This window comes from Benincasa hispida, chromosome 4 (assembly GCF_027475165.1).
Source record: "Benincasa hispida cultivar pf3 chromosome 4, pf3_genome.v1.1, whole genome shotgun sequence".
NCBI classification, from domain to species: domain Eukaryota; kingdom Viridiplantae; phylum Streptophyta; class Magnoliopsida; order Cucurbitales; family Cucurbitaceae; genus Benincasa; species Benincasa hispida.
In genome coordinates this window covers 68,006,417-68,067,364 of record NC_143481.1, presented here as the reverse complement: position 1 = coordinate 68,067,364, position 60,948 = coordinate 68,006,417, and the positions used below count along the sequence as shown (strand labels likewise).

The following is a 60,948-nucleotide window of genomic DNA, read 5'->3' as shown; positions in this document are numbered from 1 at the left end:
CCATAGAATTAATAAAGTACAGAACAACAATAAAAGGATATGCATTAAAACTTAAAACTACAACATGCAATTTGAGGAGAAAAAAAGGAAGAAGAATTTTACCTTTGAAGAACACTTCTTCACGTTATCCCTCTTGATCTAAATCACAATTAATCTCCAAAATGAAATCTCAATTAGGCACCACTACTTGAGAACCCTCTAGTATTCTCTAGGATTAGAATTGAGCAGGAGGTGGGGGCTCTGCTCAATTCTTTTGAAGAGGGAATGAAGGAGATTGAGAGGGGAAGAAATTTTTTTTCCAGAGAACTCTTCTCTGTCAATTTTCATCAAAGAGCCAACTGAGAACCCTTTTTTTAAGATCCACAAAAATTGGGAGAATACTTTGAAAATACCATCCAACCATACCCATTTGCACGTTTTTGTCAGAGAATTTAGGGGAGGGAGTTGTACCTCCCTCCCTTTAATTAAATTAAAATTAATTTAATCAAATTAAATTAATAATAATAATAATATACATAATAACAATCTTATTATATGTATATATACTATATGTTATATCAAATATAATATATAACCTATAGTTTTATATTGTATCAAATACAATATAACCTATATTTTTATTTTCTCTTAACAATACATGACATTTAATATAAATCAAATTTATATTAATTCAATTATATGAATCTCATCCATATAATTAATATTTGAATCAATCCAAACATTTAATTTCTCTCAACTATTTATGGTATTTAATATAAATCATATTTATATTAAATTTAATTATATGAATCTCATTCACATAATTAGTATTTGAATCATATTCAAATTCCTTTCAAAATACTTTATATATAATGTATCAAATACATTATATTAATTATATCATATATAATTAATTTTCTCAATTAATTTGAACAATTCAAATTAATCCAAAATGAATTCTTAATTAAACCCCTGTTGAACTACATAGGGGACTTTATGGACCTGTAGATTGAAGCTCCAATGATATTTGGATAATTAATTAAACTCTTTAACTAAAGGTGGATCAGGTTCGAGTAAATAGTCAAAATGATCTATAGTACATGGATAAGGTTGGGTACCTTATTCTGGTAACACTATTGGATACGGCCTGCTCTGTAGTTGTTACAAGGAGTTGTAAAGTACTACAAACGAAGTGATCCTAATTCGCTCATGTTGGACATGAGGAGTAGGGGTGTCCTTGTGCAAAAGAGTTTGTACAAGATCGGATCACGAAATGAGTCACTCTTACTTTATAGTGCCGTTTATTGTTTAAAACTAACTATTTCAAAGCGATGACCTAGATAACTTGACCTTAATCCTGAGCTAACTATGAACTCCTGTTTATTTGAGATTGCCCTTAGATTTGCATAGGTGAGGGTTGACTCGCCGATTCAATATGATTGCCATTTTAGGGGTGAGACTGGATAGATAGCTAGGAACATAGGGTGCAAGAGGGAATTCACTCCTATCCGCTTTAGAGATAGTAGAGAGGTTGTTCCCTTAAATGCTAATTCTGGGCTTGAAAAAGGGATCCCGCCCTCTCATTTGGCATGAGAGGGACTCGGTTTTGTGATTGGATCACAAAAAAATTGTTCATTAGGGGATCAGTGGGGACTTAAGGAACAGAGGTAATTTCGGAGGTAAAACAGATATTTGACCCAACTGTTATTACGAACAATCTGTGAAGGATTAACTTACTAATCATGGTTATATCGAGTGTACATAATATATCTATAGTGAGGGAAGTTCAACTATGGGCTTTAGTGAAGTGACCCATTAGTTAACGAATGGGGATTAGATCGGTCTAATGAGTTTAGCCGATTAATCTCGGATCGTTGGAGCCCATGATCTATAGGTCCATGAGATCCCCCTATTAGCTCAGAAATGGATTAGCTCTAGAGTAGCGTGATAAGTTAATTTGAAACGTTCAAATTAGAATCAAACGAAATTGGAGAAAATATATTTAAAGATGATTTAAATATATGAAGATGAATTTGTGTAAAAATTAATTTAATATTAGATATTAAATTAATTAGAATTATTTAAATTGTTTAAATAATTATTTATTAATTTTATTAGAAAATTAATTTATGAAATTAATTTGTAAAATTAATAAATTTTGATTTTAGAAATAAAATATGATTTAAAAATCAATTTTGGATTTTTGGAAATTGTAAAATCACACAAACTTGAAAATGAGTTTTTCATCTTCAACTAGCTTACAAGGAACCCACCTCATTCTTTTGTTTACTCCAAGCATGAGTTGCATCCCATGCAACACATCTCTTTACATGATAGTTTGCAATATATTGAAGAGATTTGAGTGAAGAAAGGCATGATGAACCGACTGAATTTTTGCTGAAAATTTCAAGGTGTTCTTCAATGGGTTCGGTTCAGTGAGATTTCTCCATATTCCCTTTGATTCCCGCTTATTTTGAGTCCTACAACTCAATCTAGAGCACCAAGAGGATAGTAGGGAAGATCTTGTGGTGGTCTACATAAGGATTCAGAGGATTTTGCAGCTGAAAATGGAGATTTCGTTGGTTCGGCCAAGGTATGTTCATGAAACCCATTATACTTTGTTTTTAGCATGTTTCTTTTCAACCAAAATTAATGAATTAGAATACTTATGGATCCTGTTTCGTTCCGCTGCATGCTGGTGTCCATTCAACAGACACAACCTCAATCCTGAGTGTTTTGGGAACTCTTGCTTTTGAGGGCGGTCCTTTGATTAGTATGGGTGAGAGTGGCCAGATTGCCAACTCAACATGCCTACCTTTCTGGGGACTTTTCTGATCTGGGAGCTGGGAACTCAATCCACAAGATGGAATTCACTTCTTTCCCGAAGTAAGGATAAGTAAAGAGATTGCTCCCTTAAGGGCTGATTCCGGGGCTTGAACATAGTGGCCACAACTTCTCTTTAGAAGAGAGGACTCAGTCATAGTAGGACTATGACTTATGTTCATTAGAGGGATTATTGGTACTTAAGGAGTTAGATGTAACTACAGGGGCATAACGATTATTGGCACAACTGTACTTACGAGCGATCTATGAAGGGTTGTCGTACTTCTGATTGGTTAAGATGGACACATAATATATCCGTGGTAAGGAGAGTTTAGCTGTCGGTCTTTAGTGGAGTGTCTGGCAGTTAACGGATGGTGGATCCTGTGATAAAGAGTTTAGTCAGTTATTCACGTACCATTAGAGCTTCGAGCTACAGGTCCATAAGGTTCTCTTGGTAGCTTAATGGATTCAGTTGAGGATTAGTTCTTAGTGTTGATTTAAAATGTTCAAATTGACAAGAGGTAATTCGATTATATTTGATATGATCGGTATGGTGTATGAGATACATCTAGTGGAGGATTAATGTAAATGAGATTTACATTAAGTGCCATGGAATAGAAAAAGAACTATGGTTTATATATTTCATGAGATGAAATATTAAAACTATAGGTTATAAATATAGTATGATAAGTTGGTTATCATTTATATTTATAATAATATTAATTATTGGATAATTAAATCTTTTTCTCTAATAACCAATCGAGTGAGAGGTTATTGGTGGTTCATGGTAACCGTGAGATAAAAGAAAAAATGTTTTCCTAATTTTAGTAAGATTTTTGTCAATATTGATTTTGAGATTTAAGTTTTTCTTTATCGTAAACTCACGGAAGTTGTCAAGTAAATACCGATTTACTAAGTGATAGCTTGAACGAGCTAGACGATCTTGTAGTATTTGTAGGCGACAGACACTCTGTTAAGCGATAAACTAAACGATTGCTTAACTTTTGTTAAACGACTGTTTAGCTTTTGCTAAACGATTGGGCATCAACCTATACGACAGGTTCAGCCTTCTCCCATTTGCCCAATCGTGTACACGATTGTTGTTTCCTCCTTCTTCTACCTCAAACCAAGTCCAAACAGAGCCCACCCTCTGGATTCTCACACCGAGAATACCAAGGTACCCTTCTTGGCAGTGTTATACTCAACTAGATGCCGTCAAGGTTCTGTGGAGACCGTTCGTGTTGCTGGGATGTTCGTGACCGAGGTGATCGTAGAGGTCGAGTGCATGGTGTTTGTGCTGCAGAGTAGTCGTGTTGTTTGAGCTTTGAAGTTGCTGTGTTCAAGCGTTCGTGAGCAAGAAGCGTGGAGACGAGTCTAAAAATGTTTGTAGCATTTTCCTTTTTCATTTGTAGTTATCATGCTGTAATTTCTGTAATGAATGCATAACCGTATGTTTTGTTTACGACTGTAATTTGGTATGTTCATACATGATTGTAATTTGGAATGATCTATTCCACTGCTCATGAAAATCCTCGTGTTCGATTTCCTTCAATTCTATTTTCTATCAAATAGTTCTAGAATGTAAGATCCAAAAACTCTCTACCTCGTTCGGATCAAAATGTTCTAATCATTTTATTTAATGCATTTTCAAATTCAACCTTAAACTCTGTGCACTTTTCAAAGGATTTAGACTTTTATTGCATTAAATAAATATACCCATATTTAGAATAATCATAAGTAAAAGTGATAAAATATTTAAACCCTCATCTTGCTTTAACATTCATCGGACCATAGAGGTCTGAGTGTACAAGTTTTAAGCATTCTTTGGCCCTATGATCTTTTCTAGTAAAATATCTTTTAGTCATTTTGCCTTCAAGACATGACTCACATACTGATAAAGAATTTTCTTCTAATTCGCTTAGAAATCTATTCTTGATCAATCTTTCAATCATATTGAGATTGATATGGCCTAACCTTAGGTGCCAAAGACAGTCATTTTCTTTAGGAGAAATTTTAAGCTTTTTATTTTAAGTTATTGTAGTTTAAGACATTTCAGTGTTAATGAGGGCTTTAGTTGCTAACGATCTTAGCACGTATAAATTATCTTCAAGATTAGCACAACAAATTAGTACTTCATTATTTTAAATAAACACTTTATTCATTTGAAATTTAAGAGAGTAATGTTGTTCAAGAAGACATTTTATAGAAATTAGGTTCATTTTTAAACTTGGAACCATATATACCTTATCTAATAAAATATAAGATTTCTGTAAGCAGAGTCTGAGCCCTGCAACTGCCATAGCTCAGACGACATGTCCAGTTCCAACATGCATCGTCATCTCTCCAATTTCCAGTTGTCGTCAGGAACTAATTCCCTGAGATGAAAAACAAACATGGTTAGTGGCGCTTAAATCAATTATCCAAGCAGAATCATTATTCTTTACTAAATAGGTCTCCAATACAAGTAAATCATATTTACCTTTCTTGACCATTTTCTTTTTTGCCAAGTACTTAAGACAGTTCCTATTCCAATGTCTCTCATGGTTACAATGGAAACAGATTCCCTTTGCAACTTTGGCCTTCTTGCCCTTCTAAGCAGCAACTGGTGGGTTAGCTTTCCCTTTTCCACCTTTCTTCTTCTTCCACTTTTTGGTGCCGAAAGAAGAAGGCAAAAACTTAGTTCCAGAAAACGATCCTCTGTATAATTTCTTTGAGGATGAGGCAACATTTGCCTCTCCCTTTTGTTTCTTGCTTTTCATCAAGGACTGAAAAGTCTAAAGCTCATTGAGCAGTGATCATGGGCTCATGCTTCTTGTCAAAGTTTTATGAAAGGCTTGCCAAGATATACGCTTGGGCCTTCTCGTTTGCTCGTGTCCAGTGCTTGTATGCCTTTTGAACATTTTGAGTGACATTTGGAGCAGGAATAGGAGGACAATCCTTCATAAGGACAAAATGGAGGTCATCAATGATTAAAATCATGTTGATTGTGTTTTTCCAAGTTGTATAATTTTCGCCCTTCAGTTTGTCGGTGGTGAGCAAATTAAGTGTCACGAAAGTCATAGTTAATAAATCGCTGAAACTATATAAATTATTTATATAGTCTTTGCATTAACCCATTTTGAAAAATCAATCAAATTTAGAAAAATAATCTAATGTGCCCTAAGTGATATCTATTTTGCAATGATGTTTCGGTGAGTCAGGATAAAAGACACCGTAGGGTGATTAGGTGTCCCTTCATTGAAATGAGACTATCTCAACCAATAGATAAAACAACTCCTTGTTATTGCAACTATCAGTCACCATTGTTCAGTCTAAAAATTGTTAAACTCGCTTAACATTTCTTGTAAGTGTAACCCCTCATTTTAGATTCTGGAGTTCCGCCCCAATGAGCCAACCGTAGGGAAAAATCGATTAGAAAAAAAAACTAAAGTAATCCTATCCATTACTGGAGTTAGAGGTAAAGAATCATGCAAATTCTATCCGTAGGGGGACACAAGCAAAGGTGCCTCGAGGTCGAGAATGAAACTTTGCTACTAACTAATGAGAGAGACCGTGGGATAAGTTGACACACGTTCCGTTCTCACTTACTATAAACGCTCTCTTTATTCACCTTGATATTGATCTATACAAACACCATCCGTAGGGGAATACAAGCAAAGGTGCCTCGAGGTCGAGTATAGATCTCATGTGTGAATTTTTAGGGAGAAACGTGAAAAGGTAAAATGAAGTATCATATACCCTATTTTCTTCCCACTAAGTGTTTTATCTAGGCTAATTTAACTTAAGAAAATCCGGCTATTGATTTTTAACTAACTGTTTGTTTAATTTACCCAAAAGTAATACTTACTTTGGATGGTTAAACAACTTTGATTAATGTTTATTAAACACTTTAATAAACCTTAAATAAACCTTAATCAACCATTACATGCTTGTAATAAATCTGTGAAACTCGGATTTCCATTTTCCCTACTTAAGCAGGTGGTTAAGGAAATTAACTAAGTGAAAGTTAAACCCTATGTTGAAGTGAAGGAAATTTCTAAGTGTTGAATAGATTTTCCTTGAGTAGCTTTAAGTTAAGCTTTAACTGGTGAAAATTGACTAAGTGTTGGACTAGGCATTGCTATGCATTGGCCACAAGATCTTGGAGAGATTACTTGGAAAAAGGGAGAATTTGAAGTGGGAGTGACGCATGCCTTGGAGGTTAGACCAACGCATTAGACTCAATAGATGTGTTGGAAGAGTTATGATGGATGCATTAGTGATGGTATGCGTTGGTGGAGGAAAAAAGTTGAAGGGATGCGTTGGAGGGTGGTATGCGGTTGAAGGAAGGTAGCTGAGGGTGATGCATTAGGGTGGCACGCGGGCATGCGAGAGTGCACGAGGTAGGCGAGGACATGAGCAAGGCATACGACATGCGTCGAGCACCTCGGCCAAATGCCTATCCATGCGTTGAGCAGGCCAAGCGCTGCCAAGTGCCCAGCCATGCGTCGAGTGCCTCGTCCAAATGCCTAACCATGCGTCGAGCAGGCCAAGCACTGCCAAGCACCCAGTCATGCGTCGAGCGCCTCGGTCAAATGCCCAGCCTATGCGTCGAGCGCCCTGCCTATACATCAAGTGCCTTTGCTAAGCCCTGCCGAGCGGCCATACATCGGGCACCCCAGCCTATGCGTCGAGCGCCCTGTCGAGCGGCCATGCATCGAGCACCCCAACCTATGCATCAAGCGCCCTGTCGAGCGGCCATGCGTCGAGCACCCCAGTCTATGCGTCGAGCGCCCATGCATCGAGCACCCCAGCCTATGCGTTGAGTGCCCATGCGGCCGAGCGAGCCCTATGAGCGATGCCCAGTGCCCATGCAACACGCCCATGCGTCGGTGACTAGCGCCTATGCCAAGCGCCATGCGCCCATGCCGAGCGAGCTTTACGATGATACCTAGTAAGCCATGCGTCGAAGACGAGCGACCATCCTATGCATTGGTGGTGGCTAGCTCTTGCGATGGTTAGGACTTGCGGTGACTAAGTGAGTTGGCTTGCTATGCGTTGATTATAGACTATGCATTGATGGCACTATGCGTTGAACATCTAAGAGTTTGTGGACGCATATGAAGGATGAGATCACATAGAAGACGTCATCAAACATGTATCTTCTTAGGAGAAAACCTTAAGCCTTAAGCAATTGAGGTGGATGCATAAGAGAACATGCAAATTAAGCCCCCTTGCGTTGTCTATGTAGGGGAAGGACACTTAGATTACGTTGATGAAACATTGCATTGGTAGTGTGAGGAGGAAACACTTGGATAAGGAGGTGTCGATCTTGGAGAGCTTTTGGACGCCTATAAATAGGGCTAAGGACTTTGAATGAGAACTTGATTCTCTTCAAAGGACATAAAGAAGAGTGCATTGGGAGGAGGCTATGCGTTGATGGTAAGACCATGCGTTGGTCAAGAGATTCCAAGAAGAGAGATGCTGTTGGACAGAAAGGTCAGAAAGTAGCATCAACTTTGGAAGAGGAGTTCTCCCAGAATACTTGTGTGTTTAATGTGATTCCAAAGCCATCTGAAAGCTAAAAGAGTCTAGTTTTCATGATAGGGCTTCCAGAGAAGAATCTTTAAGGAATCGGGCTGGAGAATGAAGAAAAGACCGAAGAGTTGAGCTGTCGGGTAATCTGAGCCAGTCTTGATGTTTTGATGTTTCCGGCCAAACCACGAGAAGTTATGAGCTAATATTTTGAGGTAAGCTTCCTAAAACATTTTAGAGCATATTTGTAGAAGAAGGTAACTCGAGATAAAGCTTAAAACTATGAGTAGTTTGAGCTTTAAATTGAATCTGGAATCTAGGGTTCAAAAGAGGAGCTCGAGAAGACCAAGGAACTTCTAGAGAGAAAAGTTCTTAAACGACCACGGTGAGTGGTAATCTCCTTTAAGTCTTAAAGCATATCTTTTAGAGTAATTGTATATGCTTAGGTTTTGAATGAGTATCTAGCTTGAGAATAAGATTATGTGATCGGGATGATCATGAGGTTAATAGACCTAGTGTCTGAGCCCATAAGCAAAACCTCACGGGATGGTCAGGGGACACGAAAAGTCTAGTTCCTGAGCCTGTAGGAGGATCCTCGTATGGGATGATCAGAGGGCCGACGGGTCTAGCTTTTAAGCCCATGAGCGGGGAGCTATATGCACATAGGAGAAAGAGGGAACGCAAAGAGTAAGCGTTGTAGCTAGTAACAGTTATCTATCTACCGTATGTGTAGGTAGACAGTATACTCATTCTAAGTAGTTATCGGTATAACTATCTACTGTGCGTGTAGATAGAGTTGAGAATAAACTCATTCAAGGCGGAGGTTTGAATGTAACCTCGTATTCGTGATATGCTTTTTATTTATGAGTTGAGATAGACTCTAGAAGTTGCTTACCACTCACTGAGCTTTGTAAAAGCTCATTCCGTTATTCATGTTTTTTCTTCCCAGGTAGTGGAAGGTGAAGAGTTCCAGGGTACTGCTAAGGTCAAGATCTGCCACAAGCCACAATTACACTTTCAGAGAGTTTTACAGTTGTTGTAAATTTACACTTAAGTCTTGGAGTTGAATGAACGCTACATTGTTGTAATAAAATGGGCCTACTTAATCCATTATTGTTTGCCTCCTTGACTTAATCGGTTGGTTGTTGAATTTATCCATTGGTATCAGAGTTATTTCCGCAAGAGTTATTAGGCAGTAAGTGTCAACCAAAGGGTTGATAACTGCTATCAGTCACGCCCTTTCCCAGGCTCGGAGGGTGGTCTGGGGCGAGATGTGACAAAATCTATCTAATTCACTTTTTCAGGTAAGATCCCAAGTAGGGGCGTTACATTTCCATCAACTTAAATACCCCATCCTAGACAGAACGAACCTTAGACAAAAGGTCCCTCATAAATACATTTGTTACAAGTTTAATCTTTTTAATTAAGAATCAATTTAATTATATTAAATTAATTAAAAGATTAAACTTAATTTCTAATCTTATTAAAAAAGTGAATTTAGGTCTATGTGAATCATATTTTAAAACTATTTAAAAAAATGATTTTAACCTACGGTTTGCATGCAACTATGAATTATTGATTTTAATTACTAGTTTAATTTAATTATAACTTTTATAAAAAATGAAATAAATTAAAACCATTCAATTGCATTTAATTGTCATACTTAATAAATTATAACAATTATAAATTACCTAAGGTAATGTCATGTTTCATGCAATTCCATTTTATTATTAAACATACATAATACTTATATATTCAAGTAATGAAATAATTAATAACATACATTGTATCCATTCATCTAGACTATATATTATAACTCTTATAATATAAATGATGCATGACTATGTTATTAATGCATGCAAGCATATAAGTATAACTCTTATATTATATGATAAATGCACATGCTATAAAATAAAATCATGTAACAATATATTATAACATTTATAATATAAATGATGCATGAATAAAATGCATAACCTATGGTGGGATTTTTACTATATGGCATACATTATGATATATAATAATAAATATAAATCATACATCAAATGCATAATTTTAAAAAATAATTATTGAATCGAGATTGGACACCTAAACAATTAATTAAATTAATATAACATTTATGTTAATTTAAATGATTTAAAAAATCTAATTATTACAAAATAATAGTCAATCGGTTCGAAACAAGTGAATCGAGCCTTAAATCGCTCGAACTGAACCGAGCTGGAGAATAGTCGGGAAGACATTCATGGTGGTTCACGACTGGTTCGTGAGGGGATTCAATGAAATTGGTGGTCAATTTAGAGCTACAAAGGTTGTAACTCAACCTTAATTTCAAAGTTATTTGCATGCATGTTTTATTTTTAAAATTAATGAAATTTAGAGTGCTTAAGATCCAAATTGTTTTAGCATACATGTTGCTTATTCTTACAGAAGGAACGTTAGTTGGAAAACTACTCCCATGATTTTTCTCACATGAATATTTTTCTTCACTTCCATTCTTAATCACATTATCTTCTTTTTCTTTTGACTCTCATGTCTCACTTTCTGATATTTTCTCAATTTCCACATTGTCCCTTTTTCTCTAGAGAATTTGTTATGGTCTCATTCACAACACATACTTCAAATTTCTCTTCATTTTCCATAATCACTTCACCTTTTAATTCATATCTCAAACTTTGAAGATCACCCTCATTCATCTCAATAACCTCACCATTGGAATCTTTGCTTTCAGTTTGAGAGTGGTCTCCATCATTTGGAATCGGTTGGTCATCTTGAAGAATTGGGCAATCTCTTAGATTTGGAATAGATTGTGTGACTTTCTTCCTTGCTTGCCCTTGCAACTTCATCTCTTCACTCAATTGAGATATGTAATCCATCGAATTACATAACTCAGCCAAACTTCCTCGAATATTCTTCCAAAAATTATCATCACTACTATCGAATGCATGATGATTTCTTCTTTTGTGAAACATATCATAAGACTTATAGTATCTCAAACTTTAGCAAATTTTATAGTATTCTTATTAGAATCATGCAAGAAATTCCAATATAGCCTAGAATGCGAAAAGTCACAAAATCTAACACTTTTTTTTTTCTTTAACAACCATTTTTTTTCCAGCAAGCTTAGTGTATGAAGTAAGAAAAATAAATGAGAAATTAAGAGTCACAAGAAAGATGAGAATAGACAAAATGATTTAATGAAATAAAGATGGAATGGAAAGGAAAGCAAGAAAAGATATAATTTGTTTAGAGTCAAAGCTCTCATACCAAAATGTTAAGGAACCCTTGGACGTGAGATCTATGAACCATGTTGAAAAATAGGCCCCAAAGAACTCAACCCTAACAAACCTGAAAATCAATTTGATCTCAACCCCTAAGATAGGTTAGATGATCTAATAAACTAAGGATCGAACAAAGCTTGACATTTCCATCAACCCTTGATCTTCAAAGAACTCCACAAGTAAGACAAATCAATCCTCACTTGAATGCTCCAAATATTCATGCATTCTATCTCAAGAACACACAAGAAACAAAGCTTAAAAAGCTTTCAAGGTTTAAAACCCAAGATTTTACATTTCCAAATCTTCCTCAATCCTCACTATCTTCTAATTTCTAGACTCCATGATGTTTTCACTTTTGTTAGAGAATTGGTTGTGATCTCATTCTCTACACATACTTCAAATATTTCCTCACTCTCTTTAACGACTTTACTTTTTTATTCTTCTCCCAAATTTTGATGATCACTCACTTCATCTCAACATCATCACAGTTGGAATCTTCCTTTTTGACTTGTGGATGAACTCCATCATTTAGAATTGGTTGATCAATTTCTGGAAATGAACTATCTTCTTGATTTTTAATAGTTCGTGTGACATGATTCTTTCTTGCTAGCTTTTGCAACTTCAACGTTACATTCAAATGGCCTATGTAATCAATGGACTGATGCAACTCAACCGAACTCTTGTAAGACTCTTCCAAAAATTATCATCACTGCCGTAACTTGCATGACAATTTCTTCTTCGATGAGACATATCATAAGACTTCAAGTATCTCAAACTTCAGCAAATTTCATAGTATTCTTATGAGAATCATGCAAGAAATTCCAATATAGTTTAGAATGTAAAAGTTAACAAAATCTTGAAGTTTTAAAAAATATATGGAAAGATGCAAAAGAAAATTTCTTTTTTTCTAATTTTTTCAGCAAGTATATTGGCATATGAAGGAAATAAAAGAAGATGAAAGGTCACTAATGTATGAAGTAAGAAAAATAAATGAGAAGATGAAGAGTCACAAGAAAGATGGGAATAGGAAAAGTGATTTAATAAAAGAAAGATGACACAGAAAGAAAAATAAGTAAAGATATAATTTCTTTAGAACCAAAGCTCTGCTACCAAATGATAAAGGGAACTACCTCAATCATGTTTGAGAATCCCCTTATTCCAGGTGAACCTCCACGACAGTAATAAGAATAGCCCCGATTAAGTAATTGGTAAGTAACCCCAGAAGCTAAACAGATTTGGCTTGGAAGATTGATCGATGATCAAGAAGAAATGAAAATTTGTTCCTAACTTCAAACTAGGTTGAAAGTTCTAAAACATGCATTCTAAACACAAGAATACAAAGAAAAGCATAAAGCTTAAGAGAATAAACTCTAAGGAAATTCCATTCATATTCAAAGTCTTTTTTTTTTTAAATATGGAGATTACAACCCTATTTAAACTAATTGAAAGGACACCATGAAAGAATGAAACCTTTCACCTATATTGACTACATTCATCTAATACCCTTCAACTACTCTCATAAATGTAAATACATGAAATTAAATAAAGACATGTAAGATTAATTATGTAGATGAAACTAAAATTCAAGATTTAATTATGTGGATGAGTGTAAAATTTAAGATATATTATGTCTCTTGGTGGCTTTGATTCTTGAAGAGTTGCAATTCTTCATATTTAGAAACTTAACTGGAAGTAAACCTTTTAATGTTTCAGCTCCTAATCATTGCCAATTATTTATTTATCATTATATATACAAAAAAATTAATTAATCTAAACAAACTAAAAATAATATTTGAATGCATCATAGATGACACTTATTTTTTTCCAATCTAACCAATTTAGAAAAGAAGTAACCACTCTAAGTTGAACTATTAAAGTGAGCTGAAAAATGGATGCAACTCATTATGCAAGTATTTTTCAAACATTAATATGTACTAGTTGAAATTAAAATTAAGAGACAATTTAAAATAGGTTTCAATCTCATGGACAAAATAATGTAACCATTTTTCATATCACTTAAAATCGATATTGGCAAAAGAAAATCTAAAAGAAAATAATATATTTGAAAAAAATTCTCTTTCTCTTCTTGTCATCATCTCCATACTCCAACTTTAGTCGACTGAAGACCCACCACGACAAAAATTGCAATTCCCTCATCTCGTGGAAAAAAATTTAGTCAAGATTTATATTATCTTTTTCAATATGAACCAAATTTAATTGACATAAAACTCATATTATTGATTTTGATGTTAAATATTTGATTTTCTTTCTATATTATAATTAATATATATATCATAAAATTTAATTGTAATCATTCAAAGTTACTCATTAATTTGAATCTCTTAAATAGTTACACATCCATATATCTCAAAGCCATATATTTAAATTTTACATTTTTTTAATGAACACATTTCACACTCTGCCTGCAATATAATATTGAGTAAACAAAAATACCCGCGGTCTCTTTCTAAGAAACAATTAACTAAAGTAAAAGACTGTTGTGGGTAATTTTGGTCCAAAGATTAAAGTTTCCTAAGAATAAAAAATTCGAGAGGAAGAACTCGGGCCAAAAACATCACATTAAGCTCGAGAGAAGGTCCAAGAAAAAGAGTGAAAATGGGCCAAAGCCCATTCCAACTACTCGACCTTGATCAGACCGAGGTCAACCCGAGCAAGGATTATTGGGAAATATCTCATCCGAATCCTGCAGTCCAGTGAAACCTGAACAATATTCTAAATGAATTTCGAAACCTAATCTTATAAATATACCATGAAGACTTTTTAGTAGATAAGTACATTCTCCTAGTTAAAATTGAATATATACTTGAAACTTCTTTTTATTTTATGACTTAAGTATTAGAGTGGACTTTAAAAATGCCCCACGTGATAATCTTAAAAATGCATCCAATCCTTGAGATGCCCCATATGCGTGAATGGTAAAAAATTAAATTCTCCATTATTTATTTTATAAAGTGAATATTTGGTGTATTTATATATTACTAATAAGGGAAGAGAGAATAATTAAGACTAAAAATATTAACAGCATAACAACTACCTACATAATTCCTAAATAATCTGTAATATATTATTAACAATAACCCAAAATAGCCGAATTATAATTATATTACTATAAAACAAATATAATATATGTATACCACGAAACAAATAACTCTAAAAATTTAAAGATAAGTATAAATCATTGTAAAGTTCAAAAATCAAATTAAAACCAACTCAAAAAGTAATAACAAAATAGTATTTAAATTAAAAGAGAGAAAAAAATCTAATTACAAAACGGAAGGTTTATAATTTATATATTTTAGTGAATAAAATAAAATTTTGGTTGATGTCGACAAATAAAATAAAATAAATATTTTTTAGAAGTTTGAATAAATAAATAAAGATTAAAAAATACTTTCAATCTCTAAATTTTCACGAAATAATAATTTAATCCATAAATTTTGGTTTATAATAATTTAGTTCTTATTTTCAAATTTATAACAATCTTGAACTTTAGTATGTAATAATTTAGTTATTGTACTTTTAAATTCATAACAATTTAATCTCTTATGTAAGAAAATTTATCAAAATTAGATGTTAATTTTTATTATTTTATGATGTAAATTTTATATTTTATAAAAAAAAATATCGAGTTTCTTCTTAGTTTATCGATTTATTTAGATAAGAAATCTCATTAAATTTTAACAATAATTTCTACACTAAATACTAAATTGTTACAAATCTTAAAATATAAAAGTTAAATTGTTAGCTAATAAAGTTTATGGATTAAATTATTATAAAATTAAGTATTCATAGATTAAAACATTACAAATAAAAATTTAGAGACTATATCCTTACTTTTATGAAAATTTAGAAATTCAAAATGATTTTTAACCATAAATAAGTGGCATTTAGCAAACAAAAAAATCCCCTTGATTAATTAATTTTTAAGTATTTTCAGTCTCATCATCATTTCTTTTCCCACTTGAAATGACGAGTCAAATTGGCAACGTCAACTTGGCATTCACTAGTTCTCTTTTAACTAAATATATATATATATAATTATCCAAAAGGTTAAATTATAAAAAATTGCACCTAAACTTTATATTTTGGGGAAAAAATGTCTTTGAAGTTTTCAAAATTATAAAAATATCCCTGAAAACTTAAAAAAATTAAAAAAATATCATTATCATTAATTTTGGTTAGAAATGGTTAAAGTTTTATTTTATAAATACCCATAAATTTTTAAAACGTTTTAAAAATACCTTTAACTTAATAAAAGTTAAAAAAATACCTCAATCATTAGTATTTAAACAAAAACTGTTAATTCTTCGTGATAAAAAGACTTTAAAAATTAAAAAAAATCAAAAAATGTTAGATCAATTTGTTTGAAGTTTTTTTAAGTTCGAAAAGAACAAATTTTAAAATAAATTATATAGATATTCTTATTTTTTTCGTATTACAACTCTCATATTTCTCTTAATTTTTCAATTCTTAGCTTATACCGATTTTATCAACAATCAAAATAAAAACCAAAATTTTAAGTTAAAACATAAAATACCACAAATTTCATAAAACTCCAAAATTAAAATCTCCTCTTAGAACATACCAAAACGATAAATAGTCAAATAAAAAAAAGCATCAACCTAAATTATATTGGTTTTTATAGGTTATTGAGCAAAAGAAGTTGTCGGGATGTTTCGGATGCAATTCGGGCTTAAATGGAGCAATTAGCAAGTAATGGGAGGTAAAACAGTGAAATCGAGCAAGGGGAGGCACAATGTTGCACAAGTGTTACGACATTTGTGTCACACGTCATTCATAGAGACAATCTGCTACGCAAGAATTGCAGTTATGCTCAGCGCCGCTGCATCCTCTCTATTTGATACGCGTGAGGGGGCCTTCAGCATCGCAGTGCTTTGATATGTTTTGGTTGTTGAGAAAATTGGTGTAAACTAAGAATTGAAAAATCAAGAGAAATATGAGAGTACCTATATTACGTACCACTTTAGTATGTTTCAAGAGGAGATTTTGATTTTGGAATTTTATGGTATTTTATGTTTTAACTTAAAATTTGTTATTTTTATTTTGATTGTTGATAACATTGATGTAAGCTAAAAATTGAAAAACTAAGAGAAATACGAGAGTACGTATATGAAAAAAGTGAAGATATCTATATAATTTATTTTAAAATTGGTTTTTTCGAACTTAACTTCAAACAAATTGATCAATATGATCATTTATTTATTTATTTTTATTTTTAAAGTCATTTTTGTCACGAAAAATTAATGATTTTTGTTCAATACTAACGATGAAAATATTTTTGAACTTTTATTAAGTTAATGATATTTTTGAAAAGTTTTGAAAGTTCATTGGTATTTTGAAACAAAAATTTTATTGTTTTAATCCAAAACTAATGATAAGGATATTATTTGAACTATTTTTTAAAGATTTGGGATACTTTTGAAATTTTTAAAATTTGAGGGATGGGCATTTTTTATAATTTAATCGATCCAAAATTCAAAATCAATTTCCACAAAATCGCTGGTTTTGCGTCCGTGTTCATATTGGAATTCAAAATCAACGCCATCCTTCGTTTTCGTCTATCGCTCTCTCTTTCACTTCACACCATATGATTCACAGATCAACTTCTCATTTCCACTGCCCTAACAGCTTGTCAAACTGCGTAAATTAAGGAAATGGCGGCTGAATCTTCATAAATACTCACATCCATAGCCAGATCCATCATCTTTCCTTCATCTCTTTCATTCTCAGATGGATCGAAACGGCAGAGATCAGAGGGATATGGAGGAAGATGAGGAGAAGCTCGACGAGTTGGATCCAAATCAGAAGAGCAAGAGAGCGAGAGGAGATAACCAAGGATTAGTAATGGCGGAGGAATCGATGTCGGTTGAGAGGATTTTCGAAGCGCAAGAGGTACCGTCGTGGCAGAAGCAGCTGACGGTGAGAGCTTTTGCGGTGAGCTTTGGACTGAGCGTGTTGTTTACTTTCATCGTGATGAAGCTCAACTTGACTACCGGTATTATTCCTTCGCTCAATGTCTCCGCCGGTCTTCTTGGCTTTTTCTTCGTGAAGACATGGACCAAACTTCTGGAGAAATCCGGTTTACTGAAACAACCTTTCACTCGCCAGGAGAACACCGTGATTCAGACTTGTGTTGTTGCTTCCTCCGGCATCGCCTTCAGCGGTACGGTCTTTTGATTTTACTTTCACTTTTCTTTTCCCTGCTTCTTAGTTAGGGTTTCGATTTCGGAAGATGCAACAGAGATTGCTCTGCCACTACCAATTTTCATCATTCAAAACCTAAATACTTAATTAATTAATTTCCTCTTTCTTTTTGTTGAAGAATTGAATCAATTTCTAACATCTTTTCAGAAAAAAAAAGGTGGAATAAAAATGATCAAAAGCCTATTTCTAAACGTTATTATGATCATGTTAGTGATAAAAAAAATATTTATCTTATAAATAGGTGTCTTAAGTGATTAAACTTTTTTTTTTTTTTTTTTGCCAAAGAATAGAAGGATTAGGAATTGAAAGGAGTCGTTTGATCCAACAAATTTATAGTTCCACAACTAAAAAACATTAACGTTATGTCATATTAATTTACCACTATATAGACTTCACAACTTTCACAATTCCACTCTATGCTTCAAATGCTTTCGATGATCTTAAGAATTCTCTTCTAAATTTTGCACCGTGCAGATAACACCATTGAATAAAATAGTAGTCATTTGACTTAGACTGTGCAAACCATTAATAATAAACCCTTTTTAATAATTGTATTAAAAAACACCAAAACAGTTATAAATCCTTTATTTACGCTGTTGACCACCATTTTAATAATATACCCTCAACCAAGAAAAATAAGTAAAAAAGATAAATTTTAGAAATTAAATTAAAAGAAAGTGACATTCTTTCGTTTCAACTTAGAATTTAATGTACTGATGACGAAAATGGGTCCTATTATTTTATTATTTTAAAATAATAATAATAAATTAATAGTGTTTAAAACAAAAACATTTTTTAATATTAAAAATAAACTTGAACAAATAAAATTTAAATTTTTTTTCCAATATTAAAAAGAAGACAACAAAAGCAGTATTTTTCTGGTTTTCGTTATTGTTTTATATATAAAGGTGTTGCATATTCATTATATGGAACAGTGGAAGAACGGACAAAGGTATAATGTTGAAATATAATTTCTTTTGGTTAGAAAAATAAAATACTTTTTTTGAAAATTAAATAAAAGAAAATAAATTAGAAAATTAAATTGAATAAAAAAAATTAAAATGATTTTTAATATAAAAAAATAAAGAAAATAACATCAGAAATTAATTTGGAAAACAATTTTTTCATATGAAAACAAATGCCATAGAAGATAAATAAATTAATTTGGAAAATAGATTTTAGAAAATGAAAAAAAAAAAAATGAAAATCAAACCCTCAAGGTTCTATGGATGAGACAAAAATAACGAGAAAATTAAATTTGAACGTTTTGTTCTTTATTTATGGAGCGATAAAGATGTAATTGAAAATAAAGAAACGAAAAGAATGATAAAGTTAAAGTTGTTTAGAAAATTGAAAGTTTGATACCAAATAAAACAATATAGAATTCACTTGTGTTGAAGAAAAGATTCTCTGAATAAACAAAGATAATGCTTTTCTTAGCCATTTTTTTATATTATATATTTTATTCTTTTTCTCTCGAGGAATCTTTAAGGTGGGCATAACCATGGCCCATGGTGAGTAAAGTATTGACTACCCAGTTCCAAAAAAAAAAAAAAAAAAAGAAAAAAAAAAAAGAAAAAATAACTATCGAGTGCAAAAGAAGGCTTTTAGAAAAATAAGTTTTTCTTTTTCCTTTTCTTCGAGAAAGGAAAAAATTGTCAACTTGCCAAATAGGTTCCTATATTCAGGTCGAAATACATTTGCTGAATTCACCGATGTACAAGGGCCCTAATATATTTTTGGCTGTTTCTCTTGGCTGCTGTAGTTGTGACAAAACAACTCAGAAAACAGTAATGAAAATGATTAAAGAAATGTTTAAACTATTTGAATTTAAAACCTTAAGGTTGAAATACATGAAAATGATTTCGAAAATTAGGTCTCGTTTGTGTAATTTTTTATCTTTGGTTTTTGGAAATTAAGTCTATTTTCTCCTAATTTCTTATCATATTTTGCATCTTTCAAGTACAAAAGTTGAATTTTTATCCAGATTTTAAAAAAAAAACAACTTTTTTTTAGTTTTCAAAATTTGGCATGATTTTTGAAAACATTGGTAGAAAGTAGATAACAAAACAAAAAATTTAGAAGCGGAAGAAGTGTTAGGTTTAATTTTAAAAACAAAAAATAAAAAATCAAATAGTATAATTGGTTTGTATATGTTATTATGAGAAATGTAGATATGTACTTGATGTAATTGGAACTCAAACAGGAGGTTTCGGGAGCTATCTATTTGGACTGAGTCAGCGCATTAGTAAGCTAGCATCAGCCGATATCAATGACTTCAAGAACCCTTCGTTAGGATGGATAATTGGTTTTCTTTTCATCGTCAGCTTTCTCGGCCTCTTCTCAGTTGTTCCTTTACGGAAGGTATATTCAAATTTAAAATCGAAGTTGCATAATCTAGACAGAACCAACTTGCCGTGCTTTGATTTTTTAATTTTCTTATGGTTGGCTTTCAGATAATGATAATAGATTTCAAGTTGACTTATCCAAGTGGTACTGCCACAGCACATCTTATCAACAGTTTCCACACTCCTCGAGGAGCCAAGTTAGCCAAGTGAGTCAGACTCTCTACGCATTGCTTCAATTTTGTATTCTTTTCGTGTTCATTCGTATTGGTTTGTTTATATTCCATTTCATATAACAAGTAAGCTCTTCTAATATTTTTGAACCACTTTAATTTAAGGGGTCATTTAATCCACCGAGTAGAGTTAATAAGTCTAGTGTTAATATGTTGGATTAGTAAATTTGTGTTTAGAGTGTAGGTCTTAAGATAGAGTTTATTGTGAAAAGTAAATAAAGGAAGGTAGAATTACTCGATAAATGTAAAAAGTAGAGATAGAGAAAAATATGAAATTCGTCAATAGATGTGAAAAGTATAAAAAGAAGAGGAGATTGAGTTATTTGATAAACGTACAAAATTCAATAGTATTTACTATTGAAATGAGTGGGCCAAACAACCCCTAAATTAATACGACTTTTCCAATCAAATTTTAAGTATACTTTATAATTTTGGTGCATTTCCTACGTTACAGGAAGCAAGTGAGGACGCTTGGAAAATTTTTCTCATTCAGCTTCTTGTGGGGCTTCTTCCAATGGTTCTTCACTGCCGGAGATGACTGTGGATTTGTCAATTTCCCTACATTTGGCCTCAAAGCTTACAAAAACAAGTACTTTTTATACCTTCTTTCTTACCAATAAATACAGTTTCCGACAACGTTAATTTAAAAAGATAAAAACACTCACTTCTTGCTGCAGATTTTATTTTGATTTCTCTGCAACGTATGTTGGAGTGGGAATGATCTGTCCGTACATCATCAACATATCTGTGTTGGTTGGAGGAATTCTTTCATGGGGTTTAATGTGGCCTCTCATCGAGAAAAGAAAGGGAGATTGGTTCAGTGCTGAGCTTCCTCTCTCCAGCTTTCATGGTCTTCAAGGCTACAAGGTCAAAAAAAAAAAAAATCCTCTAACCAGTTTAAATTTTCATTCTAAAAGCTCTTACCATTATAATATTAACTTGCTCCTTTGTAATTCTGTTTGTGGCTTTAGGTGTTTATCTCCATTGCCTTGATTCTGGGCGATGGGGTTTACAACTTTGTAAAGGTGTTGGCAACAACTCTCATTGGTCTACACCGTCAGCTGAAGAAAAGAGATGTAATCCCAGTCTCAGATGGTTCCCCTACTTCAACGTCCGATGTATCTTTTGACGACAAACGGAGGACTCAACTCTTCCTCAAAGATCAGATTCCCTCGTGGTTTGCCATCGGAGGTTATGTTGCGATTGCAGCCGTATCCATAGCTACTTTGCCACACATCTTTTCACAGCTGAAATGGTATTACATACTTGTCATCTACGTGATTGCACCAGTACTAGCTTTCTGCAATGCTTATGGTGCCGGGTTGACCGATTGGTCCCTTGCATCTACATATGGAAAGCTCGCCATTTTCACGATCGGGGCATGGGCTGGTGCCACACACGGTGGTGTCGTTGCAGGCCTAGCAGCTTGTGGAGTAATGATGAACATTGTCTCAACGGCATCTGATCTAATGCAGGATTTCAAGACTGGATACATGACGCTATCCTCGCCACGATCGATGTTCGTGAGCCAAGTGGTAGGCACAGCGATGGGATGCATCATATCTCCCTGTGTATTTTGGCTGTTCTATAAGGCATTTGATGATCTTGGACAGCCTGAAAGTGCTTACCCAGCACCGTATGCAACGGTCTACCGTAACATGGCTCTTCTCGCGGTCGAGGGCTTCTCTAGTCTACCAAAGAATTGTCTCTCCCTATGCTATGGGTTCTTTGCAGCAGCCATTGTGATAAATTTAATAAGAGACTTATCAGGGAAGAAGGCAAGTCAGTATATTCCAATACCTATGGCAATGGCGATTCCGTTCTATATCGGTTCATATTTTGCCATTGACATGTGCCTTGGAAGCTTGATATTGTTTGTGTGGGAAAAGATCAACAAGGCTAAAGCCGAGGCTTTTGCACCTGCGGTCGCGTCTGGTCTGATATGTGGAGATGGTATATGGACATTGCCTAGCTCCATCCTTGCTTTGGCTGGAGTTAAGCCTCCTATTTGCATGAAGTTTCTATCAAGGACTACAAATGTTAAGGTTGATAACTTCTTAGCATCATGAAACTTTGTTCACACCCACAACAGAAGGTAATGTTCCAAATATATTTAGTGTTTATAGCTTTATTGTCTGAGTGCATAAGCTACTCAAACAGCTCCTTGATGTTTAGATAAATAGTGTGCTTCATCCTGTAATTATCATATATGTATATGAACTCTCTCACATGTATTGTCAAAATATTTATAAATAGTTGTTCTCTGGGAAAATGAATTTAATTTTGGTCAATGTTGAACCTAACTCATCGCTAAGGGCTAATTATTGATTTGTCATGATATTAGAATGGTAAAATTAAATTTATCATAACTAATTAACTTAAGCTTTTAAGTTGATTGGTGTTCTAACAAAAAGTACACACTATCAACAAATAATAACTGAAAAATATTTTGAGAAATGGATATAACAAAATTCTCAAATTGAGCAAATATTTGTATAAAGAAAGCAATTTTATATAACTGGTGAAAATAAATTCTGAGTGATATATGTGAACTAAAAATATTATAACCAGAAAATAAGGATTCAAACATGTTTAAATTTGTTGGAAATGTGATAATGCCTATCCTGCAATTATAATTTTGACTCAAACTGAAATATGGAGAATTCAATTCAACATCTATCCAACCTTCTGTGAAGTATTTTTAAGATAATCTCAACACTTGGGGAGAGGACAATGCCACTATCTACCATTAGTGCCCACCATACTCACTATATGGACCCTGCCAGTTGATTCCACAAGCAAAGGCATAGAAACACCATTGTCACGTAACACAATCTAGTTAAAATACTCTCTGTTTGACAAGATTTTGACAAGAAATTTAATTGGTGAAAATGAATTTAATTTTGTTAATTTGTAATATAAGTGTTATCGTTTTTAATTTTTATCCTTTGATTCTTTTCATATAATGTTTAAACTTTAATCCTTAAACTTTTTTATTTTCTTGGATTATTGGTCTTTGAGCTTGATGATCTTCTTGAAGACTCAACCTTTGGACTTGTTGATTAGTTTGGATCAACCTCTGGCTTGTTGATCGGCTTGGATTGTCCTTTGGCTTGTTGATCTCCTTAGAACAACCTCTAACTTGTTGATCTACTTGAATCAGCCTCTGGTTTGTTGATCAACTTGTGAGTTTTTCTTGATTTTGAGGAGAGATTGAACCTTCAACTTGTAGGTTGTGAAGATACAGTCAATTTTTTGAAGTCTTCTAATCTTTGAAATTTCTAGTAGTTTCCATCTTCAATTTTTTAGAACTTGAGCGCTTCAATCTTTAGAACTTGAGAATCTTTAGTCTTTGGATCTTGGAAGCTTCAGTCTTCAGAGCTTTAGTATTTCTTCTATGAAGGGATCAAATTGAAGGAACTCTAATTCAAGAGTACCTACGAGCGGAAGCAGATCTTTCCAATTCATTGTGACAGAATTACCACATATACATTCAAAACATATTAATATGTATTCATAATACTAAAAAGATTAAGAGATCATACCAGATGAAGATTTATTCTTCACAGCGAGCCTAAAGCCCAACCGTCTACCTCGAACAATCACCACTCGGACAGAAGGAAACAGAGAAGACACCACCACTCAGAACCCCTCAGTATTCTTGGAGTGAGAATCCAAAGTGTGGGCTTTAATCAGATTTGGTAAAGGGAAGGAGGAAGAGAGATCGTACACGACGATCAAGCAAGTGGGAGATGAGGTCGTCCATCACATAGATAAGATGCTTGATCGTTTAGGTGAAGTATACGATCGTATAGGAAAAAGTAAGCGATCGTCTAAATGATCATGTAAGAAAAGGTACGCGATCGAATAAACGATCGTGTAGGAAAAGGGTGACCGATCGTCCAAACGATTGCGTAGGAAAAACTAAGCGATCGTCTATACAATCGTTTGGTAAATATCGGGAGCTAAACGATCGTTTAGTTAATAGTGCGCGAAGGTGTAATCGGTAAGCGATCGCTTAACAATATCGTATATGTAAGCGATCGTGCAGTCACTATCGTATAGACACTGATTTTCTAAACGATGACACTCTCTTTAACACAATGTCCGCACATATGACTCTTGCACACCGTTAGCTATTTATAATGCACTCATCTGTTATTTTGAACAAAAGAGACGCCGTCTCATTTCCTTTATAACTATTCAATGAATATGCTCTTATCATATTCATAACATATAAATTAATATCATATATTAATTATAATATTTTTCTCTACTAGATATAAATCATATATATATCCAATTTCCTTTAAATTAATGTATTTCATACATAAAGTTAATTATATCATATATAATCAAACTCCCTCTTGTCAATTTGAACATTTCAAACTGACCCAAAAACTGATTCTCAACTTGTATCCAAGCTACCAAGGAGATCTTATGAACCTATGGCTCGAAGCTCCAATGGTACGTGAATAGCTGACTAAACTCTTTAGTCACGATATCCACCATCCGTTAACTGCCAGGCTTTCTACTAAAGACCGACAATTGAACTCTTCTTGCCATAGATATATTTCTATGTCCATTGGATATAACCAATCATCAGTATGATGACCCTTCACAGATGCTCGTAATTACAGCAGGCCAATTTACTGTTTTTCCCTTGTAATTACATCTTTCTCCTTAAGTACCACTGATCCCTCTAATGAACAATACAACATAGTTTTACTATGTGTGAACACCTTTCGGGCCATGAGAAGGTGCATGGCGCCACATCGTTCAAGCCCCAGGATCAGCCTTAAGAGAGTAATCTATCTACTTACCCCTACTTTGGGGAAGGAGTGAACTCCATCTTGTGAAGCTGAGTTCCTAGCTCCCAAATCAGACGAATCCCCAAAATGGTAGGTTTCAGTCGGCATTCTGGCCATCGCGCCCATACAAATCAAAAGACCGCCCTCAATGGCAGGAGTTCCCAACTCACTCAGGATTGAGGTCATGTTACCTATGGTCATCCTAGTGAAGTGAAGTCTCAGTCATGAACGGTGTTATATGACAAGACATTAACACTTCGAGGTCTAGTCTTATACAAACTCTTTGTATAGGACGCCCCGCTCACATGTCCACTACACGAATGATCAGGATCAGACCATCTGTGACAAGTCACAACATTTGTAACAATTCTACAAAGCGGGCCGCATCCGTAGTGTTACCAGGATAAGGATTCCCTCCTATATCCATATACTACAGACTATTTTTGTTGTCACTTAAGACATAATCCACTTGTATGGTACTACATACATGCTTAAGTTACATAAAGACAACCGGGGATATTAAGTTTATTGGTTTGTGGTAAAATAAAAAAACATCTAAATGTGCAAAGTCAAGTAGTGAAGTAAATATCATTTATCTCATACATCACAGGTGTTCGTACAAAGTTGTTTATAAACTACATGACACTAGGCTTTAGGGCACAAACCCCAACACAAATCTCTTGTGGAAGCGATTGATCGCCTATGCCTTTAATTTATGTTTTGAATTTACAGAAAATATAGAGAAGATTAAACATCTAATCTAAGCATGCTTTTACACAGAGAATAATTTCAAAGAAAAGAGGATTACCTTTGAAGACTACTTCTTCAAAACTTATCCAATTCTTCAAATAGCGTAATATCTGCAATCACAAACTAGACACCATTGCTTAATCTTCCCCACTATTCTCCGGCAAGGATTTGGTTTGTGGGAACCAACTTTTGGAAGATTAAGGAAAGATCTTTGTAGAGAAACACTTTCTCTGTGATATTAGAGTGATGAGAGATTGAGAGAGTTTTTAGAGTGTTGTACAGAGAAAAAAAATTCAATCTCAAAATGTAGATAACCACTTTTGCATAACGAGAAAGGGGAGTTAACTCCCCTCACCACACTCACATTAACTCCCCTCAAGGGAATTATTGTTTGGATGTATGTCCTAAAGCCTCATAGTTAGTAAGTTATTCAAAATGATGGTTGATTATTTTATATATGAAATTATCCATTAAGAAAAATCCAAGGTTATTTTATAAGACTTGAACAGTATGTAGTGGATATACATATGGATCATGTTCAAGTAATAACCTAAAGGGTCTATAGTATATGGATAAGGTTGGGTATCTTATTTTAGTAACACTATGGATACAACCCACTTTGTAAGTGTTACAATTGTTGTAAAGTGTTACAAACAATGTGATCCAAATCGTTCATGTGGAGACATGCAAGTGGAGGTATTCTATACCTAGTTTGTATAAGATTGGACCATGAAATATTTAATCTCTTTTTGTAACACCATTGATTGAAGAGATTGATATTTTATAGGATAACCATGTATCTCGATCTCAATCCTGAGTGAGTTATGGACTCTTGTCTATTAGGGCAGTCCTTTAATTTGTATGGATGAGAGTGGCTTAAGTCGTTTCATGCCTTTAGGGTAAGTAGAGGAGTAGTTTCCTTAAGTGTTGATTTCGGGTCTTGAACAAAGGGTACCCACCTTTTCTGTAACCCGAGAGGGACTTGGTTTATGGTAGGAGCATAAATAGATTATTCATTAAAGAGATTAGTAGTACTTAAGGAGTAAGAGGTAATTATAGGGGTACAATGATAATTTGACCTAGTTGTAATTCTGAACTGCTTGGAAGGATTGACGTATTGTAATAGTTAAATCCAAGGGCACAAAAATATTATATAGTGCAAAGAATGCAGCTGTAGGTCTTGACTCACAGTTAATGAATGTTCATTAATATAATTAAAGAGTTTAATTGGTTAATGTCGAATCATTGAAACTTCTAACATGTAGCTCCATTATGTTCCCCCGCTAGCTCACAACGAGTAAATAAGAACCAAAAGTTTTGAAAGAATTTAAATTGTTCAAATTAAATAAGGGAACAATGTTAATTGTATATGATACAATCAATATAATGTATCTGTACAATATAATATAAAGTTAATTTTGAATGAGATTCAAAAATTAAACTTTAAAATAAAAGGAGATTTATTATTTGGATATGATTCAAATAATTGATTTGAGTCTGATTCATATTAAAACTATAGGTTAAAATTTAATATGAATGAGATCATATTAAAACTATAGGTTATGAGACAGATAAATATTTGAATAAGATTCAAATATTTAATAAATTAAATATAAGATATTTAACTTTGTAAATTAATTTAATTTCATTATTAATGGTTGTAATTAATAATTAATTAAATAAATTATTTATTTTAATTAAATGGGAAGTTAATTTTTATTAACTTTCAACTTCACGTTTCTAAGAAGAGAGATAGAGGGATGAGATCTCTCTGAATCTCTCTTTAATTCATCTTCTTCCTCACAATCTTTCTCTCTCAAATTTTTACAGAAAAAAGTTTCTCTATGATTCTTCTCTTTGCTATTCCTTGCTCTTTCAAAAGACGGTTCCCACAAACCGGTCTTTGCCAAGAGAATTGTCACACCCCGCCCCAGACCACCCTCGTAGCCTCAGAAAGGGTATGACTGCAGCAGTTATCAACCCTTTGGTTGACACTTACTGCCTAATAACTCTTGCGGAATAACTCTGATACCAAAATATAACTTATACACAACGAAATATCTTTAGGCCAAAAATTTATTACTTCAGAAACATAATGTATTTAGAGTCATTACAACACTAGATTCATAAGTCTCAAAGCCCAAAAACCCTAATCCCTATATGAACAACAGAAACATAACATGTGTACAATATTTACAGTAACCACCTAAACTGACGGGTTACAAATATCTTTATCCTTTAGTGGCAGAGCAAATGCAAAGCTATCTTCTAAGGATTTGATCCCTACCTGTGGGGGGGAAAGAAAAAATTTGAAAACGGGGTGAGCTTGCACCCAGTGAGTGACTTAAGAAAGATAATCGATTCTCATGCAAAAATCTCAATAAAGAGTTTAACTGAAATATAAGCTTCTACAGTACTTGTACTATAGTATAAACACTTTCCCAGCATAAAACATATAAAGCTGTTTTAATCATAAAACAGTAACCCCACTGTGGGTAAAACTAATCCCAATACCAACTACTAGTCAAGAGAGAACCTTTTTGCTCAATCTCTGACTCTAATTACCTACGTGCACGTGGCCATGCTAAGTACTGTCATACCATAGGTACTTCTACTCAGATACCTTCTCAAATGTCCTTCAGTATCGAGCTACTAGGATACCTTCTCAAATGTCCTTCAGTATCTGGTTGGTTTGGTACCTTCTCAAACGTCCTTCAGTACCAATACATACCTTCTCAAATGTCCTTCAGTATCTAGTTGGGCAGATACCTTCTCAAACATCCTTCGGTATCACGTTTTAAGTAAAACTAGTCATAAATGACTTTCTCTCTTTAAAGCATGTAAAGTATAACACATATAAAAATATAGCTTTAAAGGTACTAACACATGTTGGGTATATTTAACACATATAAATAGCTTTTCAACAAACTTCCCACACATGCATGCGTTTAAAACATAAATCATGGTTTGCTTGGAAATCACTTTGTAAAACTAGCTGGCATGAGAATAATCTTCTTTAAAACATGCGTTCTGTAAAACATTGTAAATAAAAACTTTTAATCAAATGTTTTAGTCAAACGTTTTAGTCACTCACCTCGATTGCTTAGGAACTTTTCACTCTAGTAGTTCATTTTCTACCTCGGGCTCCCTTTTTCAGCCCTAGAATCCAGATTCAACTTACATCTCAGATTACTCATAGTTCTAAACCTTATTTTGAGACACTTCCTTCTACAAACATATTCTAAAATGTCTCATGAAGCTTACCCTAAAATTTGAGCTCAGAAATTCTCGTGGTTTGGCCGGAATCTCAAAATCTTCAAGACTGGCCCAAGCTTATCCGACAGCCTGACCCTTCTGTCATCTTCTCAGTTTCCAGCCCGATCCCTTCGAGCTTTTCCTCCGGCAGCCCTACTCTGAAAACTAGACTTCTATAGATTTCAGGTGGCTTTAGAATCACTCCAAACGCACGAGTAAATTGGGAGAACTCCTCGTCCCAAATTGATGCTGCTTTCTAGACTTCACTGTCCAATGCGTCCTCTTTGAAATTCTATGACCAACACATGGATTTTGCTCTCAACGCAAGGTTTTCTCAACTTTTCCACTCTTCTTAAATGTATTTTTTGAGTTGTGATCTGAAAAATGAAGTCTTTTGTCCCTATTTATAGGCATCCAAACCTTCTCTAAAGTCGATACCTCCTACTTGGCTGCATGTCCAAGTATTTCCTCCTCACACTACCAACACATCTTTTTGATCAACGTAATCTAAGTGTCTTCCTCCTATGTAGCCAACGCATAAGTCTCAAATTGCATGTCCTCAGATGAAACTACCTCAAATTATTAAGGCTTAAGGCTTCCTCCCAAGAAGACACATGGTTTGATGATGTCCTTTAGGTGATCTCATCCTTTATATGCGTCCAACTCTTGGATGTTCAACGTATAATCCACAAACAACGCATAGCCTAAAATCAACGCATAGCAAGCCACTTACTACCATTTCAATCCAACTTAGCCATTGCAAGAGCTAGCCATCACTAACGCATAGGGTGACCGCCCATCCTCGACGCATGGCTCACTAGGTAGCATCGCAACTTGCTTGGTATGGGTGCATGGTGCTGGCCACTGACGCATAGGCGTGCTGCATAGGTTGGCTGCTCAACGCATGGGCGTGCTACATAGGCTGGCTGCTCGACGCATGGGCGTGCTACATAGGCTGGCCGCTTGACGCATGGGCGTGCTTGGCTGGCCGCTCGACGCATTGGGCAAGGGCGCTGTACATTGACCGTTTGACGCATGGGCTGCCTTCCAACGCATGCCTTGCCTACCCTTGTGCCTTCCAACACGTCACCTCCATTTTCCAACGCGTCACCTCCATTTTTCCTCCTTCAGCCGCATGCCATCACCAACAACCCTTCCAATGCATCAACACATAAAATTCTATACTTAGCCAAATTTCCAAATTTTTCCCCAAAAGTTAAGCTTCCAAATTTCCTCTTTTCTTCAAATCTCAACTCTTTTCTCTACCATTACACACTAATTTCCATATCAACCTACTCACCACACTAGTCTTAGTAGGGAATGTACTCAAGTAGAGAAATTAGGATTCGGGGTTCACATTTACTCCCCCTTATGAAAATTTCGTCCTTGAAATTTCGCTACAAGTTCGTCAATTAAATAACTACGGATACTGGTTTCTGATTTGCTCTTTGGCTTCCCACTTTGCTTCTTCCATGCTATGATTTCGCCATAGTACCTTTACCAATGGGATTGTCTTATTCCTTAAGACATGTTCCTTTCTGTCAAGGATTTCTACTAGTTCCTCCTCATAAGAGAAATTATCTCTCAACTGTACCGATTGCTCAGGCAACACATAGGTAGGATCTGACACATACTTTCTAAGCATTGCCACATGAAAAACATCATGAATACGAGATAATTCTGGAGGTAAATTCAATCGATATGCCATTGGGCCAACTCTTTCTATTATCTTGTAAGGTCTAATATATCTCGGGCTTAATTTCCCTTTTCTACCAAACCTGAGTATTCCTTTCCACGGAGATAACTTCAGAAATACTTTATCACCAACTTCAAACTCCAATTCTCCTCCGCTTATCGGCATAACTCTTCTGCCTATCTCGAGCCATCTTAAGATCATCTCTTATAATCTTAACGTTATCTGATGTCTGTTGCACAAGTTCTGGACCTAGTAATTTCCTTTCACCGACTTCATTCCAGCATATCCGAGTCCTACATGGTCTTCCGTATAGTGCCTCATACAGTGCCATTCCGATATTCGAATGGTAACTGTTGTTATACGCAAATTCGATTAACGACAGATGCGTATCCCAACTGCCTTTGAATTGCAATATACATGCTCTCAGCATATCCTCTAATGTCTGGATTGTCCGCTCTAACTGACCATCCATCTGTGAATGAAAAGCGGTACTAAAATATAACTTGGTTTCCATAGCTTTCTGCAAACTAGGCCCAAACTTCGGTGTAAATCTGGAGTCTTGATCTGATACAATTGAAACTGGAGCTCCAAAATAACTTACAACTCGATCCATATACAGCTTAGCTAATTGGTCTAGGATAAAAGTAACTTTAACAGGTAAAAACTTAGCTGTTTTTGTCAATCTATCCACAATTACCCATATGCCATCATAGCTCGTGGGTGTCTTAGGTAATCCAAACAGGAAATCCATCGTAATATACTCCCACTTCCACTCTGGTACTGGGAGTGGATTAAGTAATCCTGCTGGCCTTTGTCTGTCTGGTTTAACTTGTTGACATATTAGACACCTGTCAACATACTTCGCTATTTCTCTTTTCATACCAGGCCATCAGTACGATCTCTTTAATGTTCTGTACATTTTCGTACTGCTCAGATTCATAGCATAGGCTGAACTATGTGTCTCCTCCAGAATAGCTTGTTTATGTGCTAAATTCTTAGGTACGCATACCCTACCTTCCTTTAATAGCACTTTGTTCGTTCTTAATTGGTAGTCCATCCTCACTCCTTTACCTACTTCTTCAGCTAACTTCTGAAGATCGGAATCCTTTAATTGCTCACATAGAATATCTTCTACGAGAGTAGGACGCACTTGAAATGAAGCTAGTAACCCTCCTGTTTGACCGACTGATAATACTGCCCTAGCATTATATAACTCATTAATCAGTGTACCTTTCATTGAATTGATACTAGCTCTAGCTGATCTGTTTTTTCGACTTAAGGCATCAGCTACCACATTTGCTTTACCTGGGTGATAATCAATTGTGCAATCATAATCTTTGATCAACTCGAGCCATCTTCTTTGTCTCAAGTTTAGTTCCTTCTGATCACAGATATACTTCAGACTCTTATGATCTGTAAATATGTGACATCGCTCACCAAACAGGTAATGTCTCCACAACTTTAGAGCTAACAAAACTGCTGCTAACTCCAAATCATGTGTAGGGTAGTTACATTTGTGCTTCTTTAACTATCGAGAAGCATAAGCTACTACTTTTCCTTCCTGCATTAGCACACATCCTAACCCTTGTCGGGATGCATCACAATAGACCTCAAACTCTTTACCTGGAGTAGGTAGAGTTAATACTGGTGCTGACACTAACCTCTGTTTCAACACCTGAAAAACTGTGCTCGCATTCTGGCGACCACTCAAACTTCGCATCTTTTCTGGTCAATTTTGTCAACGGCAGAACTATCTTAGAAAAGCCTTCCACGAATCTCCTATAATAACCTGTTAAACCCAGAAAACTGCGTACTTCTGTTACATTCAGGGGTCGTTCCCAGTTTATTATTGCTTCTATCTTTTGGGAATCAATGCTAACTCCATCAGCTGAAACTATATGCCCAAGGAATACGTCTTGGTTTAACCAAAAATCACACTTACTAAATTTGGCATATAACTTCTTTTTCCTTAGTATCTGTAACACCATCCTCAGATGTTCTTTGTACTTCTCTGTACTACTAGAATATACTAGTATATCGTCTATGAAAACTATCACAAACTGATCCAGATAAAGATGAAATATCCTATTAATCAAATCCATAAATACCGCAGGAGAATTTGTCAATCCAAATGGCATTACTAGGAACTCATAATGTCCATACCTAGTTCTGAATGCAGTCTTTGGAACATTTGTGTCTTTCAACTTCAACTGGTGATAACCTGATCTCAAATCTATCTTAGAGAACACTGTGGCTCCCTTTAACTGATCGAAGAGATCATCTATACGAGGCAATGTGTACTTATTCTTAATGGTCACCTTATTCAACTGTCTATAATCTATGCATAATCTAAGAGTACCGTCTTTCTTCTTAACAAACAAGACTAGCACTCCTCAAGGCGACATACTGGGTCTAATGTACCCCTTATACACAAGTTCCTGTAACTGAACTTTTAATTCCTTCAGTTCCGTTGGTGCCATCCTATATGGTGCTTGGGATTGTACTCGGAACTAACTCAATAGTAAATTCTATTTTCCTGTCAGGTGGTAAGCCTGGTAACTCTTCAGGGAACACATCTGAGAATTCTTGTACCACAGGTACATCCTCAGGTCTCAGTTTCTTATCCTGTGAAACTACTACATAGGCTAAATAGGCTTCGCATCCCTTACTTAGTAGTTTCCTAGCCTTCACTGCTAATATTAAACTTCCTAGAAGTATTCTTTTACTTCCTACCAAGGTTATCTCTTTTTCACCTGGTTTTCTAAACACTATTTCTCTTTTAAAACAATCTATAGTGGCATAGTGTTTACTTAGGAAATCCATACCTAAGATAACATCAAACTCTAGTAATTCTAATGGAATCAAGTTAACCCATAAATTCTGATTTCCAAGAATTACTTCACAATTCCTGTAATACTCACGTACAACTAGAGTATCTCCTACAAGTGTAGAGATAAACAAATCCTCATTCAAACGCTCAGGCACTCTATCTATATGTAATGCACATATGCTAGATATGAATGAGTGTGTGGCACCAGGATTAAATAATGCATAAGCGGATTGATTACATAAAGTTATCGTACCAGTTACGACTTCTGGAGCCTCTTCCTCTTCCTGGTGTGTCATAGCGTATACTCTACCCTGTTATTGCTGCTGTTGGGGTCATCTAGCTACCTCTTTCTGCTTAGTTACACCGGATCCTTCACCTTTAGTTCCGGTCACTCTAGGTTGGTCTACAGTTTGGGTAAATCCTCTTTGCTCACTCGGTGCTCCATGACCTAGCTGGGAACAATCTCTCTCGAAATGCCCCGTTTGTCCGCACTGGAAGCACACATTCCTATTGCCGTAACATACTCCTGTATGTGGCCTATCACAGTTTACACAAAGTGGTCTCCTTCATGTACTAGCTACTGACTCACTAGCACAACCTGATACTGACCTACTACTCGGTCCAGCTGCAGATCTTGACCTCTTTCGACCTGAGCTTTGTTGGCTCGTGCCTCCAAAACTCCTCATACCCGACTGTCCAGAGAATGGGGGTCTAAAACTCTTGCCTCTCGTTTCTCCAGGCGTTCTAAACTGTCCCGCATCTGGCTGGAGTATATCTAACCTTGCTACACTCTGCTCTACTCGGATAGCGGTCTCAACTAACTGAGTGAAATTCACCCAATTGGATGTAGAGGTAACGGGTGTACGTATCTTTCTTCTTAGGCCATTCTCAAATCTTCTACACCTCTCATTCTCTTCTGCAATGATCGGAAGGGCATACTGAGATAACTTAGTAAATCTTTGCTCATACTCAGCAACCGTCATCACTCCCTGAGTTAGCCTAAGGAATTCCTCCCTCTTCGCTTCTTTAAAAGCACTAGGTTAGTATTTATCCTCCAATATCTGTCTAAACTCAGACCAAGTCATAGTCTCCGAACTATTCCTTCTGACCTCTATCACTTTCCACCACTTCTCAGCCCCTTTCTACAGCAAGAAAACCACTAACTCGACCTTACGGTCCTCAGGGCACCTCATAACCCTAAACCACTTCTCAATCAAGTCTAACCAGATCTCAGCATCTACTGGATCTGTGGCTCCATCGAACGTCGTGGCTCCTAAATCTTTCAGCATATCGACGTCGAATTTCTTCTCTGGATCGGTCTGAATCGATCCTACACTCGTCGCCAATCTTTGAGTGATTCTATCAAACACTCGATCCTCCCTCTGGGGATCTACACCTACCCGTGGTGTACTCGACTCATTTGCAGAAATCGCTTCCTGCTCTACTAAGTCTTTAACTCTTTTTCCCTTCGGATCTAGGTCCCGTCTAACTTTAGGACCTCCGCTGGTAGGGTCAACATTCCTCTCCTCAGTCTGCTTACTCCGCCTGCCAGTTTTCCTCAGCATTTTTGCCTAATTATTAGGTACACATGTTAGGGACTTATCTATGGGACTTAATCTAATGCATGAACTCTCTCTTTCACCCAAAACCTTATGCTCTAATACTAAGCTAGCTCAAACCTTCACCAAGTTTACGTATACCTTTGCTCTGATACTAAGTTGTCACACCCCGCCCCAGACCACCCTCTTAGCCTAGGAAAGGGCGTGACTGCAGCAGTTATCAGCACTTTGGTTGACACTTACTACCTAATAACTCTTGCAGAATAACTTTGATACCAAAATATAACTTATACATAGCGGAATATCTTTACACTAGATTCATAAGTCCCAAAGCCCAAAAACCCTAGTCTCTATATGAACAACAGAAACATAACTTGTGTACAATATTTACAGTAACCACCTAAACAGACAAGAAGCTATCTTCTGAGGATTTGATCGCTACCTGTAGGGGGGAAAGGGAAACATTTGAAAACGGGGCGAGCTTGTGCCCAATGAGTGACTTAAGAAAGATAATTGATTCTCATGCAAAAATCTCAATAAAGAGTTTAACTGAAATATAAGCTTCTACAGTACTTGTACTGTAGTATAAACATTTTCCAAGCACATATAAAGCTGTTTCAATCATAAAATAGTAAAATTGTTTCTCAGTTGAAAGTAACCCTACTGTGGGTAAAACTAATCCCAACACCAACTACTAGTCAAGAGAGAACCCTTTTGCTCAATCTCTGACTTTACCTACCTACGTGCACGTTGTCATGCTAAGTACCGTCATACCTTAGGTACTTCTGCTCAGATACCTTCTCAAATGTCCTTCAGGATCGAGCTACTAGGATACCTTCTCAAATGTCCTTCAGTATCTGGTTGGTTTGGTACCTTCTCAAACGTCCTTCAGTACCAATACATACCTTCTCAAATGTCCTTCAATATCTAATTGGGCAGATACCTTCTCAAATGTCCTTCAATATCTAATTGGGCGGATACCTTCTCAAACGTCCTTCGGTATTGCGTTTTAAGTAAAACTAGTCATAAATGACTTTCTCTCTTTAAAGTATGTAAAGTATAACACATATAAAAACATAGCTTTAAAGTACTAATGATGTTGGGTATATTTAACACATATAAATAGCTTTTCAACAAACTTCCCACACATGCATGCATTTAAAACATAAATCATGGTTTGCTTGGAAATCACTTTGTAAAACTAGCTGGCATGAGAATAATCTTCTTTAAAACATGCTTTCTGTAAAACATTATAAATAAAACATTTGAATCGAATGTTTTAGTCACACTTTTTAGTCACTCACCTTGATTGCTTAGGAACTTTTCACTCTAGTAGTTCCTTTTCTACCTCAGGCTCCCTTTTTCAGCCCTAGAATCAAGTTTCATCTTACAGCTCATATTACTCATAGTTCTAAATCTTATTTTGAGATACTTCCTTATACAAACATAATCTAAAATATCGCAGGAAGCTTATTCTAAAATTTGAGCTCATAACTCTTCTTGGTTTGGCCGGAATCTCAAAATCTTCAAGACTGGACCAAGCTTATCCGACAGCCTGACCCTTCTGTCTTCTTCTCAATTTCCAGCCCGATCCCTTCGAGCTTTTCCTCCGGTAGCCCTACTCTAAAAACTAGACTTCTAGAGATTCAGGTGACTTTAGAATCACTCCAAACGCAAGAGTAAATTGGGAGAACTCCTCGTCCCAAATTGATGCTACTTTCCAGACTTCTCTGTCCAATGCGTCCTCTTTGAAATTCTATGACCAACGCATTGATTTTGCTCTCAACGCAAGGTTTCCTCAACTTCCCCATCTGAAAAATGAAGTCTTTTGGCCCTATTTATAGGCATCCAAACCTTCTCCAAAGTCGACACCACCTACTTGGCTTCATGTCCAAGTGTTTCCTCCTCACACTACCAACACATGTTTTTTATCAACGCAATTTAAGTGTCTTCCTCCTGTGTAGCCAACGCACGAGCCTCAAATTGCATGTCCTCAGATGGAACAACCTATCGTATAGGTTAATGCCCATTCGTTTAGGAAAACTAAGTGATCATCTAGCAAAAGCTATGCGATCGTTTAGCTCATCGCTTAGCTGAGTGTCTATCGTGTACTAACACTCCTCGATCGTTTAGCTAACTCCAAGTTGTCGCTTTGTAAATATTATTTACTGGACAACTTCTCCGTGAGCAAATTAACAACTTTTTCAAATCTTACTAAAATTAGGAAAACATTTTTTTTTATCTCATGGTTACCATGAAACCACCAATAACCTCCCACTCAATTGGTTATTAAAGAAAAAGAGATAATTATTCAATAATTAAAATTATTATAAATATAAATTATAACTAACTTACCATAATATATTTATAACCTATAGTTTTAATATTTCATCTCATGAAAACATATAAAACCATAGTTCTTTTTCTATTCCATGGCATTTAATGTAAATCTCATTTACATTAATCCTCTACTTGATGTATATCATACACCATACCGATCATATCATATATAATCGAATTACCTCTTGTCAATTTGAACATTTCAAATCAACACCAAGAACTAATCCTTAACTAGAATCTATTGAGCTACCAAGGGGACCTTATGAACCTGTAGCTCGAAGCTCCAATGGTACGTGAATAACTAACTAAACTCTTTAGTCACGGGATCCATCATCCGTTAACTACCAGGCACTCTACTAAAGACCGAAAATTGAACTCTTCTTATCATAGATATATTATGTGTCCATCTTAACCAATCAGCAGTGCGACAACACTTCACAGATTGCTCGTAAGTACAGCTCAGCCAATAACCGTTATGCCCTTGTAGTTACATCTAACTCCTTAAGTACCATTGATCCCTCTAATGAACATAAGTCATAGTCCTACTGTGACTGAGTCCTCTCTTCCAAAGAGAAGCTATGGCCACTATGTTCAAGCCCCGGAATCAGCCCTTAAGGGAGAAATCTATCTATTTACCCCTACTTCGGGGAAGGAGTGAATTCCATCTAGTGTAAGTGAGTTCCCAGCTCCCAAATCAGACAAGTACCCAAAAAGGTAGGCATGTTGAGTTTTCAATCTTGCCACTCTCACCTATATTAATCAAAGAACTACCCTCAAAGGCAAGAGTTCTCAAAACACTCAGGATTGAGGTGTGTCACCTATGGTCGTTTAGGTGAGATGTAAGTCTCCAGTATCGACGGCGTTTTATACAAAGTCTAGTCATCTCGTGGTCTGGTCTTATACAAACTCTTTGTATAGGACACCCCCGCTCGCATGTCTCCACATGAATGGTCAGGATCTACCATCTGTAGTAGTTCACAACATTTACAAACCTCTACAAAATGGGCCGTATCCATAGTGTCACCAGGATCAGGTATCCCACCTTAATCCTTATACTATAGACCTATCTAGGTTATCACTTATGGTATAACTGGTATATCTCATATACATGCTTAAGTTTACATGAGTAAATGCCAGAATGAAATAACAGTTATTTTATTCATAAAAAATGTGTATAATTACAAATGACGAGACTTTGGGAGAATTAGGACACCAATCCCAACAATCTCCCACTTGCCATAATGCCTCGGAAGACTAATGTACAATACAATATAAAACATGTACAATATACAATAAACTAGGGCATATCTCAATATCATTTCCCACTTATCCTAGACAAGATGTCGCATGTCTTGCAGACCTAGACTCTTCAGATGACCCTCAACACTTTAGTTGTGAAAGCCTTTGTAAAGGGATTAGCAACGTTGTGCTCCGACATTATCTTCGTGACTATCACATCACCGCGATGCACAATCTCCCTGATCAAGTGGTATTTTCGTCCTATATGCTTACCCCGACGATGCTTCGAGGCTTCTTTGAATTTTTCATAGCCCCGTTGTTATCACAATAAGGAGTGATAGGCAAATCCATATTTTAAACAACTTCCAAATATGAAAGGGATTTCCTCAGCCAAACAGCTTCCTTAGCCATAGTGGAGTCCGCGATGCATCCTTGCTTGATGCTTTGCCACACTACAGCCTCTCCATTTAGAGCGAACATTGGCCCCAATGTCGATTTGCGAGAATCTCTATTGGTCTGAAAGTCAGAGTCCGTGTATCCTGTAAGGATTAGATCCTTATCTCCATTCACGAGCATGTAGTTCCTTGTTCTCTGAAGATACTTGAGGATCATTTAGACCGTCGTCCAGTGATCAAATCCTAGATTAGATTGATACCGACTGACAATCCCTACTGCATAGAAAATGTCGGGTCTAGTACACAACATTGCATACGTTAAGCTTCCTACAGCTGAAGCATAGGGAATCCGTCTCATTGCCTTAACTTCTTGAGGTGTCTTAGGACGTTGATCCTTAGAACAAACGATTCCATGCCTGAAGGGTAATAAACCCCTATTGGAATCCTGCATTTTGTACCTGATCAACATTTGATCGATGTACGATGCCTGACACAGGGCTAACTATTTGTTCTTACGATCTCAAATGATCTGGATCCCTATAACATACTGTGCCTCACCCAAATCTTTCATTTGGAACTGGGCAGCTAGCTATTTCTTAATGTCAATTAGATACCCTACATCATTCCCAATGAGTAGGATATCATCCACATACAGTACCAAGAAAGCTATTAAGCTATTAATGATTTTCTTGTAGGCACAAGACTCATCAACGTTCTGATCAATGCCAAACGACTTGACTGTAGTGTCAAATCTAATGTTCCATGATCTAGATGCTTGTTTCAGCCCATAAATGGACCTATTAAGCTTGCAAACCTTTTACTCTTGATTTGGAACTATGAACCCTTCTGGTTGAGTCATATAGATGGTCTCTTCAAGATTACCATTAAGAAAGGTAGTCTTGACGTCCATTTCTCATTCCATAATCATAAAATGTAGCTATGGAATGAAGTATCCAGATAGACTTGAGCATGACAACAGGTGAGAAAGTTTCCTCATAATCAACTCCCTCGACCTGGGTATAACCCTTTGCCATGAGTCGAGCCTTAAAGGTTTGCACCTTTCCATCTACATCTCTCTTTTGAAGGAACTCTTTCCGAAAAGCATCCAGAAGCGTGTTCGGATCTTTCCGATTTCATCATGACCGAAATACAACACATACATTCTAACAGACAGTTATGAAAATTACACTAATTAAAGGTATGCTTTAAACAATAAAATTACAAGGAAAAAGTTCTCATACCAGTTGAAGACCCTCTTCGAACTTTGAACTCAGACACAACGAAAGAACCTCCACCCGCACTCTATCACCCAGCAAACAAGTCGGCTGTAGCAGCACGATCGTCTACACGAATGGTAGCAACATGAACAGTCACGAACAAGTGAATAGCAGCGGGGACGACACCACCAAATGGATCCCTTGGTATTCTCATAGTGAGAATCCAAAGTGTGGTCATTGGTGAATTGGTAGAGTGTTAGAGAAGGAATAAATTGTGTAGACGATAAGAAAATGGGAGAGAAAAAGAGCTATCGTATAACTATGTGCTTATCATTTAGAAGAAGCTACACGATCGTGTAGGTTTTACTAAGCGATTGTTTAATAAAAGGTAGACGATCGTTTAGAAAAGCTACACTATGCGATCGTTTAGGAAAGCTAAGCTATCGTTTAGGGACGAGCGTGCGATCGCTTAGGTGCTGGTGTACGATCGTTTAGGCGATGAGCGACTATCGTATAGGCTCTCAAACTATGCGATCGTTACGTTTTCACACTGATGTGAAAATTTTCAAACTTTTGCAAAATGAAACAAATTTTCATTTTATTCTTCGGTTATAATAACCAACTTCGGATGCTCCCATTAACACACGTCCGAGAGAAGTTTTAGGCCAATTATCATATAACTAACCAATTTAATAATTAAAGAATATTATCATATTATATTCTTACCCTGTAGTTTGATATCACATATCTACTATAGTAATTTCTTCTCCACTTGATATAAATCATATTTATATATAATTTCCTCCAAAATAATATATCTCATACATTTAGTCAATTATATCATATATAATTAACCAGTCCAATTATATCATATATAATTGAACTCCTTCTTGTCAATTTGAACATTTCAAATTAACCCAAACATTGATACTCGACTTTATCCAAGCTACCTAGAGGACTTAATAGACCTGTGGCTCGAAGCTCCAACGGTATGTGAATAGCTGACTAAACTCTTTAGCCACGAGATCCACCATCCATTAACTGTCAGGCATTCCACTAAAGACCAACAGCTGAACTTTTCTTACCACAAATATATTTCTGTGTCCATCGAATATAACCAATCATGAGTACGATGACCATTCACAGATGCTCATAAGTATACTGGGCCAATTTACCGTTTTGCCCCTGTAATTACATCTCACTCCTTAAGTACCACTGATTCCTCTAATGAACAATACAACATAGTCCAACTATGTGTGAACACCTCTCGAGCCAAGAGAAGATGTGTGGCGCCACATCGTTCAAGCCCTGGAATCAACCCTTAAGAGAGCCATCTATCTACTTACCCCTGTTTCGGGGAAGGAGTGAATTCCATCTTGTGTAGTTGAGTTCTCAGCTCCCAAATCAGACGAATCCCCAAAACGGTAGGTTCGAATCGATGACATAACCACTCACACCCATACAAATCAAGGACCACCCTCAATGGCAGGAGTCCTCAACTCACTCAAGATTGAGGTCATGTTACCTAGGGTCATCCTAGTGAAGTGAAGTCTCTATCATGAACGATGTTATATAACGAGACATTAACACTTCGTCGTTAGGTCTTATACAAACTCTTTGTATAGGACACCCCCACTCGCATGTCCCCTACACGAATTATCAGGATCAGACCATCTGTGACAAGTCACAACACTTGTGACCATTCCACAAAGCGAGCCGTATCCGTAACATTACCAGGATAAAGTTTCCCTTCTATATCCATATACTACAGACCATTTTGGTTATCACTCAAGACATGATCCACTTGTATGTCACCACATACATGCTTAAGTTACATACAGATAACTAGGGATTTTATGTTTATTGGTTTGTGGTAAAGCAAACAAAACATGCAACTGAGCAAAAAATAAGATGTGAAGTAAATATCATATATTATATAATACAAGCGTTCGTACAAAGTGTTTACAAACTACAAGACACGAGACTTTAGGGCATCAACCCCAACAATCTCCCACGTGTCCTAAAGCGAAGTGGGGTGTACATAAAACTAGTATAAAACAATAAACTATGGCATAAAAACCCAGTACAAGAAAATCTCCCACTTGCCCTAGTCCAGCCGCGGGCGGTCCTGTAGACCCATGCTCTGTAGGTGACCCTCAAACACTGTAGTCGTGAGAGCCTTCGTAAACGGGTCAGCAACATTGTGCTCCGAAGCGATCTTCGTGACAATCACGTCCCCTCGATGCACTATCTCACAGATCAAATGATACTTCCGCTCTATGTGTTTGTCGCGCCTGTGACTCCTCAGCTCCTTGGAGTTCACCAATTCCCCCTATTATCATAATATAGGGTAATGGGCCTAGACATATATGGAACAACTTCCAGTTCTGTCAAGAACTTCTGAGCCAGACGACCACCTTAGCAGCTTTGCAAGCCGCTACGTACTCTACTTTCATAGTGGAGTCAACGATGTACCCCTGCTTAGTGCTTCGCCACACTACAGCTCTTCCATTAAGAGTAAAGACTGACCTTGATGTGAACTTGCGAGGGTCCTTATCAGTCTGAAAGTCAAAATCCGTGTATCCAGTAAGGATTAGATCCCTAGAACCATACACGAGCATGTAATCCCTCATTCTCCAAAGATACTTGAGGATGTTCTTCACTGCGGTCCAATGACCCTGGCCGGGTTAGACTGATACCGACTGACTATGCCCACAGCGTAGCAGATGCCTAGACGAGTACAAAGCATCGCGTACATCAAACTACCAACGGCAGACGTATATGGGACCCGTCTCATCTCCTCAACCTTTTGAGGCGTCTTAGGACACATGTTCTTAGAAAAAGTGACTCCATGCCTGAATGGCAGTAGACCCCTCTTGGAGTCCTCCATCGAGTACTTGAGCAACATCTTGTCAATGTACGATGCTTTAGACAGTGCTAGCACTTTGTTCTTATGATCCCGAAAGATCTGTATACCTAGAACAAACTGAGGCTCTCCCAAATCTTTCATTTGGAATTGGGTCACTAACTAGTTCTTAACTGTAGTCAGTAGACCTACATTATTCCCAATGAGTAATATATTGTCTACATACAACACTAAAAAGACTACTGAAGCGTTGATGATCTTCTTGTAGACACAAAGTTCATCAACGTTATGGTTAAAGCCATACGACTTGATCGCAGTATCAAATCGTATATTCCAAGATCAAGACGCCTATTTCAGCCCATAAATGGACTGATTCAGCTTGCAAACCTTTTGCTTTTGCTCTGGACCTTGGGCTACGAATCCCTCGGGTTGCACAATGTAAATGGTCTCCTTAAGATTGCCATTCAAAAAGGTCGTCCTTACGTCCATTTTCCAGATCTCGTAATTATAATAAGTTGCAATGGACAGGAGGATGCGAATCGACTTTAACATGACAACAGGCGAGAAAGTCTCCTTATAGTCGACTCCCTCTACCTGGGTATAACCCTTTGCCACAAGTCGAGCCTTGAATGTCTGTACCTTCCCATCAGCACCCCGTTTATGCTTGTAAATCCATTTACAACCTATAGGTCTTACCCCATCAGGCTGATCTACAAGATCCCATTCTGAGTTGAAGTACATCAACTCCATCTCAAGATCCATGGCCTTGACCCATTCATCTTGGTCAACATCCTCCATTGCCTTCTGATAAGACAACAAATCCTTAACGTCACCATCTGCTACCATAGCAAGGATTATCGTGAACCCAGATAGCGAACGGGTGGGTTTGCAACCCTCCCACTACGTCGAGGTTCCCTCAACTCTTGAAGTAGAACCGACCTACTAGATGAACTCTCATCAACAACTCTTGTTGATGTAGCAGGCTCTTCAAAAAATCTTGTTGAAGTTTTAGTAGTTTCATTGGAAAGCTCATGTAACACGACTTTACTTCGTGGACTGTTTTCCCTTATATGATCCTCCTCTAGGAAAGTAGCGTTCGTGGAAACAAACACCCTATTTTCCGTCAGATCATAAAAATAACCCACTCGTGTACCTTTGGGGTAGCCTACAAAGAGGCATAACCTCGACCGTGGTTCCAACTGTTGGGGTTAATGCCTTAAAGTCTCGTGTCCTATAGTGTGTAAATAGTATGTACGAACACTTGTGTTGTTAATATATGATATTTACTTCACATCTTATATTTTTCTCAGTTAATTGTTTTATTTGCTTTACTACAAACCAATAAACATAAATATCTGGTTATCTGTATGTGACTCAAGCATGTATGTGGTGACATACAAGTGGATCATGTCTTGAGTGATAACCAAAATCGTCTGTAGTATATGGATGAAGGAGGAAAATCTTATCCTGGTAACGCTATGGATGCGGCCCACTTTGTGGAATGGTCACAAGAGTTGTGACTTGTCCTAGATAGTCTGATCATTCGTGTTGGGGACATGCGAGCGGGGGCGTCCTATACAAAGAGTTTATATAAGACCTGACCACGAAGTGTTAACATCTCGTTATATAACACCGCTCATGACAGAGACTTCACTTCACTAGGATGACCATACGTAACATGACCTCAATCTTGAGTGAGTCGGGAACTCCTTCCATTGAGGGCGGTCTTTTGATTTGTATGGGTACGAGTGGCCAGGTCGCCGATTCAAACCTACCATTTTGGGGATTCGTCTGATTTGGGAGCTGGGAACTCAGCTGCATAAGATGGAATTCACTCCTTCCCCAAGGCAGGGGTAAGTAGATAGATGGCTCCCTTAAGGGTTAATTCTGGGGCTTGAACGATGTGGCACCACACACCTTCTCCTGACCCGAAAGGTGTTCACATATAGTTGGACTATGTTGTATTGTTCATTAGAGGAATTAGTGGTACTTAAGGAGTGAGATGTAACTACAGAGGCAAAACGATAAATTGGCCCAGCTGTATTTACGAGCATCTGTGAAGTGTCATTGTACTCATGATTGGTTATATCCGATGGACACAGAAATATATTTGTGGTAAGAAGAGTTCAGCTATTGGTCTAGTGGAATGCCTGACAGTTAAGGGATGGTGGATCTTGTGGCTAAAGAGTTTAGTCAGCTATTCACTACTGTTGGAGCTTCGAGCCACAGGTCCATTAGGTCCCCTAGGTAGCTTGGATAAAGTTGAGAACCAGTATTTGGGTTAATTTGAAATGTTCAAATTGACAGGAGGAAGTTCGGTTATATATGATATAACTAGACTGGTTAATTATATATGATATAATTGAAAAATGTATAAGATACATTTTTATGGAGGAAATTAAATATAAATATGATTTATATCAAATAGAGGAGAAAATACTATAGTAGATATGTGATATCAAACTATAGGATATAAATATAATATGATTATATTAATTAATTAATTAATTAATTAATGATATGATAATTAATCCTTTTTCCACGTTCGGGCGTGGGTTAGTGGACAGCATCGGTGGTAACCGATGAGTTAAAATGAAAAAAAATTTCAATTTTGAAGCGTGCAATCGATAATCTGTCAATCGCCCAAAAGATTTCGTGAAAGCGCGCTAGTGTTTTGTAAAACGATCGCACGAGAGCCTATACAATAGTCGTTTCTCCGCATAAACGATCGTCCACCTCACGATTTAACTAAACGATCGTACATCTTTTCCTAAACGATCGTTCAGCAAATCCTACATGATCGTGTAGCTTCTGTATGCGATAAGCACTTTTGCTATGCGATAGCGTTGTTTTCTCTCCCACTTGCTTATCGCTTACACGACTCGTTTTTCCTCCGTCCTCTACCAAATTCCCAAAGCCCGCCCTTTGGGTTTTCACTCCGAGAATACCGGGGCTCATTAGTGGTGGTGTCGTCCCCGTTGCAGTCGTGAGTTCGCATTGATCGTGCATCTGCAGTTGACGTTTTCCGCTAGGTGTTGGTAGAACATTTAGAGGGTCCGCTGCGTTGGAGTTCCGGAGATTAAAGATAGTCTTCAACTGGTATGTAACTTTGTCTCCTTGTTATTTATCTTTGTTCGTAGCATGCCGTTAATTAAGTTTTGATTGCATAACTATATGTGTTGAATGTATAATGTTATATTTTAGTCACGGTGAGATCGGAGCGATCCGAACGCGCTCATGGAACTCTCGGTATGAGATCCTTCACCAACTTCTTGGGATTAGCCTCAAGTACATGTGTAGAATAATCCCAAATGCGAAAGTGACGTAAACTAGCTTTATGACTGTTTCATAACTCCAGAGGTGTTCTCGTAACACTCTTTGAGGGAACACAGTTGAGTATGTATACCACAGTCTCCACTGCGAAACCCCAAAACGAGTCCGATAAGGAAGCGTAACTCATCATCGAGTGAACAATGTTCAACAAGGTTCTATTTCTCCTCTTCGCTATACCATTCTGCTGAGATGTACCCGACGCTGAGAGTTGAAAAACGATTCCATGTTCTATTAAATAGTCCTGGAATGTCGAGTCAAAAAACTCTCCACCTCGATCCGATCGAAGTGTTTTAATCCGTCTATCCAATGCGTTTTCAACTTCAGCCTTGAACTCTTTAAACTTTTCAAAGGATTCAGACTTCCGTTGCATAAGATAAACATACCTGTACCTAGAGTAGTCATCAGTAAAACTGATAAAATACTCATAGCCACCTCGAGCTCACACATTCATAGGACCACAAAGGTCAGAATATAGTAACTCAAGAGGCTCCTTGGCTCTATAACCTTTTCCAGTAAAAGGTCGTTTAGTCATCTTACCTTCAAGGCAAGACTCGCACATTGGTAAAAAAATTTCTTCTAACTCACTTAGAAGTTCATTCTTCACCAATCTCCCAATTCTATTGAGATTAATGTGCCCTAAATGAAGATGCCAAAGATGGGCATTTTCTTTTGGAGAAATACGTCGACGTTTTGTTTGAGTAATAACAGTTTTAAACAATTCTGTGTTATGGAATGAATTAATAGCTAACGGTCTTAGCACATATAAATTAGATTCCAGATTTGCTGTACAAATAATAACACCATCTTTATGAGTAAACGTTTTATCCACATTAAAAGAGATAGTGTATTTACATTGTAATAAACACTTTACAGAAATTAAGTTCCTTTTAAGTTCGGGAACAATATATACATCATTCAAAACTAGAAACCTATTCTGTAAAGCTAATTGGAGCCCTCCCACTGCCACAGCTGAGACGACGTGCCCGATGCCTACTCGCATCATCATCTCACCAGTCTCTAGTTGTCACCAGGATCTAATCTTCTGAAAAGAAGGACAAACGTAGTTAGTGGTGCCCGAATCAATTATCCAGGCAGAATCATCATTCTCCACTAAACAAGTTTCAAGTACAAGTACATCATATTTACCTTTATCTGCCTTGGCCTTAGCCTTGGCTAATTTCTTCTCTTTTAGATAGCAAGGACAGTTCCTCTTCCAGTGTCCATCCTGATTGTAGTGGAAACACTTTCCCTTTTCAACCAATGGATGCCTCCTTGGGGCAAGAGGCGGTGGGTTAGCAGACGCCTTCTCTTTTCCCTTACCACCCTTCTTCTTCTTCCCTTTTACAGAGTTAGAAGTAGAAGGTGCAGACTTCGTTCCTGAGGTCGAACCTCTATGGAACGTCTTAGAGGATGAAGCAACATTTGCTTCACCCTCCTTCCTCTCCTTACTTTTCAGTAAAGATTGGTCAGTCTGCAACTCGTTAAGAAGAGTTGTAAGGTTATATTTCACTTTGTTAAGAATCACATTACTAACAAAGTGCAGGAAGCTTTCCGGCAATGAATGCAGGATTATGCTAACCTGGCTGCCCTCATCAATGGTAGACCTATTCAACTCCGCCACATTGAAATGGACTATCATGTTAAGCATATGTTCACGAACAGAGGTGCCTTCTTCCATTTTGGAGTTGAATATATATTTAAGAGCCTCATGCATAAGCTGTTCAGATAGTTGTCCAAACATCCCCCGTAGGGACTCCATGATCTCATGCACTGAGACCATAGGCTCATGTTTCTTGGCCAAGACTTCAGAAAGACTTGCCAAGATGTAGGCTCGGGCCTTCTCATTCACCCTTCTCCATCGCTCGTATGCCTCCTAAACATTTCGAGCGGCATTTGGAGCTGGAATAGGAGGGCAGGCCTCCGTCAGAGCGAACATGAGATCCTCGATGATTAGGATCGTCGTGATCATGTGTTTCCATTTGCGAAATTTTCGCCAGTTAATTTTTCGGCACTTAACAAAACTAACGCGGCTGTTGCCATTTTGAAAAAGTTGTTGCTGAAAATACAAACAAAACTTTATTAGATTTTGCTAAACCACTTTTAACCAATCAGTTTTGCAAAACAATTTCAAGTACCCTAAGTAAAAGACTTCTATTTTGCAATGATGTCCTAGTGAGGCAGGACAAACGTCACCGGTGGGGTGATCAGATGCCCCTTCGCTAGGATGTGACATTCTCAATCAATAGGCAGAACCAACTATTGGAACTGAACCTAATAGCCACCATTTTTTGGTCCAGAACTGTTAATCTTTAACAACTCCGCGTAAGTGTGACCCCTCGCTTTCGGTGCCAGAGTCCCGCCTTAATGAGCCCACCGTAGGGAAGAAGTAGATTAGGATAAGAGACTAAGTTACTTTATCATCTTACAGGAGATCAAATAAAGAAATGCACAATACTACCATTCTTTAGGGGGACACTTCCAAGGTACCTCGAGGCGATGCATAGTAACTTTATTCAACCCAACGAGGGAGACCGAGGGATATGCTATCACACTTCCCACTCCCACTTACTATGAACACTCTCTCCTTCCACCTTGATATTGACCTACCCAAACACCATCCGTATGGGGACACGCCAAAGGTGCCTCGAGGCCGAGGGTAGATCTCACAGTGTGGACTATTTAAGAGATACGTGAAAGGTTTAAGTGAAGCATCTTATGCCCCAAGTACCCCCCGCTGAATGTTCTACCTAGGAGTTCATTAACCTAGACAATCTGGCTATTGATTTTAGTCAAAGTCGTCTTTTTAAAACTCTGCTCATAAACAACGTTTGTCTATGAAATATGAATAAGTTCAAGTAGTCACATTTAAACACTTTAATGGACTGTCCTTAACTTGTATGAATGCATCAAATCTATCTAATTCACCTTTCCAAGTAAGTTCCCAGGTAGAGGTGTTACGTGTCTGTCAACTTAAATACCCCAGCTTAGACAGAACCTGTCTTAGACAAAAGGTCCCTTATAGATAGATTTGCTACACTTTAACCTTTTATTAATCAATTTAATCCTATTAAATTAATGAAAAAGATTAAAGCCTTAGGGCTGCTAATCATATTAGAACTGTGATCTTAGGTCTATGTGATTCAAGTTTTAAACATTTTAAAACCATGAATTAAACTTAAGTGGGCATGCATGTCTTTCTTATTTCTTTTAGTTCTAATTTCTCTTTAACTTTTAAAAAGAAACAACTAAAAAACCATTGTGCATAACAAGGTGTTTATAACATTTACAAAATAACCTATATGTCATGCTTCATGTCCGGTCATTACTATACATAACTTTTATATAATGTGTAATAACCAAGCAAACATGTTATCATTCACCTTTATACTATAACAATTATAATATAAAGATGATGCATGTCGATGCTTTTTATGCAAGCATAAATATAACTCTTATATTATATGATGCATGAGCATGCACTTACATAATTAAATCATGCTTCTCTAAATTATAACATTTACAATAAAGAGATGATGCATGACCAATGCATAACCTAAGGTGGGATGATGCATGATCAGAGGTTGTTTGGAGGCTTTCTGCTATTCTTTTGTTACTGGGTTAACTGATTGGTCCCTTGGATCTACATAAGGAAATCTTGCCATCTTCACGATCAAGGCATGTCCTGGTGCCAATACCATGCATGGCGGAGTCATTGCATGTCACACCCCGCCCCGAGCCCGCACTCTTAAGCCCCGAGTAGAGGCGTGAGGGACCGCAGATACCACCCTTTTATGATACCTACTGCCCATCTGAACCTTTGTACTACACTCAATAAACTTTAAGTCAATGAGATAACAACAACTGACTAAGTAGGCCCATTTTATTCCAATAGACTAATGTTTATACAACTTCAAGACTTGACTACAAAGTTTACAAGAACCACTCTTTAAAACCCTTCGAAAGTGTTGACCTTAGCAGCACCCTGGAACTCCTCACCTTTCGCTACCTGGAGAAAAGGAAAACATTTGAAAACGGGGTGAGCTTGCTAGCCCAGTGAGTGACAAGAAAACTGATTCTTATGTAAAAGAAGTACCGTCATGCCTTAGGTACTTTTGCTCAGATACCTTCTCAAAATGTGTCCTTCAGTATCAAGCTACTCGGATACCTTCTCAAATGTCCTTCGGTATCAAGTTTCAAGTAAAACTAGTCATACAATGACTTTCTTTAAAAAAGCATAGAAAACATGTCTTTATCTAAAAGATCTTTCTTTAGAACATGGTTTCTTTAAAACATTTTAAATATTTAGTCACTCACCTTGGTCGTTTAGGAACCTTCCTCTCTAGAAGTTCCTTGATCACCTCGGGCTCCCTTTTGAACCCTAAGATCCATATTCAATTTAAGGCTCAGATTACTCATAGTTCTAAGCCTTATCTAGAGATACTTCCTTCTATAAACATTCTCTAAACTGTCTCAAGACGCTTACTTCAAAATCTTAGCTCAGAACTTCTTGTGGTTTGGCCGGAATCCTCAAATCATTAAGACTGGCCCAAGCTTACCCGACAGCTTGACCCTTCTATCTTTTCCTCATCTCCAGCCTGATTCCTTGTAGCTTCTTCTTCGAAAGCCCTGAAAACTAGACTCTTAGAGCTTTTAGGTGGCTTTAAAATCACTCCAAACTCACGAGTATTCTGGGAGATATCCTCGTCCCAAGTTGATGCTACTTCTAGTCTTCACTGTCTGACAGCATCTCCTTCTCTTGGAACTTCATGACCGATGCATGATCTTCTCCTAACGCATGGGCTCCTTCAAATCCACCTTCTAACACTCTTCCTTACATTCTTTGAAGAGGATTTAGCTTATGAATTGAAGAGACATCTTGTTGTGGTATTTATAGTCCTTATCATCTTTACCAAGCCTCCAACGCATGACACCTCCTACTTTGGGGTGTTTGTACCATGTTTTTTCACCACCTACTCCCTTGATATTCACCTACTCTCATGCCACACACCTACTTGTATTGTCCTCCTCATGCATAAGACTTTCTTTGCATGAAACTTAATTCGTCCAGCTCCTACTAACTCAAGTCTATCCATCTCTCGGTACAGCCATTTGTCCAGATGAGTTCATCAATCTTGCGTAACACAAGCCTCAGCACCGCTTCATCGTTTAGTTTCTGCATCTATCGCTTAGCTCCAACGGCCCATCGTGTAGCTCAATCATTTAGTAAACGATCTCGCTCTCATCAATATCGCGCACGGCCTATCGTTTAGCTACCGCGCCCATCGTTTACCTCCATCGTTTAGCGCTGACGTCTTATCGTCTAACACATCCGCCTATTGTTTAGCATCATCGCCCAGCACCTGCATCTATCGCCCAATGCCCATCGCTTAGTATTCCGCCTATCGTATAACGTGTTTGCTCATCGTCTAGCGCAGCACGGCTATCGTCTAGCACTAACGGCCATCGCGTAGCGCCATCATGTAGTCTATCGCTTAGCGCTCACACATCGTTTAACGCTGAATGCTATCGTATAGTGCTATCGTTTAGCGCTATCGTCCAGCTTCTACACTTATCGTCTAGCGCGTCACTTCTCATCGTTTAATGCCGCGCGCATCTTCACGATCGTCTAGCGCATCGCTTAGCTACGCGCATTGTTACACTATCGTCCAGCGCCCGCCTACACGATCACCTACCTCACCGCTTATTTTCTACACAATCGCCTACCTCATCGTATAGCACTACTCACTTACTAGACGATTGCATACCCCATCGTGTAGCGCCGCTCATTTGCTACACGATCATCTGCCTAGTGCCTTGCACTCAACATTTCGCTTTCTCTACTCTTGCTCACGCATACCCAATGCATGAGAACCTCTTGGCAACGCCTCTTGCCAATACTTCAACCAATCATACGTCCAACCTCACAAATGCATGGTTGCCTTTCTACTCATCTTATGCGTTAATGTCTCTCAATGCATGGTTCCTTTTTTACATTACACTTAGCCAAATTTCACCAATTAAGGCTCAACTCAAAACTACTAAAGGAAAATTTATTCAACACTTAGAAATTTCCTTCTCTTCAATATAGGATTTAACTTTCACTTAATTAATTCCTTTTATCACCTACTTAAATACGAAAAATGGAAATCCGGATTTCACGTTGCAAACTTAGTAGCTTGTGCAGTAATGATGAACATTGTCTCAACTGCATCTGATCTAATGCAGGATTTCAAGACTGGATACATGACACTATCTTCACCGTGGTCGACGTTTGTGAGCCAAGTGGTAGGCACTGCAATGGGATGTGTCATATCTCCTTTTGTGTTTTGGTTGTTCTATAAGGCATTTGATGACATTGGACAGCCTGAAAGTGCTTATCCAGCGCCTTATGCAACGGTCTGTCGTAACATGGCTCTTCTCGCAGTCAAGGGCATCTCTAGTCTCCCAAAGAACTGTCTCTCCCCATGCTATGGGTTCTTTGCAGCAGCCATTGTGATAAATTTGATAGGAGACTTATCAGGGAAGGTCAGTCAGTATATTCCAATATCTACAGCAATGGTAATTCCATTCTATATGGGCCCATATTTTCTAGTGTTTATAGCTTCATGTTCCGAGTGTAAACGGTACTCGAACACCGTTAACATAAATAGTTGTGTTTCATCTGTTATTGTCATATATATGGGTATGAACTATCACATGTAAAATATTTTCAAATAAATTTGTGTTTGGTCATTATTCATAGATAAAAATTAATCATATATTGGGAAGAATATAATAAGTTGGTTGACACCCATATATCAGATGCTTGGATGTCTAATTGCTATGACGATAATGCAAATCTCGCTCATCACTTTTTGAAATATTTATCTAAACTATTGAGATGATAATAAAAGTTTTAAATCTACAAGAGTTGGGACTAAATAAAAGCAAAGTCACTGGCACTAAAACGGTTGTCTAACCAAAATTTAAATAAAATTACACATTTGCAGATGTATCCAATAATTAAATTTGGAAGGTTTATAATTCAAAAGAATATAAGGGAATAAAGAATATGAGAGTTCAATTTTGTACAGAATATATGTAAAACTCAAGCTGGAAGTGAGCATGGTTAGAACAAAAGAGGCTTTCTCCAAACACCAAGGTATAAAAGCTTGCGGATACGCGCAGCCACCGAACAAAAAACTCGAGCAATTTAAAGTGTCAATACTCACATTTTAAACCTGAACCTGATAATGAAATTGAAGCTGAGATTTAAATGGTGACGGCTTGTTATCAACATAAAATAGTATCAAAAGATGAAGGCTGGATAATCGAACCATTGATTTTAATTAGTGTCTTTATACATTGAGCTATATTCAGATTGCAAAATTTAAAAAAGTAAAAAATAAAAATAAAAATAAAAATAAAATAAATAACCTCCTATTATGTGCAATTTTGGCTAACTAATCTCTAGAGGTAATCATGTCTCGCCCATGAATGGAAGAGCACCATTAAACTGTTACCATTGATACCCTAAGTTCATAAAATTTGTTGAGCTAAGAAAGCCATATGAATTTTGCAATTAACTTCGAAACTGCACTTGTATCTCCTTTGTACAAGTTTCTTTACATGTACATCATAGTTTAAACCAATATATCATTGCTTTCAAATATATATATATATGTATAACTATTTTAAGTAACTATGCCATACACCTTAAAGGACAAGAAGACCAAAATATTGAATGTTAAAAAAATCACAATTAAACGAAAGGAAATCAGTAGGGTGGAGATGTTCATGTACCTTAAGATAGGATGACAAGACCAAGATAGATAGAAGCACATAAGAAGATAAATGATATCATTCCCCTGCAAAAATGATCATTCGAATTATGAAATGGATGAGTGATGAGTGGAGAATTGATATGCAATCATGAATGTCTTGACCTATCAGCATTCACATTAGGACATGTGATGAGTGGAGAATTGATGTAAAATCATGAACATCTTGACATATCCCTTCTACAATGATATTATCAAAATTAAAACTTTTGGAAAATATCCCATTCTCTTTTATAGTGCAAGTGAATGATTAGGTATCTGTGAATAAGTTATCCCAAAGATTGAGATGTTAATTACCAAATGACTCCCCATCCAATTCCATTACAAGGACATGGACACAGTTCTGCAAACTTCTCAGCATCGCTCGAGTTGACTCTTCGTGAAATCAAATCATCATATATATCTGCATGAGTTAGGAAGGATAAACCATATGATTTTCATTCATTGACATTCTAGATTTTTAGTAATATTATCATGTTTGGGAGTGATTATGAAATACTTAAAATCACTTTTGTTATTTTTAAAATCACTCTAAAAATATTTTTAATCATTTAAAATCAATTTTAATGATATAAAAACCATGTTTAAAAGTGTAAAATTAAACATTAACTTGATGTCTAATGCTTAAAAGTATATTTCAGTGTAGACATGACGAAAGTGATTTTAACCATTTCAAAATCACTCCCAAATATAGATATATTTATAGAGAGATTAAGATATACCATAAACTGAAAACAAACTGTTCATGACACCTGCAAAACATCAATATAAGAGTAAGCAGCCCTTCTTTATCCAGTGAGGAAAACATATGTAAATTGATAAATGATAAAATATTATCCATTAAAAGAACAGGACAGTTGCAAGCTATAATGTATACCAATGAAAAGAATGACATAACGAAGTATGCGAACTGTAGTCGTTTCTTGTAGAACCCAAACCACCGCAAGAAAAATAATAAATCCTGAGGTATTCAGTTGGTGAATGTCATTTTAAGAGCAACAAAAGTGGTTTTATGTAAACTTCAATTCCTACGAAAAGATCATGGGAACACTTACCAACACAGAGTCCTCTAAGTGTCCACTGTCAAAAATATAACAGGGAGGTAAGAAATTGAATGATAAATAATTTATAGTAAAATCATTTCTTACTCTCTTTCTTTTCCTTACATTTTTTGCAATGAAGAGTACAACAAGAAGAGCTAAACCCAAACAACCCGCTGCAATTCTAGCAGTGAGAAGATTGGTTGACGCGAGAATCATAGCCATTCCCCAAAACGATGATCCAAGATCTAGGTTGAAGTGAACGAATAAATACAATAAGTGGCAGGTCCGCAAAATAGAAATTTATAGAACATTTCAAACTACACCTTTAAATGTTCTAAATGTTTTTTCCAAGTTATGATTGTATACAAGTAGTTGTCTAAGAAAACTAAATAATTTATTCAAGTATGGACTTGAAGCCTCATCCATCTACTGGAAGATGGTAGGGGCGAGTGACTCGGTGAATAATTTGTAGTAACTTTAACGAGTTTTAAAATTAATTTAGATTGTAAGCATATGTATGCTTTTCTCTTTACAGCGGAATGGATGAATGTATGCACACTCAATTTTAAAACATGATCAACCTGTAAATCTTGTTGCTTATCAGGGATTAGTAAAAAAGTGAAATAAGAGAATTACATCCTGCAGGCAAAATCAACCAATATGCCCCACCACGGGTTTGAGTTACCCCTCCCTCGTTTGCATGAACCTGGATTCCTACTACCTGCACATAAACTGGTTATATCAACTTCCTCTGGGTGCATTAATCACAAACCAAGGAAAAGGATATATATATATATATATATATATATATAAAAAGAGATACCATATTGACTTCAAAAATTGAACTTTAACACCAGATCACTATTTAAGGGATTCATGAACTACCAAGATATCGACACGTGGGTAATTGATGGAATAGATAACTGTATCATAGTAAATGAACATCGAATACAATTTAGCAGTGCAGATGCCTTGTATTTAATGTAAGAAAATGGGATGAAAATGTTTAATGGGAATTTCTCAAAATTGGGGCAAGTTAACTAGAATATTCAATAGAAGATGGAGAGAATCTGGAAAATAGGGATAATGTGAGAACTCCCCCACCTCAAAGAACCTCAAACCCAAAAGATTACAGACGCAAGAAACGACAGAAAAACCAGATAAAAAGAAATTGAAATGCACGGATATCTCAGTGGTCCTTATAGCAGATTCATATTCCACATCTAGTGGCAGCAGAAGAATCTTCATGAAAAAGAACACCAGATGCATATCTTTTTGAGTCTCACCTTCAGCCTCCCATATAATGAAACTAAATACAATTCATAAAACAGGCTGGGAATAGCTATCAGTAGGCACGTGTAATGTAACCAAAGAGAGTAATGTCTGTTAAAAACTAATTATAACAGATTGATTGATAAATCCAACTCTCATGGATATCTTGCTTATGGATCTTATATCATTAACATACCTAGTCTTACTACGAAAAGATTTAAAATTATTATGCTCAATCTAAGGAATTCCACAAAAAAATCTGTCCAGATGCCTCTAGACGTCGACTCCAATATCAATTGCAGAGCTCCTAATATGATTATTATTCTTATAATTGTTTTGTTCTACTCCGATAATTTTCCCTTGAGATTACTGGAAAGAAATCTAACAAATTATATCTAGGACTGGGTGTTGAAGTGGTACAGAAAAAGTAGTCTTCTAACCTAATATCAACCTCGTTTTATTGAGTTCAATTGATCCTAGAAACTTCAAAGCAGAACAAAGGATTGGATTGTTTACGTCAACCTCCCACATTGGCAAATCCTTGGGTGACAGAACTCAAGAGCATCCTTTGGTCAATTTGGGGACCTAATTTTTACTTCTTATTGTAACCTTTCTATAGCTATGACTCGTTTGATGTTAACATCTCTAGGAAGCGGCTTACTGTAAACTCCATAAGAGGAAAACAAAACGATGTAGGATAATTTGTTTAGACGGAAAGAAGTTTCAAGGCACGTTATCTTTGAACTTTAAAAATAAACTACATCAGTTACAAACTTGAAACACAATAAGAAACATGCATAGAACATTATGTTCCTTTCACTAGGCTATGAGCATTACGGTAAAGGCGTAGCCAATCAAAAGGATCTATAATTAAAGAAGAAATATGATATTTCTTAGCATATGCTCCATTTCAATCACCACAGCAAATAGAAGTGAAGAAAAGAAATATACCTCACCACAGGTTAGCTTACAAGCTATTGCATGACTTGCTTCGTGCAGGAAAACAGTAATGAGCTTGAAAGGAGTGATTATAAATGTCCTCCATAGCTGTCACATTCAGAGGGAAAAAATCAATATTCATCGAGCAAATAATAAAGGCAAGAATAAAACTTGCTCAGCTGTGATGCACAATAAGGATTCCACCTCAAGAATACTCAAGAAAGTATCATTACTTTTTTTTTTCAAAATCAGAATCCAAAAGCTACTGTAAGTTCAATCAAGTTCCTATGCTCTCTAATTAAGTCAGATATCTAATTCCATTTTCTAAAAAAAAAAAAAAAAAAAAAAGTTGTTTGAGAGATTGAAAAACATGTCAAACAAATACTACGATAAAACATGAAGGAAATTGAGTTCTTCAGAAATTGAATATCTGTACTCAGTTCAAGCCTATTGTTGCGATCTGTACCTGTCCGCGGTCGGCTAAGAAGGCTGAAAATACAGGCAGAGAAATAATGTTAAATAACCTAAACTCTCTCTCTTTCTCTCTCTCCAACCTCAATTTGAATTCTTCAAATACTTAACCACCCACATATCTCAAACATGCTGTTTAAGATGATTTGACAAGAAATACCTAAGTTCATGTAGATTTCTGGTCAGAGGAGAACGCAATCTTAAATGGTGATTTGATTAGATAACAGGGAAGAACCATCATGAATTTCATAGATAAGGAAGACCTAAGTCTGCTTAAACAGTCTACTTCTCAGCATCAAACACGAACTTAAAAACCAATCCTACTTTAGAAAATCATACAAATCTACAACTTAAAACGAGCTTGAAAAATGATTGAAACAAAAACGCAATAGAAATATTCCGACGAAGCTTACCGCGAGGATTACAACGGTGAAGACCCCAATGGTAACTAAGAACACAACCTGATCATGCTGACAGCAACTCCTAAGCTCCCAATTGGGCATTCTCTTTCAATCTCTGAGCCTTTTGGTCGATTAAACAGAAACTCCCCGGCTCCACAGGACAAATGCGGGAGCTACTCAGGTAAAGAGACGATTCAAAAGTGGAGAAGGAAACTTCGGCCTCCGCTTTTGGTTGAAATGTCAGAAGGCCAATGGGCGTTTAGAAAGAAATTTCGAAAAGAATTAAAGAAAGTTATGAAAATTGGAAGCTGCCTTGCAGAAGCAAAGACTCTGTGATTGGTCAATCCAGCTTTGGAGAATTTTTGTCTTTTTCCTGCTTTATAATTCAAAGCTGTTAAACCACCAAGACGCGGCCAATTCAAAATATGAATTTTTTATTATTATTATTATTTAAAAAATACTTTTTCGATCATCTAAATTTTGGATTGAGGTTTTCATTTCGTCCTCAAAACGATATATTTAGTTTTTAAGTTTTGATTTATTTCAATTTAGTCTCTATTTTAAATGTTAAATTTTATCTTTGATACTTGAATTTTGTTTGAATTTAACTTTTAGATTTCAAGATTTACACTTTATATCTCAATTTTTCACTAAATATTCACTTTAAATGTGTTTGGATCATCAACATGAGTATACCAACTCAATGTTTGGTCCACCAACTTTAAATTTTGGTAGAGTTGAGTTGGTATATTTTACCAACTTACCCCACCTCTCCCTTCTTCCAATATTTTCAATGGCTCCACTCATTGGTTACGGTCAGCGACTATCACTGCCAAACTCCGGGAACCAACTCCAAGCTCTGACAACCTCCTCCGATGAAAACTTCAACGACCAACTCTGGACTCTAGCGACACTCCAATAACCCAACTCCAACAACCACCTTTGCACGACCAACTCCACACAACCAATTTTGGACTCCGACGATCACCTTTGACACCAAACTTTGATGACCAACTCCAACAACCATCTTCGACTACAAACTCCAACGAAAATCACCTTTGATGTCCACCTTCAACCGAACAACTCCAACAACCAACTTCGCACTTCGACAACCATCTTTAACGAAAAAACTCTGGCAACCAATTCCAATATTACTTTCATGCGACTCAACTTCGAGTTCCGACAACCACCTCTGACTACAAACTCTAGTGAAAATCATCTTTGATGATCATCTTCGACGACCAAATTCGGAATCCAAAAACCACCTCTAACGACAAACTCCAGTTACCAACTCCAATACCACCTTCATGTGACCAACTTTAGGCTCCGACAACCACCTCCGACTACGGATTCTATTACCAACTTGAATATCACCTTCATGCAACTAACTTCAAGCTTCGACAATCACCTCCAATTACAAACTCCAACGAAAATCATCTTTGATAATCAACTTTGACAACCACTATCGATTATTATTAGACCGATGCTTGTTCAAATATGTTGTAGGTGTTGGAATTGATGCCCTAAATCTCATAAGATCCTATAGTTTGTAAACATTGTATGAATAAACTTTTATGTGATTAATAACATATGATATTTTTATTCACTTTGTCTATGAAATATGTGATATTTTAGATGCATTAACCACAAACTAATAAACTAACATCCAAGGTTATCATAGTAACTCAAACATGTATGTGGAGACAAACAGGTGGATCATGTTCAAGTGATAACCGAAATGTCTATAGTATATGGATAAGGCTGGGTACCTTATTCTAGTGACACTATGAGTATGATATGCTTTGTAGGTGTTACAAGTGTTGTAAAATGCTACAAATGATATGATCCTGATCATTCATGTATTAGACATGCGAGCAAGGATATTCTATAGAAAGGAGTTTGTATAAGATCGACCCACGAAATGTTTAGTCTCATTATATAATACCGTTCATAATAGAGACTTACACTTCACCAGGATGACCATAGGTAACATGATTTGAATCTTGAGTGAGTTGTTAATTCCTACCTATGAGGGCGGTCCTTTGATTTGTATGGGTGAGAGTGGCTAGATCGCCGACTCAACAAGCCTACCATTTTAGGGATTCGTCTGATTAGAGAGCTGGGAACACAGCTACACAAGATGGAATTCACTCTTTCCCCGAAGCAGGTGTAAGTAGATAAATTGCTTTCTTAAGTGCTGATTCCGGGTCTTGAATAATGTAGTGTCACACCCTCTCCTGGCCCGAGAGGGATTCAGTCATAGTAGGACTATGATCTATTGTTCATTAGA

The 60,948-nt window shown here is 36.5% G+C and overlaps 2 protein-coding genes across 3 annotated transcripts; one reads left to right on the top strand and one right to left on the bottom strand.

The window, feature by feature from the left end:
* The first annotated feature begins 17,068 nt into the window (after positions 1-17,068).
* LOC120075594 (putative metal-nicotianamine transporter YSL7) lies at positions 17,069-22,693 on the top strand. Its single transcript, XM_039029131.2, has 6 exons — positions 17,069-17,802; positions 20,050-20,207; positions 20,300-20,397; positions 20,876-21,010; positions 21,099-21,288; positions 21,393-22,693. The coding sequence occupies exons 1-6, from the start codon at positions 17,370-17,372 to the stop codon at positions 22,488-22,490; spliced, it is 2,112 nt and encodes a 703-aa protein (XP_038885059.2). The 5' UTR covers positions 17,069-17,369; the 3' UTR covers positions 22,491-22,693.
* A 30,936-nt stretch (positions 22,694-53,629) lies between these two features.
* On the bottom strand, positions 53,630-59,067 carry LOC120075093 (peptidase M50B-like protein). Of its 2 annotated transcripts, XM_039028258.2 has the most exons (10): positions 58,671-59,067; positions 57,799-57,894; positions 56,212-56,296; positions 55,699-55,820; positions 55,588-55,612; positions 55,410-55,493; positions 55,255-55,284; positions 54,830-54,935; positions 54,495-54,559; positions 53,630-53,938 (listed from the first exon to the last, which is right to left on the bottom strand). In XM_039028258.2, the coding sequence occupies exons 1-9, from the start codon at positions 58,758-58,760 to the stop codon at positions 54,496-54,498; spliced, it is 702 nt and encodes a 233-aa protein (XP_038884186.1). In that variant the 5' UTR covers positions 58,761-59,067; the 3' UTR covers positions 53,630-53,938; position 54,495. The 2 variants fall into 2 exon arrangements, with proteins under 2 accessions (XP_038884186.1, XP_038884187.1); XM_039028259.2 differs by lacking the exon at positions 55,410-55,493 and having other exon boundaries at positions 58,671-59,051.
* Positions 59,068-60,948: the final 1,881 nt, after the last annotated feature.

Coding starts and splice junctions, on each gene's coding strand:
- LOC120075594 (XM_039029131.2), top strand. CDS start 17,370: ATGGATCGAAACGGCAGAGATCAGAGGGATATGGAGGAAGATGAGGAG. Junction 17,803..20,049: donor CTCCGGCATCGCCTTCAGCG/GTACGGTCTTTT, acceptor GAACTCAAACAG/GAGGTTTCGGGAGCTATCTA. Junction 21,011..21,098: donor CTCAAAGCTTACAAAAACAA/GTACTTTTTATA, acceptor TTCTTGCTGCAG/ATTTTATTTTGATTTCTCTG.
- LOC120075093 (XM_039028258.2), bottom strand. CDS start 58,760: ATGCCCAATTGGGAGCTTAGGAGTTGCTGTCAGCATGATCAGGTTGTG. Junction 57,895..58,670: donor TCACCGTTGTAATCCTCGCG/GTAAGCTTCGTC, acceptor TGAATGTGACAG/CTATGGAGGACATTTATAAT. Junction 55,821..56,211: donor GTTGATTTTGCCTGCAGGAT/GTAATTCTCTTA, acceptor ACTTCAACCTAG/ATCTTGGATCATCGTTTTGG.